General features: G+C 37.7%; 2 protein-coding genes across 9 annotated transcripts in view; one reads left to right on the top strand and one right to left on the bottom strand.

Moving 5' to 3' along the window:
• Positions 1 to 21,838, bottom strand: part of otofa (otoferlin a) — a 565,861-nt gene extending 544,023 nt beyond the window's left edge. For 3 of the 8 annotated variants that reach the window (XM_039748300.1, XM_039748302.1, XM_039748299.1), the window contains exon 1: positions 21,466 to 21,835. In XM_039748300.1, coding sequence (XP_039604234.1) covers positions 21,466 to 21,544 — 79 coding nt within the window. In that variant the 5' untranslated portion in view covers positions 21,545 to 21,835. Of the gene's footprint in view, positions 1 to 21,465 lie in introns of all 8 variants that reach the window. The other 5 variants (XM_039748307.1, XM_039748306.1, XM_039748301.1 and 2 more) reach the window with 4 other exon arrangements.
• A 3,830-nt stretch (positions 21,839 to 25,668) lies between these two features.
• Positions 25,669 to 36,774, top strand: fam166c (family with sequence similarity 166 member C). The gene is made up of 4 exons (XM_039749974.1): positions 25,669 to 25,877; positions 31,234 to 31,507; positions 34,880 to 34,982; positions 36,575 to 36,774. Exons 1-3 carry the CDS (start codon positions 25,804 to 25,806, stop codon positions 34,958 to 34,960), a joined length of 429 nt encoding a protein of 142 aa, XP_039605908.1. The 5' UTR covers positions 25,669 to 25,803; the 3' UTR covers positions 34,961 to 34,982; positions 36,575 to 36,774.
• Positions 36,775 to 72,089: the final 35,315 nt, after the last annotated feature.

Below are 72,089 nucleotides of genomic sequence, written 5' to 3'. Positions count from 1 at the left end.
GTAGTCATTTACTGTTGTGTGTGTCACCTTTTGTAGAGAATCTTTGAAATAGAAACAAGACACACTTCTCATGAGCTCATCTTTGTTGATGTGGTAGGCTTCAAGGAATAGGAGGAACATAAATTAGCCAACTATCCATTGTGAATGTCCCTGGCCAGTGACGGGGAAATGTGACAATGTGTGCCGCCATCATCCACAAAGGGATCCTCCACTGACATGCCATTCTTGGTCCTTTTGACACCATGCTTCTATTGGTTTTCCTCGATGGTCTCCAAGATCATATATACCAACTTGACCAGAGGTAGACGGCAAAACCTGAGCAGCCATACTACATTGTAATTTGGGACAATGTCAGTTTTCACCGGGCTGCTCTGGTTTGTGACTATTTTATCAACAACAAAAGGTTTAGCAACATCTTTTTGCCTGTATATTCTCATTTCCTAAGCCCTATAGAGGAGTTCTTTCAGCATAGTGCTGGAGGGTTTATGACCAAGACCCTTACATTCATGTTCATCTCCTCCAGGTCATGGAGGAAGCTTGTTTGGGCATCGCAGTTGGGGCTTGCCAGGGATGGATAAGGCATGCAAGGGGTTTTTCCTTTGCTGCCTGGCCAGGGCTCATATTGCAAGTGTTGTTGATGAGAATCTCTGGCCTGACCCTGACCAGAGAAGAGATCCTGTGGCTGAATAAAATTTTCTTTTTCTTTCCAATTCCAAACATTTTTTAAAAAAAATCTACATTTGTTGTTTATATAGTGTTCATTATGTAAAGAGGTAGTAGTGGGGAGCATAAGTAAATACAAGAAACGTGTAACATTATGTGTGTCATGATACTTTTTGCTTTTGTTGTGGTTATTTTACCAGTGAACCATGGATGATGAAAATGAAATATGACACAAAGCTGGAAAGAACAGATCAGAGACGGGGGTCTCGAGTCACATGACTTGAGCTTCAGAAGACTCTAAACGATTCCAGTCGAGGAGGAGGAGGAGTCTTATCTGGCGAAACAATCGGTTATTTTCTAAACAAATGGACAATTTATATACTTTTTAACCTCAAATGCTGGTCTTGTGTTGTCTCTGCAGTCTGTGTGATTCGGGTAAATACAGTCTTAGATTGCAGCAAAAGTGCAGACACAGTGTTTACACAGTTAACATGTATAGAAGCTCAAATGCCCTTTACAAAAAAAGGCAAAAACAGCATTGCAGGATGTTTTTGACATTAAAGATATAAAAGAGATTGTTGTTTTTTTGACATCTATTAATTGTATTTACCCGAATCACACAGACTGCACAGAGAGGAGACAAGACCAGCATTTGAGGCTAAAAAGTACATAAATTGTCAATTTGTTTGGAAAATAACCAATCATTTCGGGCTTTCTGAAGCTGCATTTAAACTGCATTTTGGAAGTTCAAACTTCGGGGCGCCATACATATCCATTATATATAGACAGAAATCCTGAAATGTTTTCCTCAAAACAAAAAAAAAAAAATTTCTTTATGACTGAGGAAAGAAAGACATGAACATACAGTATTGGATGACAAGGGGGTGAGTACATTATCTGTACATTGTTGTTGTCAAAGTAAACTAATCCTTTCAGATTGAATTGCATTATACATTTTAGACTGGATTTCTTAGTTTTAAACATTTTGTGTCAGCAACACAATTTTATTTTCAGATATTAATGTAGCACAGATATGCATATAACTTTAATATAGCAGTGCAAATAAGATACATAATATAAGTTCATCTTTTCTGTGCAAAAATAAACGTATCAAAAATTTAACCTCTGGTTGTTTTAGTACTGCAACTTGACTTGACTTGACTTGAAACTTATCAGGACTCGACTTGACTTGCTTAGGGTGAACCCTTGACTTGACTTGCTTGATTTGTCTTAACTGTGACTTGAGACTTGACTCGAGACTTGATGGTTAACACTTGAAACTTGCTTGGACTTGATCATATGCGACTTGTCCCCATCTCTGGAACAGATACAAGAATGATCAGATGGCTGGGTGGATTGTCATGGACTTAGAGGATGAATGCCGAGTTAAGGGAATGTCATGTGCTAAGAAAAAACAGACTAATGTGGTTTGGTCATCTGGAGAGAGTGGCAAAAGAAAATTAGGTGAGGAAGTTCACCAACATGAAGGTGAAGGGAATGATGCCAAGAGGGAGGCTGAAGAAGAAATGGAGGAGGTATTAGATGGTATGAAAAAAATGGGTCTCAGTATAAAGGATACCCATGATTTTGGAGAGGAGAGGAATCAAATTCGGGTAGCAACTGGCTAATCTTAGAAAATTCAGAAAATATCAAAAGAGATGGTGATGAATTTGCCATGTGTGAGTGTTGGACCTGCCATGGACTGGCTCACCACCATTTGCTTCTTGTAATAAAATAATTTGCTTTCACATATACAAATTCTTACCTTCTCTTGAGGTTTACAACCAAAATTATATTTGCTTTGAGGCTTTACATAACCAAATTATTTGAAAGCAAAGTGCAGGTAAATAAAACTAATTGGCTATCACGGCCTTGCTTTCTGAGGAAGTGCAGCAGGAATAAAAAAAATCCAGGAAAAAAAAAAAAAAAGGCTTTAAATTACCTTCATCATGCTGTCATACCATTAACACCCTAAATATCCACTATCAAAATGCTGACAACAGATATTCTTTAGTCCTATATTTATACAGCTGGCTTCCGAGTGCAAAAAGCTTCCAGAGATCTTTTGAAATATTCATTTTAATAAACAAATGCGTAGTACAGCTTAATAAAATAGACATGTTTGACAAATGATTATTATTGTTTTTTAAATTATCATTACAATATCATTTTCAATTTGGAATCTAACTTCGCCATTAGTCTGTACTAAACAACATATAAATACTGTAAGAAATTGTTTTCCTAAAGTGCGTTATTATGAAATGAAAATTTCTTTTATAATGTCAGGTATTAGATATAGCATTTGTAATGGATTGAAGAGTCAAGTATTCCATTATCTGTCTTCAAGCACAAGTTCCTCTTTTAGGTCACATCCAGGTTTGGTCACCCTGGCAGCAAGTTGATTTTGTATTTCTGTTAGTAGCTCTTGAAATATGGAAGGACTAGCTTCTTGAAATAAAAAAAAGAAAAATAAAAGAACAAGTTGCCATGATTAACTGATTGCCCATAATGTGAATGTAATTGAAATAAAGGTAACTTTTTCCCTGAGCTAAAAATAAATAACAATTAACTTCTGCTAGGCTGCATGGTAGTGCGGTGTTCAGTACTCCTAGATCACAAATCCCACCATTATATGTTCAAAACCCACGTGGAGCTTTGTACATTATCTCAAGTTCAGCTATATTATAAAATATAATATACTGAATATAAAAATAAAACTCAGGGTCCTTGTCAATTTCGCATTCCTACCTCCTAGACACTGATGCCGAAGGGCCAGATCCACCTTGGTGGCCTGGAGACATCGATCCATGGCAGGATGGTTGGGCAAGCTCATGTGAGAGCAAAACAAACCTGACTCTGCTATTTGCTGAGGAACAATGGCAGAAGGAGGAGCATCCAGAATATCTCCATAATGGGCCTATTCCACTGGTGGAGGGGGTGGTTGAGAGCCAAGATATACTCCACATGTCAGGTAAGGGGGTGGAGGGTGTGTGCTGGGACCCTGCCACTAAACCGATATAGGTGGGGACAGTGAACCTCCACCTTAATCCCGAAGATCACCCAAACAGGACTATGCAGAAAAAGAAATTAACCTGTCTTTGGCTGTGCAGGAGCTGGAGAGTGTGCCATGTCTCTCTTACAGGTCCTGGGTCTGCTGCAACAGACCATCAAGAGGCTATAGAGAAGGTTGGCTCACCTTTAAAAGTGGCACAGGAGTGGCTGAGGCAGCGTGACACTGGATTCTCCGGCCTCAGAGATGTGGCGGTATAGGTAGGTGACGTCTGTACCGTAAAAGAAACAGGAGTGCAGTGTGAAATGGCACCAATATTGGTCAGTTCCGGTTGCCAAGTAGCCACAATTTTTACATGGGATGCAATAGTGATGAACAATCACGCAGTGGTGCGGCAGAGGTGTATGAGATGAGCCGACTGCCAAAGTGCCCCACCCCAAATGCTGGCAGTGGTCTCGATGGTGTCCACAGTGGCACAGACGGCGTGGGGTCTCTTTTCTTCCCATATGGGGACCCAGACAGTAGTTGTGCCCCAGAGCAAGCGGAGGACCCGGAAAAAGAAGGCTTTGACTCCTAACAGTGTGCAGTGTGAGCCCGCCTGCTCAGAGGCAGTGAAGGGCTTCACTGCAAAGATACCAGCCAACCTCAGCTGAGTGGACATCCGGGCAGGACTTTCCATCCTGCTTCCGGTCCTGCAGGGTACAAACTGGACGAGAGCGGTGTTGCTATGAATGCAATTGCTTTGGTCACAGCTGGAGGTGTTGTTCATGGATGGTAAGAGAGGCAATTATATCTCCAAGGATCACTGTTGGGGAATTTCAAGAAAAAATAAAATCCTGGGGTAATCAAGTCTCCAGAACCACCACCAGACGGCATCTCCATGCCAACAGATAATTTGGAAGGTATTCCAGAAAGAAGCCTTTTCTGTCAGTTATCTAATAATAGAAGTGCCTGAAGTTTGTAAAACATCACTACAACTTTGACTGTAACCGTGTTCTACAGTCTGATGAAACAAAAATGACACTTTTTGGCAATAACCACACAAAGTGGGTTTGGTGTAAAAATAAGGATGGCTATAATGAAAAGAATCGTGTCCCAGCTGTGAAATATGGTGACGGTTCTTTGATGTTGTGGGGATGCTTTTCCTCCAAAGGCCCTGGAACATGGCATCAGCAAAATAAATGATAGTGCATAGTAGCATAGAATTTTCATGAATAAAAGTATCAGGGAGCCACAGAAAATAAACAGCCCATCAAAAATGATCCAGCCAGTGTCAGTCTCATGGTCAGTAACAGAAAAGAGAAACAAAATATTACTGTGCCCTATGAAAACTATAGTTAAATAAAAGAAGAATATAGGAAAATATAAACCATAGTGTCATCTCAGACAGAGAATTTAATTCAAAGACCTAATCAAGCTCTACTCCAAGTTGTGGTTGCAGTGGGTAGAGAAACTAAAGGTCCCTAGTCTCATGGATGCTACAGAGAATCAGAATATGACAAAACCCTTAAGAATCCACAAGGCCATTCTGCAATAGATGTGAGCAAAACAGGCTTGTGGTAAAAGAGTGGTTTGTTTAAATGGCACACACTGAACCCTTGATAAAGTTATGTCAATAGTATATCAATTTCCAAATAAGCTTGTTCAGCAAAATGATCATCGAAAATATTGGACAAGTGCTGAGAATAGTTCCCGAAACAAAAGAGTAAAATTTGTTTAATACTTGATTTTGCTTGCTGCCAGGTCAAAATTCAATCAATAATTTATGGGATGAGCTGGAATGAACATCTTAGAGCAAAGACCTACCACTACATAATACACCCAAAACAAACAGTTTTTGACAGGAGTCAATGCTAAAGCCATCCCACTATCACATTTTCAACACTCCTTTGATTCTTTTCCCAGATTATTGCTGACAGTACTTAGGTAAAAGGAGAACCAGGTTAGTATTAATTAGACAAGGCCAGAACAATGGCCAGTCAGATCATCCAAAACAAAAATTTAACCCTAAACTACCAGTTGTCATCTAAAGAAGTTTTCTTGCTTCATCAGCATATTTCTAAATTACACATTTATATTAAATAAAGGCTAAAGGATCAGGACTGGTAACTCCAAGGTTTCTGGTTTGAATCCCAGCAGTGACAGAAGGAATGCTACATCGTTGGGCCCTTGGGCAAAGCCCTTAACCTGCAATTGCTACAGGAGCACTTTACAAATAGTTGAACATGCACTCTAATCCCAAAAAAACTCTCTGGGAAGTAAGTTAAGGTATGAGAAAACTGACAAAAAATTATAGATGGCAACTAAAAGGTTTTTTTTAAAAAAAAACAAACAAAAAAAAAAAATCACTAAACATCTCTAAAGTTGCAAACAGAGATGTAGCTCACTTGTCCAAGACGACCAGTTCATTACTTTGTACTACACTTCATTAATTCTGTGTGCAGAGGGTCATTGATATTTTAAAGTACTCATTCTGTGTTAATGTACTTTGTGTCTGACTGGTTTGAGTCAGTGGTATGCAGTACTACAGTATATTTTTTTTGTTTGTTGCTGAAATGTATTGTTTTTGCTTGATGTTAGGCAATCCAATTAGCCACTTCAAATATACAAAATTAGGATTACTTTTAATATTTTGTGTGTAACACAAGTCTATATATCACTCTAGCTTGTTAACAGTTACATTCATATAAATAATATTTAATAGTAATTTACACTAATTTTAAGGTTTGACTCACCCCAGCTGCAGCTTTCAATAAAATGATGATACCTTAGCCATGTGGTCTATGACTTCCTGTGTCTGTTATTCATGAAGATCCACCAAAGATAACATTGAAACTAAACTAGAAAACCTTCTCTCTGCACAATAGGTATGTTTCGTTTATTCTCTACATCACTCGTTAGTTCCTGCCTTGCTGGTGTAGTCCTGGAGAAACCGGTCGTTCTAAAAGGCCGATAACAACAACCATCTTTCAGTGCTGTTTCTGGAGCGAAATGGAAATATTGTTGCAATGATCTCAAAATGCATAAGGTTGGTATTAGGAGAAGGACAGCATCTTATGCCACTGCTGTCAGATTTAATAACACCCACTGCTCTGGAAAAAAAATGTCTGTGTCCCCATTGATATCAACAGCTCAGCAATGTTCCCTCTTGTTCCAAAAGTCTCCAAAATCCATCGTGTGTCTGGTTCCTGGGTCCCAGGTATTAAATAAACAGTACTGAAAGAATTCTGACTTGCAGACCTATTTGTTCATGTTAAAAAAGGCCATCTAAGTTGAATGGTGCATTGAACGGTGAAATAATTTGCCATATAAATCTCACTACACTTTTTTTGGAGGGTATGCCTAAATGACTGGAATTCTGTTTTTTTTCTTCATAGGTATTACATGCATATTATTAGAATAAAATAAGTAGGACAAACAATCTGCTTGCCTGCGGGATTTAACACTGAGCTGAGAACAATGCCATTGGAAAATTCTTGAACTACAGATTGTTTGATTATGGTGCAAATAAACACTGTCAGCGTTTCACCCATAACTTAATGTCATTTCACTGGCATTCACACACTTAGCATAAAGAAACTCTTAATGTTTGACAGAAAATAGCTATTTTACAGTTTAGAAGTTTATTATTTAAACTCAGATAAAGTTAATAAATCTTGGTAGCTATACATATTAAAAAAAAAATAATAATAATAATTCAAACACATTTACCATTTCTTTAAAATGTTAATACAGGCAATTCCTAACCTAAACAAAGGTATATATGCATTGACTTTAACCAATATAGCCAATACAACAAATTCAGAAAGAATGGCTAGCTTTTTTTGGAAAGAACGTCTTTGTGAAGGAATAAAAAGTTAATTAGTTTAAAACCTATGTTAGTTATTGCTGTATTCCATATATAGGGAACAGTGCTGCACCACCAAATCTAATAAAATTATACAGTATAATTATGTCCACAGCTTAGAAAGTTTTCGTAAAAAAAGTAAAATTAGTTACGTGCCATGAATTTAAAATGGTGCAGCAATAGTCTAGACTGCTCTGTCACTGCTCTGAAGTAGGGAGTTCACTTCCCCAACTAGTCATACTACTCATGTGGAGTTTGTACATTTTCCATATCTTTCTGAGGTCTCCTCCAGCAACCTTAAAATGTATATGTTTACTATTTTAAATTTTCTCAAGAAGCTAAGTGTGAATGTGTGTTTGAGTGTGCCCTACATTATCAGCTTCTACATTATGCCGAGTCATTTGGGATAGGTTCTGGCTCATCCTAAAATTTGAAAAGCAGATTGAAGTAAATGGATGAATTATTAGATACATATGAAAACCAGCCTTGACCAGACCCTCAAGTCTGCAGAAAGTATATTAAAAGATATCCATCCATCCATTAAGTTTTCAAACCCACTTATCCAAAGCAGGGTCATGGGGAATCTGAAGCCTATCCCAACAAACTTCAGGTGTTAGGTAGGAAGAGTCGTCACTGTGTGAACAAACACATGAGGTCCCAATTTTTTGTCAGTCCACCTAAATAATACGTATTTAGTGAAACCCATGTGGACACTGAGAGAATATGCAAACTCCACTCAGGGGACACCGAGAACTTGAAACCTGGTCTCCTTATTATGAGGCAGCAGTACTACCACTGTACCGCCAAAAGATATGTTTATATTGGCTATAAGACAAAGCAAGGAGCAAATGCTTCAGGTTCAGAAATTGTCAAATGTATTCATATACATTATTATTAAATCAATACTGAAATATTTGCTATTTTCTTATATTAAAATGGATCAGACAGAAATTCAACAGTCATTCTATTTTATCAAATATAAAATATATTGAGTAGTGGGTATTAAATATGTAAGTAGATTTACTTCTTTAAAAATGATATAACAAAGCTAATTCTACACTAGAGGCAAATTTAAAACTTTTGTAATACAAGTAGAGCTTTATACTTGAAATTACTGTATATCCTAATCTTTTTCATTTTACTATGTTGAATATTCATGAAATATAACATAATGGAACTTGTAAACCAACTATCTACAAGTAGCCTATACACCAGCCTATGTACAGTTGTTAATCCAATTTTCTTCACTACCACACCCCATCTTTTTATTGTCACTTTTCCTATTAATTTAGAAGAGTGCTGACAACACACAGTCACTTTAGGTTTCGGTCTGTTTCTCTTTTATAATTTTGGAACACATAGGGCGCTTGCTACAAATATTTAGAACACAAACAACTCAAGTTAATTAAAAAGAACATTATATGTCAAGTGAAGGACTCTGTAATATAATTTACCTTACTATGTTAAATAATTGGTTATGGTCTTTTACACTCTTTTAAAATTTAATTGTTGTTACAATTTACACCACTCCTCATCCTATTTACTGGAGGCTTTAATTATTATTAATTAATGTTTTCAGTGTAGCATATGCACTCACTACTATCTGTATTTAAAGTTGTATTTATTTTCCTTCTAACTGAATAAAAAAAGTTGAATGTGTTTCATAGAGATATCTATATTTGAAAAATTAATTTTGAGTAAATTATTTAATTGAATGAAAGTAAATCAATTCATGGACAACTAAATAATTTGTATAATTAATTCAGCTATTTGTTTTATTTCAGCTGCTGCAATAAGCATCCTATAAAGAAAACCATGTTTGTGATTCAGTGAACAAGTCTGTAAATCTCTGACACTAATTCATTAAGATAAATGTTCAGTGCATTATCACACTAAAATTGAAAAAAGATTATCACTGCATTGATGTGACACATATATTTAATAAACAATCATTTAAACAACAAAAATTCGACCTTTTTAAAAATGTGTTTTACATCACAGATCCAAAATTCAATATATTTAATGTGTGTATTTATTTATTCTGCATTTTTGACAAACCACTAGAAAAGAAAAAAAAAAACCACAACATAGTACTGTTTCAGGTACATGTTTTCATTTAATTAGCAATTTGATCAGGGCAAACTGTTCAATTGCGATACAAGGAGTTAATGTAGTTCTGTGGATGATTTTGTGGGGACATTATTATTTAAAAAGCCCACCAAATTACATATAACTCTATACAGGATGTTTTCTAAGACATTAAGCTTTGTATCACTGATTTAACTTGTGCTATAGTAGCAGTATTACTAGATACAGTGAGCCTTGTGTATCTGTTACTGACTCTTTAGCTCTGTTTTGCTAAAGTAAACCAATTTTACAAATTTTGAGTTACTCCTTCATTTGCATGGAATTATATTTTACAATACTCTTTGGTATGGGTTCACCATACGATGGACTGGAGCCCTGTCCAGGAATTGTTCCCACCTTGTACCCTGTGCTTGCCGGCATAAGCTTCAGCTTCTCTGCATCCCTACTCAGGATTGCATAATTGTCACTCCTCAGAAAACACCAATTAAGTAAATGGAAAAGATTAACGGATGTATTTCAGTTTAAACATCATAACATTAATTACTATTTCAGAATTCTATACTTGCTTTAAGAATTCACCACTAATCAAAGGCTAGGACAAGAACATTGGCAGTCCTTAGCTAGCACTCATACACTAATTGGTTGTTCTACATGTCTACTAAATGGATTGTTAGATAATAAAACAGCCAATAATCTTAACAGAAGTAACGGCAGTTCATTATGTGATTGACACACAGTCGTTGATCCAAAATCTTTAACAGAATAAGACTTTCATTAAAACAGGAGAAAAGACAAAAGGTTACCTTAATACTCTCAGAGAGTTAAACTTAGAAATGAAGGAAGATGTTAGGGTACTCTCAAAAGAAAGTAAAAATGTAAACTTATTACAGTTTTTAACTAATAATGGTCACATTTTTACAGAAATATACAGTACTTAGGCTTCATCTGCATTATTTATATACACTACACCATACTGGCACAAATATATATAAAATTGAAACCGGTTACCAATTAAAACTGGTTAGATTTCAAATTCATGTAAAAAGAAATGCCCAGTTTTTTAAAATCAATGCATTGCTCCAAAAATTCAATTTTTCTGTAAGAACAGAATTTCAACGCTCAGTAAGCCATCTGCTGAAACAAAGACTAGTAGCTGTCTTATAGTGATAATATATCAATAGTGTCACAAAGATTGGCTTTTTAGGCAAGAGAATTCTTGTGTGGCCATACCAGGATTTTCCTATTTGTGTGCAAATATCTGTAATTTAAGCATTAACTTGGTTAACTAATATTATATGTCCCTCTCTTGCTAATGACTAGCAAAACATATAAGTTCACACACCTTTCAAATCACACACAAAAAAAAAAAAAAAAAAAAAAAATATCACAAATACCTGTGTCTGGTCCGTCCCTATTGTCTTCAGATTATTGTGACACATACTAATGTTTTCACCATTTGACAAAATGCAGCCATATAGACTTAAACACGAAGAAAATCAAGAGCCTGGCAACTGCCCATGAGTGAAAATTTACTGGCTATGAACTGCACAAACTGAAATGACAACTCTTCATTTTAGTTTAAAATGTGAAAAACTGCAATAATAACATGGGAAGAATATGCAGACTACATCTACTGCATGACTCCAGCTGCAGTACCATGCAGATAATTGAAAATATTATTTTCTGCAAACATTACTGTTTGTAAATTAAACATATTTTTAAATCAAACTCCATTTTGAATTTTACTTTACATTTCTTTCATCCATATCTTAAACCAGTATAATTTCATGTAAAATGCATGTCTAACTTTTGTGAGTGAGTCTAATCCTAATAGACCTTTTGTACTGAAAGTATTACCAAAAATGACAAAATCAAATAAAAACTGTATTTACAGAAAAATAAATACAAATAAATCATTAAATAGGATATGCAAAGCATATAAATAGTATAAAAACACTACATTACAGTATAAAAAAGACAGTCTTTGTACTACAGCAATATGAAGTCATGCTTGTTGGGAAAATATGAACACACATAAAGAATGAATACATTTGAAAATCATTGCTTTAGACTGAGACTGGGCAAACCATGACCTGTGCCCAATGGCTGCTCTTAGAAATCTAATATTGGAGTTCTACAGTTGGCTGGTGTGAGTGCAGTAAGTTAGCATGTCATGTCATCCGAAAAAACGAATAAATCAAACCTTTTACCATATATATACAGTGGTGTGAAAACCTATTTGCCCCCTTCCTGATTTCTTATTCTTTTGCATGTTTGTCACACAAAATGTTTCTGATCATTAAACACATTTAACCATTAGTCAAATATAACACAAGTAAACACAAAATGCAGTTTTTAAATGATGGTTTTTATTATTTAGGGAGAAAAAATCCAAACCTACATGGCCCTGTGTGAAAAGTAATTGCCCCCTGAACCTAATAACTGGTTGGGCCACCCTTAGCAGCAATAACTGCAATCAAGCGTATGCGATAACTTGCAATGAGTCTTTTACAGCGCTCTGGAGGAATTTTGGCCCACTCATCTTTGCAGAATTGTTGTAATTCAGCTTTATTTGAGGGTTTTCTAGCATGAACCGCCTTTTTAAGGTCATGCCATAGCATCTCAATTGGATTCAGGTCAGGACTTTGACTAGGCCACTCCAAAGTCTTCATTTTGTTTTTCTTCAGCCATTCAGAGGTGGATTTGCTGGTGTGTTTTGGGTCATTGTCCTGTTGCAGCACCCAAGATCGCTTCAGCTTGAGTTAACGAACAGATGGCCGGACATTCTCCTTCAGGATTTTTTGGTAGACAGTAGAATTCATGGTTCCATCTATCACAGCAAGCCCTCCAGGTCCTGAAGCAGCAAAACAACCCCAGACCATCACACTACCACCACCATATTTTACTGTTGGTATGATGTTCTTTTTCTGAAATGCTGTGTTCCTTTTATGCCAGATGTAACGGGACATTTGCCTTCCAAAAAGTTCAACTTTTGTCTCATCGGTCCACAAGGTATTTTCCCAAAAGTCTTGGCAATCATTGAGATGTTTCTTAGCAAAATTGAGACAAGCCCTAATGTTCTTTTTGCTTAACAGTGGTTTGCGTCTTGGAAATCTGCCATGCAGGCCATTTTTGCCCAGTCTCTTTCTTATGGTGGAGTCGTGAACACTGACCTTAATTGAGGCAAGTGAGGCCTGCAGTTCTTTAGACGTTGTCCTGGGGTCTTTTGTGACCTCTCGGATGAGTCGTCTCTGCGCTCTTGGGGTAATTTTGGTCGGCCAGCCACTCCTGGGAAGGTTCACCCACTGTTCCGTTTTTGCCATTTGTGGATAATGGCTCTCATTGTGGTTTGCTGGAGCCCCAAAGCTTTAGAAATGGCTTTATAACCTTTACCAGACTGATAGATCTCAATTACTTCTTTTCTCATTTGTTCCTGAATTTCTTTGGATCTTGATATGCTGTCTAGCTTTTGAGGTGCTTTTAGTCTACTTCTCTGTGTCAGGCAGCTCCTATTTAAGTGATTTCTTGATTGAAACAGGTGTGGCAGTAATCAGGCCTGGGGGTGGCTACGGAAATTGAACTCAGGTGTGATACACCACAGTTAGGTTATTTTTTAACAAGTGGGCAATTACTTTTTCACACAAGGCCATGTAGGTTTGGATTTTGTTTCTCCCTAAATAATAAAAACCATCATTTAAAAACTGCATTTTGTGTTTACTTGTGTTATATTTGACTAATGGTTAAATGTGTTTGATGATCAGAAACATTTTGTGTGACAAATATGCAAAAGAATAAGAAATCAGGAAGTGGGCAAATAGTTTTTCACACCACTGTATATAGGGACAGTATGTAGTGCAGTAAGTAGCAAAGTGAAGCTGTTTTAGCAGCTTGTTTGCTTTGGTCTTCCATGTATGCTTTAAAAGAATATAGGTTTATTCACTGCAGTTTAGTTTAACAGCAGTTGACTTCACTGGTAGTTGGTCTGTGCACAAATCAGTATAAAGTACGCTGTTTACAAATGTGAAAGAAGGAAGGTGGAATGAGAATTATTTTTCTGGTAGTGGCATGACCAAAACAGATTGTTTCTGTACTTCAGCCCATGGTTTTGGTGAGACAAGGAGTAAAATGCACCTACTGGCAGAGTCATCCCTACAGTACCTTCTGGCAATTTATTTGTACTTTTAAATGCTTCATCTTCAAGTCAGAAGAAGAAGAGAGTTGATAACTTTCCAGGCGAGCACATTTTAATTTTAGTACAGCACTTTATCTTTTTATCCATTCTTTACAATAATCCAGCTCAACTGCAACAAGCAAAACCTGTTAATTTTTCAATTTTAGGGAATAATGTTCAGATAACTTACTTTTAGGTGTTTAGGCACAGTACGACAGGCTTTGCAAATGTTTTCATCTGCTTTATCTGTTATTATAGAGAATACTCTAGAAGCTCTACAACTGAAAGTAACTGAACTCCAGTACAATTCAAATTGATTCTACAAACTGTATATTACTCCAGATTTGTTTGCAAAGCGTTTGCTACCTTGCTCAATATTTTGTAGCATTTACAATTGTGAGCAGGACTTTACACAAACGGAAATTAGTAAAAGCAAGTATAAAGGTCTATGAACAAACAGAAAAACTTTGCAGCAAGTTAACCATTTGTGATAACCAGAAGTTGATATTAACAATTTGTGCAGAACCAAGAAGACTCATGATCACGATGACTAGAGCAATGTCATAGCAAAGTAATTTTACTTTAAAATTACTCACTTATTGGTTTTTCAGCATTGTTTTGAATAACTTTTAAATAGAAAATAAACTTTTATTATTAAACCATTTTATAGAACAACCATTTTTAAAGTTTATCTTTAACATGTGCTAGATTACCTGGATTCATAGTCACAACTAGATTTTACATATGGTTCACTGTATGTGATGTTATTGACAGATTGACACCAATAAAAGTCTGCTTACTCCTGCTGTAGATCGAAGACAAATAATATTGTCTTCTATTTATTCCTTTACCAGACTGCCAAGAAGACACATCTTATCCCAACAAGCAGGGCTTTTTCTTGTGATGGTAAGTGGTGGTATGGCATCCCAGCACCTCAGCCGCGACATCTAGTAGTGGAATCGACTACATGTTAAATAATTCTAAAATCAATTGTTTGCTATCCAAATTTGCACATTTTTACCTGGCACTGTGCATTCTATGTTAACTGGTTCTGGTACTTACTCCATTCATCCATATTAGAGACATCTGCTGAAAACTGTGGCTTTCCGAAAGAGATGAAATTCACAAATTCTGTTAGTACCTCATTGAAAAACAGACCAAAAACATGCAGGCTTTACTACAGGGGAGTCCAGCTCTGGTCCAGCAGGGCTGCAGTGGCAGCAGGTTTTCATTTTGACCCTTTTCCTAATCAGTGATCAGTTTTTATTTCTACTAATTAACTTCTTTTCCATTCATTTTAATAGTCCCTTTTTTAAGGATTCAGTCCTCTGAATTGATTATTTTCTTCATTAAATCGCAGCCAAACAGAACTAAGATATGAAGTAAGCCAGTTTTTTAATTAGAAGCAGGCTCTTGTTAATTAAACCCATTATTTAATTTCCATGGCTTGTTACTGCCATAGCAGACAGTTCCTAAAAACACCATCAAAATGTTTTGGAGACCAGTGCAGATCCACCTTACTGAAACCTTCATTTTTCTTTATTTTCAGATAATGTGTGATGGGCACAGGTAACTGGTTACATGGTGGCTCGTTTTCTGTCTCTGTATTGTTTGGCTGCCAATTAAGGAAAAAGAAACAGCTAAGGGTTCCGAGTCAAGTTAATTAAAACTGAAGCAAAAGAAGTTAATTAGCAGCAACTGGTCACTAATTAAGAAGATGGCTAGAATGAAAACCTGCAGCCACTGTGGCCCTCCTTTAACAGAGTGAAACACACCTGCTCTACTGCATGCTCTCAGTTTTATTGTGAGTGAGTGTAAACATGGGCTTTCTTCAATGGGAGCCTCACTACTGACATGTACAGTCTCCGCAATTCTCTTAATATGATTGGTTGACCCTCCACTCACATGTTTCGATCCTGCAGATTCATGGCTCTTACTAGAATAACGATCAGCCTTTGACACTCAAAGCAGTGAACAACTTAGGAAGACTACATTTGATGAAAATTTGCTAAACGTTTGGAATTTTCTTTAAAACCCAGTCAAACTTAACACTGACAGCTTTCTGGAACCATTTTTTGTAGAATGTAGAGCTCATTATTAAATTTTGGTTAATATTCCTTGATTTTGGAAACTCTGTGTTTGTAATTTTAAACTGTGAAGCACAATATTATTTATAAATTTCATATTTTAAACGTTATGTTTCACCAAATAAGCAAACATGTGGCACTAGGTCTCTTGGCCATTATATACATTCACAGTACCTCAAACTTGATCCAGATGCAACGTATGTGTACCACTACCTTTTTGTTTACAAAATAAGCACTGCTTATTTTATGTGAACTCATAATATGAAACCTTATAGAAATAATCACTTGTTTTAAAGGTAGTAATTAGTTTCCAATTAAGACTTTGCCTTGGTTAAACAAAAAAAAAATCAAACAACAGTAATCAAAAGACAGGATCTAATGTTAAATGAATGGCATGCCAACACACTGCAGGGAACCTTCACACAACTAAGCTTGCTCGCTTTGGATAACTTTTTAACTATAAAGGAGTGAAGGCCCTTTCTGTATTTTACAAATTTGTAAAAAAAAAAAAACCTTGCAAACATCTCACTGAGGATATCCCAGTCACAAATTGAACCAAGGTCCAAACATTATGAAATGGCTATTGTACCCATTATGATGGACATATTTTTTCTTTTCTTTATTTATGTTTCTTTAAATCAATCCTGAAGAATTCTCACAGTGGAAAAAATCTAAAGTTTCTGTTTTTATTTGTACTTAATGAAAATATAAAATTGGGGAAGACTTACATGTTTAGAAAATTATAGAAAAAACTACTTTAACATATTTCTTTTTATACTTCAGCATAATTAAGATTAGCTGGTGGAAAAAGAAAGTAAATTGATTGAATTCTCATATTTGTAAACCATTTATTATATATAACATGTATTTTGTATTCTTCTCATGCATTCATAATTTAGAAAAAAAATGCATTTTACCATGCACACAATTTAACACATTGTAGCAATGTCACATGAGCTATTGTTTTTTTAAATCATGAATTAGTAGCTTTAAACAAACAGCCTTCTTTGCACAGTATAAACTCAACTGAATTAACTGAATTAATTAAGTCAGGCGAGGTGAAATGCCCATGTGGCTAACAAGCTCTAATAGAAAGGTCACAGGTTAAATTCCACCCACACCTCATTGTGCGCGCCTGAGCAAGCCACTCCATGTAGCTCTGGTCCAGTTTCAAGCTTGAATTTATAATATCTATGCTAAAAATAGGAAGGTGCTTGTTAATATTGAAAAACTGAAAAAACATACACCTATTATCAACAATTTAAAACATGCTATTTTTGAATCTAATGACAAAAATAAAGGAAATATGGACTCATAATATGAAACCTCAAGGAAACATTTTTTATTGGTAGTAATTAGTTTCTATTTAAGACTTTGCCTTAGTGAAAAATATCAAGCATTAGTTTCTCAGATCAATAGATCTTGAAAATCAAAAACAAGTGTGAAAAGCCCTCAACAGTCTGAGAAAATGTAGAGGTAATCACGGCTGTAGGCATCCACTATTTCACTTTGGTTTATAAACTTAATATCATAAAATATTTACAATGTGAAACGTGACATTAATCATTATAATAATGTTGTATTATTGTTAGAAAATGCCTCTCTGATAGACAAACAAAAATGATAATTTATGGTAGTTTTTGTTTTAGAAATTCAAACAGGCTTGTCTTCTCTTCTATGTTTGGGACTTTGATATGATGGAGCAGCTTGTGAGCTACATTCAGTTCTAGAGCCATTACTGCAAGCTTTGAGGTTCAGCTTAATGTATCAGGGAGAAATAAAGATATGAAAGATGTCTTGGAAAAAACAGATAGACGTCTCTATTTTGAGATGGCTTCAGTTCTCATCTTTCTTACATTTTGTTATTAGTGCAGGAATATGGAGTCTCACTGGAACCCATTTTATATCTTAGAGGCAGAGGCACCTGCTAACTGCCTGCTGTATTCCAACCATGAAATAATGCCAAGCTAATGAAAAAGACGAGCTGTATAATAGCTGGCTTTTTGGAATATATACAGAAAACACTTAATAGCGTTGGAGATTTCTTGGTTGGTGCATCTTTTCTATATATTGAAGCTTAGAACATCTTTTTCGGCAAACTTTTTCACAGTGGGATTTCAGAGAAACGGTTTAAATTACCAAGCCCCAAAAAAATATATGACATAATGCTAGAAGAAATCCTCTGACCATGAATTACAATTTGAATAAAGGAGGAAATGCATCTTGAGCCCTGCTTGAGGAATGGTCAACCAATTCATTGGCTGTAAAAAGATACTGGATGAATTATGGTAGTTACCCAGTCCTGTGAACAAAATTACTGTTATAGGTGGGGTTATGTCTTATCCTTATATCTGGAAAGCAAGAGTTTCGTTTGTATTATGTTTATTGCCATTAAACATTTAAAGTGACTATAGGATTACTATCTTGTCTGCTTCAGATTCCATGGATAGAATATCAATGTAAAGCTAAGAAACAGACTGAGACTTAAGGTATGAATTTTTATATTTTGTGGATAATATTTTGTCTTGGTCTTATTTATTGTAATCTATAGGGCATACTAGAGTGTTTCACAGCTAAAATTGGTGTGACCTTGATGAGAATTAGCATCTCCAGATATGAGGTCAAAGCCCATTTCCAGAAAAGTTGACTTGTCATCTGCAATTAATAAAAGATAATCGCACCAAAAATAAAGGGTTCAGTACCATGTAGTCTTCTTCGTTGATAACAGAAGAGCAGATGAGATTTACCAACACATTGGCACAACAGTAGCTGTAATGCAGATGTTGATCCACAGTGGTAGTGAAGATAGAGCTACATCCTTGATCTTTTGATCAATCCATTTCCCCTATTCCCACCTTGAGGTTCTTGCACATATTGCTGGCCTCACTCTTTATGACAAGTTAAGGATATTAGCAGTCTGAGAGGAGTTCAGAACAGAGGCCCATTTTCCCCAAGTCAAGAGGAGCCAGGTTAATGGTTTGAGCAGCTAGCAAATACAGTATATTGCCTGGTTGTTCCCTGCAAGAGCTGTACCAGACATCCAGTCATTAGGTGACCCAAAAACAGTTCCAGGAAGATCAGGAGTTCAAGCCAAAGAGTTCTATGCATATAGCTTAAGGATGTTTGTGAGTATTGGGAAATATAGGCTGCCCTCCACAATATTCTGCTACAAAAACATTCACTATAACAGTGACCAAAAATGAACAAGAGTTAGCAAGTTATTTAGATATGGGGTGCTAGAAAGGTCATAGTTAACAGAATCCTCCTGGAATGTGCCAATGAAATCTTAAACTGACATGAATTCTTTGCTATCTAGACTCTCTTTTTAGTTTGGACTGTAAAGCGGTGAATTCCCTAGTCACCCAAAGATCTTTAACTACAGGATTTACATTTTTTTTTATTAACAAAATATTTTTTTTTCATAAAAAACGGAGAACATGAGTTTCTGTCTTTGATTCATTACATTGTCAGACTTTTTAAAAAAATAATTACAGCATTATCCCAAATATATATCACCACCTTTGCTTAAATGAAAAAACAAAAACGCTGCCTAATAATGTATTGACATTTACATCTAAACAAAATCGTGCTTCCTGTATCTGTAAAATCAGGATATCCTCAGCCAGACAGCCATGATTTTCCTTAAATTCTTTACAATGTACTATGTGAGATGTGCACAATACTGTAGGTCACAGTTAGGGCATAGTATTCAATAATGAAAAAAGAAAAAGTAGAAGCATTTTAGAGTTTTTCTTCTTATAAACTTTATGTGATGTTTTGTTTTTGAAGCAGATGTACAAAAACCAAATGAACAACATTTTCAACAGTGTAACTCATTATGATTAATTCTGTATTTGTATTTTTCTTATCAATAATAAAGATGCTGTCATTTTAATTAGCAATTTAACATGATATGTAAGGAATTGACATTATTGCAAGTGGATTTTAATTATGTACAGTATGTTATTAATTAAATGCTCATGGTATGTGTACTGTATTTACTGATAAATTGGAATTAACTATTAAGGATTAATTCAACATGAATTATTCCACATATATTAAAATACTGTAAACATATAATCGGTGGATCACTATTACATTTAATCTTATGTTATTTAATAGTTCAGACAGGCACACATTGCAGTTTCTTACTTAAATGGTGTTGAAAGTTTAGTCAGAGGTGCAAAATATGGGCATCTTCAAGAAACTTAGCATGAACTGGGAGAAAACGTATTTTGTGTTTGAACTGATGCATACAGTAATTCAGCATAAACAATGTTATATGAATTAAAGTTTATGTAAGTAAGTAATTGATGATATGAAGAACAAACAAGAATTCTGTACTAAAATTATATATGCATTATGAATAATTTCAGTCAATTTTGTGTCAAATTTATTTAGCTAATTCAGTAAATCAAACATACATTTACTGTTTTGGAACAAACATATATTGCCCAGTCATGCTGAAACAGTCAGTTCTCGCAGATGTGTTTCAAATTGTTTTATCATGCAGACGTTTAAATACATTTTCAAAAGGAACTGCCAATTGAACTTTACAGTACGTTCAATAATCCAAAAAGATAAGAGGTAAATCGAAGGAGTGCTGCACACGTTCAACTCGAACGGTCTCGCAGTAGATGCCTGGTAGTGCTTTTATCCCGACACGTGCATGCTACATCACCAGAAATACAGGACAGAGGGTCGATGGAAAATGTGGAATTATTACAGCAGCTCGGAAACTGTCTGCCTTACCTTTAATTTCACTTCTTTTCAACACCCCCAACAAAACAGCTGTACTGTAAAGTGTGCAAATGCGTGACTCCTCATTAAAAGAGATAAGCTTTTTACACGTGTGCCGGATAAATCTGTCTAGTAACATGTCCTGCGGGATTACCCTGAATGCATATTTAATGCTACAACGGGACTGGTGTGCTTACTGCCTAAAAGCGAACACATATCGTTGCAACTTAACGGACAGGAATATTAAGGCAGATTCGAGCAAGGATTTGCCACCATTCTGTGACTCCCAAAAGATGATTTTTTAAATGATGTTTAATGTTTAGATGAGCTATTGATCATAGGATGACAAAAGTTGCTGAAGTGCTGCTGCCAGAAACGGGTGGAGCAGGAGAATTATATAACAACTGAAGGCGGCATCGCTGCCAGTCTGCTGATACAAAGTTTGCCACAATTGTTCAGCGTGCGCCGCATTCATTCACACTGATGTACATTTGCAAGCAGAAAACGAAATTAATTTTGGGATAAAATCTGAAAAATAAATATATTATCCGGAAAGAAAAATAAAGTTGTTTCTATGCATAATCAACAATTGAGATCGTTTTACTCACGTGAACGTTGCAATTGACAGGGAGATGCTGCTAACGCTTTATAAAAGAAGGATTTTTTTACAGCAGAACAGCACGTTGTGTGTTTCCGGAATCGCGGAGGAATCATGTACTTAAATGAGTAATTAAAAGCGTGTGGTGGAAGAATGGAAAAACGAAACACATTCTTTAAAAATCAAGGTATTATAACTTAAACACACACGCCACACATCACATATCAATGAAGACTTAATAGTAATACAACACTAAATTACCTCTAAAGGCGACTTTGGCGATCCGGTCTCCCTTGCCCCTGAGGTCTGTCACTGTCCGTAGGTGAACGATTAGAGCCATCACCAATCCCAACTGATTACTCCAGCGCTTTCCTATAGCAGAGGGCCAACGCGATGTATGATAATTGGAGAGTGGCTTGCTTTGAAGGAGACCAAACGAATGCACAAAGCGTTAGATGGCTGTTCTCAGCAATGCTACAACTCCCCCGCCCATCCTGAACCACTATCAGATCCTGTTTTCTTCCCCTCTGCTGACAGAGAACACTTAAATTATTAAGGAGCCTCCGTGTGGTTCAGCTGCAAGTGGGGCTGGCAGCTTTCACGTGTTTTCTACAGTTTCGTTATGCTGTGCAAGGCAGTTATCTTGGTATCATCATCAGAAATAGTCAGGGGGGGCGATAGAGATCGGGGTGAAAGGAGATTTGAACCGTCAGAGGCGTCACAGAAAATCCAAAGAGCAAGCGAGTCCTAGCAGTGCTTGAACGTTACGTCGAAGCACAACACACCCGGGAAGGAATTCTAATGCCGCCCGATCTATTAAAGAACACGTTTTATTAAACGCAAGCCACGGTTTCTAAAATGCAACTTGAAATGCGCAATTTAAATGTATCTGTTAACGATGCTATGGATTATGCTTATACTGCATTTTTAAAGTGCCCTGCATTTTTCTCTGCAAGTACTCGGATGTTATGCGTTTCAGAATGCAGTAGATGGTTTACACTTTTACAAGTGTAAAATAACGGAAGAATTCCCAAAAAGCACTTGGCGCTTTATTCAAGTGATGTTTTAACATATCTTAGATTTTCTTTAAACTCAGAAACGGTATCACTCAGAACAAAGCAGAAAATCATATCTTTGAGAAACCAACTCAGGGAACAGTGTAAAAGCATTTCAATATTATGCTCTTGTGGATCTGACAGAAGATTATTAGAGAAGCATTCATTCTCCACTCTTAAAAATAAAGTTGTTCTTTAGAGTAATGCCATAGGAGAACCCTGCTTTGGTCCCCAACAGAACCACCACATGAAGGGTCCAGAATGAAAGTTTATTTTTATCTATCTGAGATCCTACAAATAGCCATGAACCAATAATAACAGATTTGTGAAATACCAATGGGTTCCTGATTTTAAAATGCATTTTCCTTGCTGCACACACTAATACAGGGTTAGTTTGGTTTTTCTTGATATTTTAGTATCCAGCAATGTGTTAAAGAAGCAGTATTATATTTTGCTCTCATATTAGGAATTTTTGAAAGCCCAAAGGAACACTTTTATGTGCAAAGAAACATCAATAGAACTAAAAGGTTCTTTATCAAGCAGTGGTTCTATCATTTATTTTCATTTTTATTCATTTACTCTTTATTCCTTAATTAATTTAGTTCTTTACTTGTCCTTTGTTTATGTATATGATGCACTGTTCACCCTGGAAATTGTTATTTCGTGCCACTGTATGCTGCAATACTGTATATGGATGTTATGCCAAGAAAATCACTTGACTTGACCTAACTTGACATGTAACTATTGACAATATTGGATCTCTCAAAGCTTGTGAAAAAGAAAATATTGCAAACAATTTGGCTTTGTTTGAATTATATCTTTTTATGTAGCATAAGAACCAACTACGATGCAACATTATTTGTTCTTAACTGTAAAAGCTTATTTTCTATTCCTATTCCTTTTTTCTATTTGTCTAACTACAGAATGCTATTACTACTTTAACTACTATTATTACTACTATTACTACTACTACTACTACTACTACTACTACTACTAATAATAATAATAATAATAATACATACATACATAGAGACACAGACTACTTCATCTGCTAAAAATTTCTTTCATGGGTTTTCTCTTATACCACCCTGACTGAGAAGTCTACTTCCAGAACCAATTCTGTGCATGAATCTGAGTCTAAATATGCCTAACTCACATTTTCCAGTCTTTCAGAAAACCTTTGGATGCTTAATAAGCACTGAAGCAGCAATGCCATGGTTCAGGCCATTTGGATATGTAAACCTCATGTCTGCCATACAATAATAACCATACCTCACCCCCAGAGTGCAAACCATATGTCTTCATCAGACTGTCCCACCAGGTAATGTGGACTGCTTGTTTGCAAATACTACTCCAAGGATCTAACTTCAGAAACCAGTCCAATATATACTTGAACAGGCTTTCCATGGTTTTTGTTTAAAGCCTCATTTGATTGCTTTACCTTCCTACAATACTATATCAGTTTTCAAAAATTAACCCAATCAGGAATGCTAAATTCTCAGAATTACTGGGACATTTAAGCTCTCCCGTCATTTAAAACTCACAATCCCAAGAGCAGCCTAAACCTTTATAAAGCCAAATAAACAGTCAGTAGTGCAAATACATTCAAGTTCAAAAGTTGAAATTAGAAGGAAAGAGACTTGTAAATTTAATTTCAGTTTCAAAACTGATAGCTAAGCTTTTGTTATATGAACAACATGCAAGTCTTATCCCCTGAATTTCAGGGTGCAATAGTAGGAAGGGAAAGGGGACAATAAGGTCCCACTGGCAGGAATACATTATGTCAAATGAATGCAGAAGGACAGGAATGGCTAAGTATTGACATACCCTTGAGTTTTACGTGGAAGGTTTTGATAACTGCGTGGTATTAAGGAGGTGGTAGCTGGTAGAGGAGCAAGTGGAGCTTTGCCCAGAAGAAAAGAGCAGACAATTCATTCAGAGAAGTCTGACCTGCAACTGGAAAACAGATAATGCTAGAGTAGAAAAATTTCAAATGTGAGAGCATCTTGCCCCTTAAAGTACACCCAGTTCTTGAACTTTGGGACTTTGTCATAAATACAGAGATGTACCTGAAACCACAAGTAGTACTATGGCTAAGTCACAAGTAATCTGGAGGAGATATTTAAAGACAGTCTAACTCCAGGAATTAATTGCTAGGATTAATTATCTACCTGTTTTCATCCAGTCTTCTCTTTCATTCTGGATTGTAACATTCACAAGTAAGCACACATTTATACTGAAGGTAGCACAGCCTTTTTTATTATTATTTCATGTAAAAGCATTATTGTAAAAAGTGCTAGAATTTCTAGCCAAAACTGGCCTCAGTGAAAGCTGCTAATTATATTGTAAATATTTTTTGGATGTGAATATTTTTTCATTGGAATTGTTGTTTTTAATCACATTCTGCACTGACTATATACTTATGCCCTTATGATTTGCCTATGGCAGAATGGAGGAGAGTTAGTTCCTAATTGTTTTTATCTCTTGCTAGTCTATTTCATTAGTTAACAGAGGTGGTCAGGTGAAGGGTTTTATGATTCCTAAGTACTCTGTAATGTATGATTTTGTACACTACAGCACATGCTTTTACAGCTACACCTACCCACATTGGTTTAAATATCCCAGGGAGGATACTGAATATTATTTCATTTTATTCTCCAAACTAATTCATATTTCATAAATTGTCTGTTTATCATTTGATTTAAGTCTTTAGACATATTACATATTATAAACAAAAACTGCAGTACACACACCATACCACTTTTATGATTTATTGAAATGTAAATCAAATATATTGTATTGGGGTGAATATTTCCAAATGACACAAAACTGTTTTTTGAGTAAGTAACATAATTTATTAGGGAATATTATCAGGTAATATAAATAACAAGCCTTTAACCACAGTCTAGACTGCTTCTATACTGTAACTGTAATAGGTAATTAATAAAACGTCCAAAGTATATCAGCCCTTAAGTAGAAAATGGGTTAATGTAATGGGTGTTATTTTAGCTACTGGGATGTCAGACAAATAAATACAAGACGGAAATGAAAAGTGCGGAAGTCCTACTCTCACGTTTCTTACATGACTCGCAAGACAAGACTATAATCCGATGTGTAACTCTCATTTACATTTCTTTCACAGCATATGCAAATCAATACAACATATTTTATATGTCTAATTTATTTCAAAATACTGACTGAGTGAAAGTAAAACAGTCAATTAAATTTCAAGCCTTTTTGTAAAACCACCTGGATACACAACGTACCATACCTCGAGTTTTTAATACTTTAGCACTAGACAAGCACTGAGCATTCTGTCGTTTGCGCAAGGTGAAATCAGTCAGCCAATAAGAAACCCCGAAGCAGACGCTGGATGTGTTTGCGTGTTACTTAGAAACACCTGCACGTCTGCAAGTCGCGTGAGAATCTGATCTGCCTGCCACCTGGAGACTCAAATGCGCCTTTTTAAAGAATAGCAATACTCTGATATACATTTTAAAATTCGATCCACTACGAGTGACTTCTTAATTCTGTTTCAGAAGAAATGGCACATAGGAAAGCAGGGAATCTAATCACTGACTACAATGCAACGTATATACCACCAGCACTTATGCCAGGGTAAGCATGACCTGAGTAACTTTTGTTGAATTTGTGAAAAAAATGTAACAGATATAACGTTGATAATCCACATTAAGAAAACAGGGGCATATAAAATTACTACAGGATGAAACTGAGAAAATAATCGTGTGACATAAATGCCTTGGGGACTTAAATCCGAACCCCTGAAGCACATATGCAAAATTAAAATTATCCGCCAGTTTGTGAATTTAGTTAATGTCAATTATCAACGGCTATAACTAGTCCACTAATAATGAGATAACGATATGATTGTTAATTGCACTTTAGCGTTGATTTTTGGGCAGATTACGGATGCTGCCTCCTTGACATTGACACGTTTTACCGACGTTTAGTACTAAAATCTTTCTAAGTATTATGGAATCAGTTATTACCAGTATGTACACATACTTGCTTTTATGTATCTATACACAGAAACTCCCAATTCAAAAATGGAAAAGTACTGTAGGATCAGCCAGTAGCTCAAAGTAATATGGCCACACTGTTTCCTGGTAGCTCCTGGTTGATTTTGGTTGATTTTGATTCTTTCCCCATAATATTTAGAGAATCTTGCTATATATTTTGAACACACAATTTATTAATTATGTATGTATGTATGTATGTCCTGGGCATTAGGCTGGAAGCAGCCCTGGACAGCAAGATAGTCAATTGCAGTGCCTATACTTTACACACTACACCATGTTTGGATTCCGCAGTTATCTAAGACTTAATATATTATAATTATATACAGCACACACATAGTATATAAATATAAACTACTTCTTTTGGATAACTGGAGAATATTTGATAGAGTGCCGTGCATGCCATCGCTGACCTAGTGGATTCTTTCACATTACATCCCTTTCTACAGAAGGACAGTGCCACACTAGTTAGAATTCCTGCAACTTTGGTAGGCTCCTTACTTGTGGAGCTGAAGATACCCATTTAAATGATGGGATACCAGCTCATACTGTTGGTGACGTATTACTGGCTAATGCAAATTGCTAGTGCCATTATGACAGCTATGATATAGTAATATATTCTTAAAATTCTATTCAAATGACATACTATCATGTAGTACACAGTACACAAAAATTTGTAGTATAGTTCTTTAATGTCCATTTGTTCAATAAAATAAACAAATATTCATTAATTAATTTACCAAACTTGTTTGTATCTGTTTTAGAGGCCTGATCCTAAACAGCATTTGGTGCAAGGCATCAACCAGCCCTAAACAGAACACCAGTCAGTCAGCTGGTACAATCACATGTGTTTATACTGGACCTATTTACAGTTGTTAATTATTCAAACACGGATGTGAGAACATCAGGGGATTATAAACCCAAGCAGAAGCTAACAGTACAGTATATTCATCATCCATGCAGATAGCAACTGTATGGCTGCACCAAGATTCAAACCATGTCTTCTAATATTGAGTGCCCCATTCATTTGTTCTACATTTTTACTAAATTTATTAAAATGCAATGAACATACATATACACATCATAAATAATGACCACTTTGTCTAATAATAGTCATCCTAATAACAATGAGCTTCAAAACAGGTCAGGTCAGTTCAGGTTGGGAAGCATGCACTGGTACAGTGTGTTGTCACAGCCACCACACGATGAAACAGCTCAAGATCCTGGTTGGCAACCCCCCAACCCTCCGGAAATGACCATCTATCTGTCGCAGCCAGGTGTTACATGGGCATCCCCTTGGCCTGGTCCAGCCACTTGGGTCCTAAGAGTCGGATCACCCCCGGGGAATCATGCCACATGGCTGTAGTGCCCTAACTGACGCTCCCTCACAATGCAGATAACGTGCCTTATTTGGGACTCCACAAGCAACCACTCATTCAACACAAAGTCAAACCAGTGGTACCCAAGGATTCTCTGAAGAGACACAGTACTAAAGGAATCCAGTCTTCATCTCTTTTCACTGGATAGTGTCCATGTCTCGCAACCATATAGCAAGACAGGAAGCACCAGGACTCTAATGATTTGCTTAGATATCGTGAAGTGCCACACACCCCTTTCTAGCGACCTCATAACCCCCCTTTGCTCTCCCAATCCATCTACTGACTTCATAGGAAGAGTTTCCAGAGACATGAATGTCTCTGCAAGTAAATCTTTCGACAAGATCAATACTCTCTCCGCAGACAGACAGACTGCCAATGGCTATGCACAAGAGGTCATTAAAGGCCTGGATCTTGATTTTATCTAGGACACTTGCAAACCCATAAACTCAAGACTCTTCGCTTGGTCTCTCAAGAGCTCCAATCAGAGCCTCCATTGACTCCACGAAGATCACAGCATCTTCATCAAAGTCAAGATCAGTGAATCTTTCTTTACCAACAGATGCCCTACAGCTGCTAGACCCTATGACCTTGCCCAACACCAAGTCCATGCATTCACTAAAAAGAGTATGAGCAAGAACACACCCCTGTCGAAACCTAGAATCAACTTGGGAAAAACGCATAGATTCTGCCTCCACTCTGCACAGCAGTCACAGTACCAGTGCACAGGCCGGCCATGATATCCAGCAACCTTGAGTGGATCTTGCAAATTCTCAGGATGTCTCACAGAGCAGCTTAACGAAAATTGACAAAGGCTGCAAAGAAACTATGCCGTTATTGGCGTTTGCGCTCCATGAGAACCTTCAGTGCCAAGATGTGATCAATGGTAGACTTCTTACGTATAAAACCAGAATGCTCCGGTCGCTGGTAGGTTAGCAAGTGATCCAGGGTCCTATTGAGGATGACCCTAGGAGAATAACCCCCACCGAGAGCGGTATTATCTCCCTGTAGTTGCCACAATCCAGGCGACCGCCCATGCCTTTCCAGATGGGGACGACAAGTCCCGTTTTCCAGTGAATTGGGATGACACCCATCTCCCACATGGAAGCAAAGACTGCTTGCAATACCAGGAGGACAGCCTTCCCACCAGCCTGGAGAAAATCACCCAGGATACCACAGATCCATGCAGCCTTCCCTACCTTCAGCTGGTTCAGCACCTGTGCAATCTCAGGGAGATTGGGTGGTTTACAGCTAATTGAAGGATCAGCATGAAGAACTGTGGACCCAGAGATATCCAATGTCCTAACTGGAGGATCAGCTTTAAACAGCTGCTCAAAGTAGCAAGCCCAGCAGGTCACAACTGCAGTGTCAACCATAAGGACTGTTCCATCAGCCACTCTGACTGCAACACCCCGAGGAACAGTATTCGGATGTGTGTAATGCTTCGACTCCTTTGTGAGCAGGATGTGAGTCACTAGACCATTGATGGTGTGTCACTTGCTCACAGATTCCTCTAACAAATGCCTCCTTATCTGCCATCAGAACCCTCGCAGCTTCTCAGTTCCCAGTACAGACCGAAGTTGCCATTAAGACATGCATGATATCCAAAACGCCCTGTGAGATGAAGCACCTCCTTCTAGGAACAATGGTAACACAATCCTTAGCAACCTTCAGGTTCTGTCATGGAAGGTCTCTCACATCACATTAGGATTGGCAGTTACACCCAAGTCCATATGTTCTTCACACAAACTGCGTGCAGACTCATCAGAAACAGCCTGATCTTGGAGTCTGGCCAGGTCCAGCCTCATTTTCCTATTAGGTGGTAGCCTACTGGACCTAAGCTGGATCTTCAGAGTAGCAACAACAAGTCTGTGTTCACAATTCATAAACTGGATACTTTTGTAACTTTTCTAACTGAAACAAAACACGATTTTATAATTAATTACTGTTTTAGTGCTTTCTTGAAAAATCTATTGCTGCTCCAACATGTGTCATTTAAGTATTCTGTAATGCTGTATGTTAGCCACAAAAACAGTTCAAAAGCGACCCAAGACTTCAGCAGCACTGAGAATATTCAAAACTTTAATTAGCCCTGTGTACACATTTTTTGATAAATGAGTGTTTTCTTATTTTATGCCAATTGGTAGGTATACATATACTGTATCTGGGTAAGGATATTTCATGAACATATAAAAGACATTTGCTATACAACAGTGTTCTATTTATCCTAATTTTTGGAACCATGGATATTTTTGAAGGTTTTATTTCAGAAAAGCAATAATAATACATACACTTAATGGACTGCTATGTTTGTTTTCTTTTGTAAAGATTACAGTACCTTCTGCTTTCATGGGTACTTGAATATGTTAAAACAGTTTATACACATCTGGCCTGTAAATTGATTATTTTTTGTTTAAACTTAATTTTGCCAATGTCATGTTACAAACCATTAAAAGACACGATTTGTATCTAGTGAAGTACTAGATGAAATACAGTAGGAGGAAGGTATGCGCTTTCCTGATTCATAACTTACAGGCCATTATTCATCTTTCAACTAACAAGAATGATAACAGGGTTTATGAGATATTGGTAACAATTGATCTTAAATAAAACATTTAATAAACAGATGAGCAAAGAGCTCTTTCAATAAATGTTTCAGTTATGATATAGTTATATATATATATACATATATTAAAATAGCTTTTCTTGATAACACCAGCTACTTTATTTTTTAAATTTCAAATGTCACATTTTCTGACAGCACACATTTTCTACCCTTTTGGGCCCTACACTGATGTTTAGCATACTATACTTTCACACCCTATAGCTATCACATACTGTATATCCTAAATTATGTATTTGGATATTAACCTTGTAAACCTTTTTATTTCTTAGTTGTACTGTGTCTCATAGGGTTGAAAAATCTTTTTTCATGCATTTTGTATGTAACAATTTATAGGACATCTTTCCCATTACAATTCATTCATCTATCTGATTTGTTAACATAATTAACAAATAAAAGATCTTACACATATACAGTATACATAGCTTGTCTTCTCTTTGTGTTAAGAACCCAGTGAGACAATTTGCACATTTTAACGTATCCTTTTAAAACACCAAGATATCATATAGTTTTTTAAATGTCCTCAGCTTTTTGTAATATTTTAATTGTCATATCTTTATCACATTTATCTTTAGTACTAGGGAGTTGTACCATGTTAGCCATTATGAATGTAGTGAAAAGTCAAGCAAAATGATACCTTTTATTGGCTAACTAAAAAAATTACATTATGCAAGCTTTTGAGGTAACTCTTGCCTGAAGAAGGGGCCTGAGTTGCCTCGAAAGCTTGCATATTGTAATCTTTTTAGTTAGCCAATAAAAAGTGTCATTTTGCTTGACTTTTCACTACATTCACATTTATCTTTAAAGGTTTAGCCATACAACCATTTTCTGAAGTTTGTTCTCTAGTAATGGATCACAAGTAGCTGGACCTGACAATACAGGGCCACTCTTAAAATTGAATTTATTTTGTTAAAAAAGCTTTGCACTCTCTTTTTCAGGTACCGTGGCCATGTACCAACTACCACACTTCTATATGGTGACACGTATGGGAACACAACAAAAAAATACTTTCAGGATTTTCGCTCAACAGTGCTAGAAACAAGTCAGAGTCCATACAGCAATGGGGGCCAGTTTCCAACAGTTCAGTCTTTCAACCCATCTCTGATGGTTGCTCATAGATCTCGGGAAAGGGACAGATTAATTTATACTCCACAGTGGTCTAAGAACAACATTGATTCCAGCCGGCAGCAAGAACTTGAAGAATTTCACAAGGTAAAAATAAAATTGAAAAAACAAAAAAAAGCAGGAGCTGCTAAATGACAGGATATTTTTTAATAAAATCTTGTAAATAGCTATTGCACTAACAGAAACAAAAATTACTAAAAGTAAATCAATTAAACAACAAAGCTAATTCAATAGATAATTACTGCTGAAAATCTATAGCTTTTATCAATTCAGTTTTGTTGTTTCAGAGATGGACACAATACATTGTTATCTCCACTCTATGTAAAAGATAATTAAAAAATTATGTGAACTGTGAAAGAGAAACTAATTAATCATTTTAAAGCATATATTTAAATATTTAAGCCCATTGATTGTGTTTATCCTTTTTAAAAGTAACCATGCATGTTAGAGTACCCTGCATAAAATTGAAAATGTATACGTGCGGTCTTCAAGAAGTGTTTTCAAATTCACCCATGCACGAATGGAATGATTTATTCAGCAGTAAACTCTTGAATGACTGTTTTGGTATATCTTAATTATTATTATTAAATATGTGTGATGAAAGACTTAAAGGATGATAAGCTTTCATAACTGACATTTGAAGACTGTATTTTTAGGTCTATCTCTTCCTACCATTATCATCAATTTAAAAATATCAGTGCAGTGCGTATATTTTTCATCTCTTCTCATTCTCAAACTAACTTAATCCAGTTCAGTTCATGGGGGACTGGAGCCTATCCCAGTCGCACTTGTTGTGAGGCAGGAAAACGTCCAAGACAGGACCCCAGTCCTTCACAGAGTCTGGTCATATTCAAGCCCAGTTGAAATAATGGAAATATTTTAGTTTAGGTACTATCTATAATGCATCTATTAGTCACATTCTGTAACATCATTTGCAATTAATAGGGCTTCTCTTGGTCTTAATAACAGAAAACATCAACCAACTGACTACTTATCATTGTTAAATATGTCATAATACTGTAAAATAACTTAACTTTACAGTAACTACTTTGAAACTGTTATTAACAAGGAGCTTTACTAGCATATCACAAACTCTTAATATGCTGCAGTGTACAGAAATGAATGACCATTTTAGTGATACTTTGAAAACATTATTAAGACCAAAAGATGATTTTGTTAAGGTCTTATTACATAATAATATGTGAGTAATAAATTAATCATCCAGTAGATGCATTATACCAAAGGTAAAGTATTACTGAAATTATCTGTTAATCTTAATTGCAAATCTTTGGGAATATGCAAGGAAATTCCATACAGACACAGGAAGAACATACCAGCTCTACATGCACTCCACTGCCTTAGCCCATCTATCTATCTATCTATCTATCTATCTATCTATCTATCTATCTATCTATCTATCTATCTATCTATCTATCTATCTATCTATCTATCTATCTATCTATCTAGACTGAAAAATATCAGATTTCTTCATGTTCAACTAAATTTATTTTTATAGGATTGTGATGCAAAACATTGTTTCCCATTATGCTAAAGAAGAAGCATTGGGATCCATAGAGCAGTGTTACTCAGAAATGTCAGGAAGGGCAAAGGTTTGTAATAATTCTGGCACTGGAGCAGACAGTGTAAACACAAAGCCTATTCAGAACATGTGGCTGAAGGAAGTAGGTGCTTAAAGGGATCTCCCATGGTAAATGAGGCTGGCCAGGTTAATGGAAAGTGTACTTTATACAAAAGCTTAAATTATAAAACAGTTCTCCTATGGAACCATTCACCCAGCCTAATTTACAATAGAACTAATTCAGTGTGCAGGTGGAAAAAATGAGCATATTTCTTCATTAAACCAAAAAAGCACAAAGTTCTTATTTACAGGATAACTTTAGTACTAGGGTGTTGTACCATGTTAGCCATTATGAATGTAGAGAAAAGCCAAGCAAAATGATACCTTTTATTGGCTAAGTAAAAAGATTACAATATGCAAGCTTTCGAGGCAACTCAGGCCCCTTCTTCAGGCAAGACATATAATGTATAGCTCATTGGTATAACTGTGTTTCATTTTATTTGTACATATTTTGTACTTAAATTTGTAAAAAAAAATGTCAAAGTTGTACTTAAAACTATGGTTAAAATATTTTGAAATGTTTGCAAACAAAAACAGGTACTTACCCTTTGCAAAGGGAGGTTAGTCGGCAGCCATTTTGATAAGGTCCAACAGTAGCCATTTTAGGAAGGGCTTATGAATCTTTCCTGAAATGCATAGATTGTCTCAATTTCACTTTCTGTTTGAGGAAAGGCAATGCAAACTTTTTCTTTACATGCTGAGCAAGTCATACATTAATATATTAAAATTATCTATATTTTAAAAATATTAAAATTGAGGTTTTTTTTAACAGAAAAATTTATTTTTCTGTTAGATGCCTGTAATTGTATTTTTACCTGAGAACCACAAATACAGGGTTTTATTATAATTTTAATTGTTTTGTTTTCTGAAAAGGGAAGGAGCTTTACCATTCAGAAAGAGTCTACAACACCAGTTTATAGAATAGACAAAAGATTGTGATTTTAAAATTCATATAGACGGAACTATTACTCTTCATTTAGCATAAATATTATACAATAAATAATCATTCCAACAGAATAAATAGAAATTGATGTTGTTCTTTATTTAAAAAAAAAGTAGTTACTGTTGTTCATTCTTCTTATTTCTGAACACGCTTAATCCAGTTTTGGTGTTATAGAAGACCTGGACCTATAGCATCATCAACAATAAGGCAGGGACATATCCTGAACAATATGCCAGTCTCTTGCTGGATGACAAATGCACACTTGGCCATCCTACAGACACCAGTTATCTTAACCTTAATGTTTCTGGAATATGGGAGAAAAATGGAAGTTCTTAGAATCAAAATTCACACAGATACAGGGAGACCATGCCAGATCCATACAGACTTGACTGGAATTCTGACTTAAACCAAAACATACTGTATATGTTAATGTCTATGATTTAGCAAAAAATAATTTAGTGTTAATATGTTTGTTTTGATGGATGGGCAACATACAAGCGTTAGATTCACTCCATAAGCTCTTATGCTGCTGGGATAAGCTTTTCCCCCAGCATCCCTGCATAGGACAAAGTGGGCTAGAGAATTAATGATTATCCAGTACATATAGCTAACAGGAATTCTAAACAAGATAAAAGCTTTCTGTTTCTGTTATCACTTTAGCTCTTGGTGTAATGCTGTCTTTTTACCTTAAAATTTTAGTCACTTCTTTCTACAGAAATATTATTTTATAACCATAAAACAGTATTGAAATGCAAGTTCTCCAGAATAAAATAAAGTTTCTGTTTATTTTGAAACAAGATTGAAATTTTGTTGAAAAGAGCTTTAACTAAATCATTCCTGCATTATGTATTATCTTTTTTTTTTGTCTTTTGAATAGCTTTCACAGAAACACAGAGAAAATTACAATGACAAAAGTGGAACTGTGCCAGAAGTAGGATACTTCATACTTCCTGATTAAAATGGAATTCTCCAGTGTTTATGTAAATATCCTAAAATTGGAACTTGTATGTTGTACACTTTATGGATTAATGTGAATATCATCTATTACCACTTTTTCACTACAATCCAAGTCTATTTGTTTACTTCCACTTCCTTTTTCCAAAGGAACAGTCTGTGAATTTTTGTTCAGTGTTTGAAACACCTTCAATGAGAACATTGTAACATCTTAGCTTCATCACATAGATAACAAGAGTGTCATTGACTGTGGGTGTCATTTTAACATGCTTGCTTTGATTGATTGGTTTGGCTTTTTTGTACATAGTTTGTTGTATTTATTTATTTACACCATATTTATTTGTTGTGCAAAATGGCATTAAAGGGCCACCGAATTACAGACAAGCTGTAAGCATTTACTTTTGTTTTGACTGATAACAGTTTCCTGTGACTTATAAATGGGCATTTTGGACTGCACAAAACAATGCACCAACCAAAATTAAAACATAGAGCAAGTGTATATAAACATATTAAAAAGAGCAATTACCAATGCAATACTTTCCTCCATATTTTGTGTTTGGCTAAATATACAAATATTTGTCAGTGTAAATATTTTCTCCTTCAACATTCTTGTTTGCTTGGACAAAGATTGTACTGGAGGATGAAATTATATCTCTATTCCACAAAGTTTATTCTCCATTTTACAAAGCTGGTAGCACTGTGAGTATTTTTTATTTCTCCTGTACCATAAATATCACCCAGCCATCCCTGTTAAGGAGTAAAGTCATAGATATACAGGTGGATGAGACTATGGTGTCCTGGATAATGGACTATCTGTCACACAGACCACAGTTTGTGAGACTCAAGAACTGTGTTTCTGATGTGGATGTAAGCAACACTGGAGCACCAGAAGGAACGGTCCTGTCTCAGTTTCTCTTCATTCTGTACACTTCAGACTATAAATATAACACTAGGTCATGCCACTTGCTGAAATTCTCAGATGATTTTTTACTTATGGGGTGTATTGATAATGGGGATGACACAGAGAATAGGAGTCAGGTAGATAACTTTTTAACTTAACATCAGCAAAACAAAGAAGATGGGTATTGACTTTCACCATAGCAAAGAGCCTCTAGGTCTGCTCACTATTCAAGGAGTGGATGCAGAGGTGGTTCACTCCTACAAGTACTTTGGGGCCCACATCTTATAACTCATAACAAATAACTCTTAACATATTCAATACCATTTACTTCATTAGTTGCTTCACTGATATCTTATGCATTAAATAGATTAGAATAGATCAGATACATTTGGTGAAATTCAGATGCATACAGCAGTAGAAACATAAAAAAACAAGGATAAAAAGTCACGGAAAAATAATACAGCCAATGAATGAATAAATAAATTAATTGATAATATTGTCAATATTGATTAATTTTTTATTTAATATATTCTCATTTTTGTGTAAATGGTATAGGTAATACAATCAAGTTTGAACATGCATAGTAAATATCTCATAAAACAGATATATTTAAAACTATAACCTCTAAACCTGAATGGTAGACAGCTTCTGACAACATAGTATTTAATTGTACTAATAACTGTTAAACATGCATTTTAATTTTTTTGTCTTCAACAGGAAAATCTACTGCAGTAAGTCTGTCAATAATAATGACTATGTGGATAACGCTAGCCACAAGAAGAAGATTCTTAAAGGAAACAGCCGTCAATGTATAACTGTTACAACGACAATGTTCAGCCTTTCTCATACCACTTCATTTTTCTTTTGCTTGTCTGACATTGGGAACTTATTTTAAATTAAAATATAAATTTGTGTACATTAGCTTATGATGAAAATATGCAAACAATAAAATGTGATTGGTAACACTAAGAAGTGTCTGCTATATATTTTATAAAGACTTAAAAATACATTTTGTAACTACAAAACATTTGCATTTAGAAAATCTACTGTGTGTAATTGAATATAACATTTCATTTAATAAATATTATATTTGTGCCAGACCTCAGGAAAATTGCTATTAAATGTATTTTTACATATATGTTATATAAGGGTTGTTAGCCCTACTGTTTCAGAGTTTTCAACCATCTGTGTGGGCTTTCTCCATATAGTTTGGTTTCTTAACACATCCCACACGGGTGCGGGTTATGTTAATTCATTCATTTATTTATTGTCCAACCTGCTTTGTGCTAACCAGTGTTGCAGCTGGGGCTGGAGTCTATCCCAACTAGCACTGGGAACAAACCCTGGACAGGGCATCAGTCCATCACAGGGCGAACACTCTCACATACACAAACACACACACTCCAACCACACTACAGTTCAGTACCACCAATCTATCTAACCTGCATGTATTTGGAGTATGGGAGAGAACCAGAACACCTGGAGGAAACCCAAGCAGACATGGGGAAGACATGCAAACTCCATGCATGGAGCACCCGGGACGCAAACCCTGATCTCCCTACTGTGCCACTGTGCTGCCCAGGTTATGTTAATTGCCTTATATAAATGATGAGAGTGTAAGTGTGGGAGTGTGTGAGTGTGCTCTTCAGTGGAAAAATGACCATTCAGAACTGGTTCTTTCCCTGTGCCCACTTGCTGCCCAAGGCTGCATATTACTGACTATTACATTAAAATAATATAGTTACTTTTAATATTTTCAGTATTTCAGAGGTTTTGTGCGCACATTTTTGAAAGTGCGGATTAGATAAATTTGATTTATATTAGATTCTAATGCTGCGGTGGGTTGGCACCCTGCCCAGGATTGGTTCCTGCCTTGTGCCCTGTGTTGGCTGGGATTGGCTCCAGCAGACCCCCGTGACCCTGTGTTCGGATTCAGCGGGTTAGACGATGGATGGATGGATGGATAGATTCTAATGTGATCTAATCTAATCATAACTCTTCTAAGCCTAACATATGCCATAGTCATTCTAATTCATATAATGGGAGGCATACAAAAATTGGAGACAAATAAATTATAATAACATTTAGAACATATTTTTCTGAATTAGGCTTTATTTGTTCATTATTCGGTATTATGTATTTAGCACCATATTAAAAGAACAACCTGCTGTTTTTGGCCACATCGTTTGTTGCAAGTACCGTAAAGAAGTTGTGATCTTTTTGTCAAGTGTGACCTCTAGTGTTAGTTCATGAGACTGACGCTCTTTCCTCCTGATCCCTATGAGACACATTTATTACAGTGGTTTGAAATTTCTTTAACAACAGCTTAAATGCTGTCAAACAATTGCAGGCTTTTTCCAATTTGAAAAAATATTTCAGTTTAAGTCTGTTGCAGCACTCTTTACTTAAATGTCACTATTTAGTAGAACAAGCACATTTCATATTGTTGACTTTAGTTATTGAAACAGACATACAAAATGTCACAAAAGTTGTTTTTTGCGTAGCACAGCTGCTTCTGTGGTTAAATGTTATATATTTTTGTTAAAGTTCAATTTGTGTATGTTATGTATTATTATCAACAAGAAAATGCAGCAAGGATAGTGTTAGATAAATATAATACATTAACATTGTTGTATATGGGACATTTGGAGTACATAAGGGTTAAATGACTTACTCAGAGTTCCACAGTAAGTGACAAGTTTGTATTAAACCAGTAACCTTTTTGTTTTTTAGTGTCTTATTCTGCAAAGCACATTCCATGTAATAAGCAAGTAAGATGTATTATATTAAGGTAGGTGAATCAAGTATGGTATGATGCATGCTTTTTTGCCTTTGCTACCAGATGGATCCCGGGTACTCAGAGAAAATCTTACAATTAAAATTTTTTAGAGGACAATTTCTTCAACAACATTTAGGGGAGTCTTTCCCTTTAAACACAGCACAGAGCACTAAATGCAGTGGGGGTTGGTGTTTGATTGCCCATAAGACTTTATAGGATGTCCCTTTGACCCCACCATAGCTAATCACTGCTAAAGAGTGGTCATTTTAAATTAGGGGTTAGTGGTTTCCACAATAATTTCAGAAGAGAAAAAACAGATCTTGTAGTAGGAATGCTTTTGTGCAGAAGGCGCTAGGTTAATTAGAATGTGGCTAAGTACTGTAGCATCTTTTAATCTTCATCCACCCTGTCGCTAAAGTGGACCACCATCTGAGCTTTATTTGAAAAAGCAAGCAAATAAACCATATTTGTACTCACTCCATATTATGGAAAAGAAGTCTAAGGAAGACTGCCTCTGTCTAGAGAAGTGGCGTGGGTATGATGTTTCAAAGAAATGCATGCAGAACAGATATGTAATAAAAATCTGTCTTAACGGATTGTCAGCCCTGCACTGTTGAGTAAACACCTGGTGAATTTATTGTTGTATTCCTCTTGGACTGAGTGGTGGGTTGATTTGTATATATTGGCACTTTGTCATTTACTGGAGGAATACCGGTTTGTGTTTCCTTTCACAGACATTGGTTTCAGTCTTGAGTACTTGGCTCTGAGACATCACTGTGCTTTGGTTGTACTGTTGGTGGAGCACAACATGATGATTGATTGTCATATTTTGTACGATTTTTGATGGTATTATTCAGCTGACATTTGACCATCACTGGTGGTATGGTTCTGTTTAGTGTAATATCTCTATGGCATAATGACATAAACACATTTTCTTGTGTGAATATTGGGTAGTCCCACCCAAAAATCCCATGTCCAAATCCTTAATGCTGCTAGAGCAGACTAACTTCTCAGTAAGGATGCAAATATTGGTGCAGACACACTACTGTTTTAAGTATTGTCCACAAATAGTTTAGTTGGACAAGAAGACACATGTTTTTTTTTTTTTTCTTTTTTTAATGATCTGTGTGTAAGGGAGCAAACTACCATTTACTTTAGGAACTAATCTAGGACCAGTGAAGAAACTGCAAGATTAAAATTACATGATTTAAATAGAAACATTAAAATTCAAAGATCAGGCATATTTAAAGGTATTTGTATTCCATCTGGACCCTTCATTGTCCTAATAATTTTCAAAAATAACCTCAATTGAAAAAATATAAAATAGTCCAGCTGGTCTCAAATCTTCCCTCTTTGTGGAATTCACATGTTCTTTCCAAGTCTGCATGGAGTTTTCTTGTCACATACTGCTGATGTGGATGATAGCATGATTCATTAGTTTTTACTAGGGTTTTTAAAGGCCAATACCGAGCACTAATTTCATATTATTTGATCTGCTGATTCCGATAATGATGTTTTTCCTTTATCCCTTTAAAAAACTTTTTACACTAAGCTCCTGCATAACCAGACACTGTGATGCCTTATGTCCTATATTAAAGTGTATTTTTATAATTAAACTATAGATCACAGATGTTTTTTGTTTTTTATTAACAGAATGAAATGTTCAGCGACTTAATTCAGTGACTATAAAAATGCTAAAATGAATAAAATTTCCCTAAAATACATACTTTAACTAATAAAATATGTATCCACAATACATATGGCATAAAAGATAATAAAATGCTTCTCATAAATAACAAGATATCATATTATTTATTTTTTTCTGTAATGTACTGTAATAAAGAGAGCAGGAGAAAAAGATTTGGGGATGGCCATCCTGTATGCTGAAAATCAGCAAAAAAAACACACATTGATATAAATGGAGTTCAAAGCAGAACTGAGCACGGAAGGTGATACAGAGACATTTATATGGCTAAAACAGGAAGGGGATGGAGCAGGGTGGCCAGATGTGAAACTGATGTCTTCGGTAGGTGGGTTCTGAAGAGGAAGATGTCATAAGTGATGGACAAAAGTGATGTCATTAGAGGGAGGGTTGGTGATGACATCACATTTGGTCGGTTCTTCTGCTGGTCTTTAGAGGGACAAAAGGAGAAAAGACCAGATGACAGTGACAAATAACATCATTTGAGCCCATCAACCTTCACCCAAGTGCATGTGTGTAAAAGTACCTATCTGAAACAAGGCTTAATTAAAAAAGTAGTTTTTAACATTTCTTTAACAAAAAAAGAAAAAAAAATATCAGCATGTTAAAGCACCAACATGGGGTGAAGCCTGTCTGGATTTAGTATTTTGTAATAATCAAGATAGAATTGAGGGTGTAGAGGTGAGGGAACTACTAGGGTCAATTGACCATAATATAATACAATTCTCAGTTTTTTGTAAGAGTGCAGATGCACAGACTAAAATGGTTAAGTTGAACTTTTGTAGGGCAAATGTTGACCAGATGTTGACCAGATGCGACAATGTCTAAGTAGGATACACTGGGAGAAGCGTTTAAGTGTGCAGACAGTTGAGAAGCAGTGGAACAGGTTTAGAAATTCTTTATATGTAATTTAGGACAGATACATACCTAAATTTGAAATTAATAGGAAATTTTTAAAAAAGAAGTTGCAAAGGAAAAAACTGCTTTATAAGGCATATAAGACTAATGAATGCAAAGTGAATGGAAGAGTGTATGAGAACATGAGAGCAACCATTAAGAAGGATATCAGGGAGGCTAAAAGACAGTTGGAGAGGAATATAGCAGATAAGGTGAAAGTGAAAGGTGAAATTTCCCGGCCCTCCTTACCTTCTCGTAGGGTGAGTGGTGCTTCGCTCGCCTCCCCCTTCCCCTTCGGAAAGTCCAGGACCGTCTCTTTGATGGTGACGTCGCAATCAGCAGGACATGGACCTTCTCCTTCCCACAATGCACTGGGTGCAGTCACGTGTCCCTGGCCAGCTGCCAACATGCGGAAGTAATTCTGGCTCGTTGGCTGGACGGAGAACGGAGCCTCTTCATTGGATTTTTCTCTCACATCCCGCAGGATTTCCGGAGGATCTTCCTTGAGGTATGTGCATGGAACAAAGTGTGTTATTTTAAAGATGTTATTCATAGAATCCCCAGCACATACCTCTTGGCAGTCATTTTTCTCCTAAGGCCTTTCCCGACACGTGCAGCCGTTCTTCAGCTCATCCCGAGCATCCTCTGTGATGAGCCTGGTACCTCCGCTGATGCTCTGCTTGCCCTTTTTCTTCCCCATTACGGACTTGGAAAATGGGTTTTCTGGCGATGTTGCTGTGTATCTGGACGTTGTCTTCTCGGGGTTCTCTGCCCACAGAAAATGTATGTACAGGTCCTCCGCAATACACACAAGAGTATCCTGCCGACTACACCACTGTGACAAATAGGGGGTGCTATCGCTCCCTTGAACCCCTGTCCAAGACTCCAGACACCAAGTAAAAGTCCAAAAGTAGACTTGATTCATACAGCACAGTGCACAAAGTACTCTCCACCACACTATACTCATAAATAAATCACAATAATAAATCAATAATCAATCCACCACTTCCAGATGCATTGCCCTCCTACCACCCAGCTCAGCTCGCCGTCTGGGAGCTGTCACAGTCTTTTTATAGTCCCTGACTATAAGTGTTCCAATCCCCAGTTCATGTAATCCTTATCACTTCCGGGTCAGATAAAAAGTCCTTTTCTTCATCCCGGAAGTACGTCACTTCTGCAGTCGCTCTGCCTATGACGCACTTCCGGGTTATAGGGGACATATGACTCTTCGCTCCTCCCTGCAGCTCCCTCTAGCGGCCCCTGTGGTATCCAGCAGGGCTGTGGATGAAAACTCCATTGTCCATGATTCCCTGGTCTTCGGGGCATCTCCATACTGCAGGGAGGGCTCCATCTGGTGGCCTGGGGGTATTGGCCAGGATGACAAGCCGGCCATAGACCACACTATCTAATCTTTGCTTTATCATTTGTAAGCTGCTTTTTTTATCTAAGCTTATTTACAGGTCCAGCCTTTCCCATCTCACTGAAAATCCTTTCACAGAAAGGTCTAAGCGTCCAACAGCTGAATCTTCCATCTCACAGACAGATTCTGCAGCAAACCAGATGCAGCGGTGAATCATGTTTCCCGCTGACCGACACGACTCTGAAAAAAGCCTTCAACGTCACACACAGAAATAATAGCTGTACGCGCAGAGCTTCGGCCCTCACCATTTCACGACCGCTGTTCACACTGAGCCATTAGAATGGAGCAGGAAGCCTCTGCACGGCCCCGAACAGGCACGTGACTGTAGCTGGAAGCTGCAACCTGTATGAGCCCCAGAGCGCTGCTACAACCGTCAGTGCATGCCATAATCTCGGAGCTATCAGGCTCTGCGGTGTGATTCCTGGTGCACTTATGCTTGTAAACAGCTGTGTGTAAATTCCACCCACCCTAACCTTGGAACGGCAGCTAGCTCGCTCACGAGCAGATCCTCAGTCCGGGAGAACAAGTTATGTGTGTAATTTTTAAAGTTAAGGGATTTAAAAAATCATACACACAGTTAAATAATATGCAGCATTTCCCTTTTAAATCACGTTTGAGATGTCTAAGAAATATATCCTCTGGTGTATAATTTGTAATTATATTAATTAATATAATTATAATTTGTATAAAAATCGATCTAAAACAATCCCGGTTCTATCCAACTGCTCCCATTTTTAAATAATCAGCTGGCTCTAAGGAAACATATTGTTGAAGAAAAGCGTTTAGTTTTCTAAAAGTTAGATTGCCTTAAACAGATCGGACATCTGGTGCTAGAAAAAAGCGATTTAAAATACTCTTTGGCAAAACCACTTTTTCCAAAGCACATTGCCCCAACACCTCCGGATGCCTGAAGCTAAGGGGAGTGGGAGGTCAGTGTCGATTCACATTTCAGCTGTCCAGCTCATTCCTTTGCTGATGCATGAGAGGTTCTCACATCCTGACCTTTCACCTCAATGCAAAGAGTGTCCGGTGGCCTGTGTGAAAACGACCTTACGGAGAGGCATGCAGCTGCTTAAAGAAATCACCAGCCAAATTTCACAAAATTCTGGACTTTTCCGTGTAAAGAGTTTTAGATGTCAGCCTTGGGCCGGACAACGGACATTACACGGGTGTCCAGTTAAAATGATGGGCACACATTTGTTATCACAGATCACTGGGCACATTAAAAAAAAATACTGCACTTTTCGTCATAGGACTGAAGCAAACAATATTAGTTTATTTATACCGAAACGGTAATCCAATCAAGTAGTTTTTGTCTCGGCGTCTGAAAAGTCAAACAGGGTCTCTCCTCTGAGAATATTCAGGCATGGTTTAAAGGCGCAGGCCGGTTGTGTATTAGCTTTCTCATAATAAGAGGACAGTATTCTGAACTACGTACAGAAGGGCCCCGTTTGTGAAATGCGTACTTGTTCGAATCGGACTCACTGTAGACGGGTGTTCTCTGCACGGGGCCGTATGTTTTTAAAAGTTTGAGATAACTAAACATTTTTACTTTATAAACTCTCATTTGTTACAACTGGTTGGAGACAGCCTCCAAGGATGAACAGGATCCAGGTGCATACCTGTATATCGAAGCGAATGCTTAATAGACATAAGGCAACTGTGTTTTCATTCATTTCACTAAATAAAATGTAATTATTTTAATACAGATGAGGCAGACAAAACTTATACCATAGAAGAGGCTGGCTGTTTACTGGCTATTTAGAGTCCTAATTTATCTTGGCACAAATAAACAATTTTATGATACCAGGTCTTTCATGATGATGTCCAATGTTGTGTGGATTTGATTGTTGTTGCTCAGCATTCAAGTGGAGGACTCTTCTTGCATTGAAGTTCAATTCTTGATACAATTTTCTCAAACTGGGCTAAGTCACTGGCACAGAGCTTGGCATGGCAAAGTATATGTTAGAGCTACAGTACTTCAGAGTATCCAGCTCCTAGGCTGTATGGAGAGTAGCTTCCTGGCCAAAGAAAGGTTGCAAGAGTTTTCTTTTGCAGAGAGTGGGTGGCTTCTTGTACAGAACAGAGCAGATTGTTAGCTTTCAGCTCCAGAGAGATAGTGTCTTATAAGCTTTGGCACCCTTTAGCTCCCAAAGAGAAAGAAGAAATAAATGCAACTATTCTGAAGGAGAGTTTAACATTTCTTATGATTGTATTCAAGTTCTCTCCAGTTATTGCTCCAGTGCCTGCTTATCAGTGTGTACAGTGATATCATACATTACATCCAGGCAGAGTCCATTTTTTGGTCACAAGCCTAAAAAGAATGTCTGTCCGGGCACTTTTTTGTTTGAAGGAGTTCCTGCTGAAGTATCAGCTCAACTTTGATTTTGATTGGGGTGTTCAGTCTCATTTCTGCATCCCTGTTAAATCTGCTGTCTTAACAGACCTTTTGTGCCACTATAAAGTTTGCAGAATAAGCAATGCCCTTTTAATCCTGCATATATTCCCTGTTTGGAATCTGACATCCATTGAGGCATGTAATATTTCAAAACACAAATCATTAAGCATTGTACCACTGAAATCCACAAGGCATATTTCCATTACTGTATCCATATTGTTCCAAGACGAATCAATCTAACATCTTTGGTATCTAAGCCAGAATATTACAATGGTTCTCACTACTTAAAATTCATCCATAACAACACAAGTTGCAGTAGTACATGAGAGTGTTTAACCATTTATTGTTCATTGCTGGGTTCATTACTTTCTCTAACTATTCACTACCATATGATGCTTTCATTTCTGACATCCTTCACTTCAGTGGTGTTTGAGTTTCAAAATGAGTGTGTGGGTTAGTGTGACAACATATAGCCTGTGTGGATTTGTGCAGACCTGATGTCCCTAAGAGCTACCCACTAGGTGACACTAGGAAGGATCTGTCTTCCTTAAACCCATTTTTGAGAACTCCTACTTTCTTTTCTTAGCCATTGGGAAGTTTACCTGGAATGTTTTGTAATTGAAGGTTAACTCAGGGTGTTTAAATTTAAGGCCAGGTTTATACTTAATTCAACGTGTGCACCTGTGGATGATACTGCTAAGCAAGCATTGTACTGTTTATGTTTAGCATTGTACTTTATGTAAATCTGAAAGATTATACCAGGTGGCAGTGCAAAATATCATCAAGGTGAGAAAATGTTTGGCTTCTCTGCGTTGTGAATTGCCTGAAACACCCATTGAGGACACCTTGCCACAATATCTCTGAAAAGGATAGCTGTTTAATGATTAAGTCCATCAATCCAGGGATGCACCCATTCCAGCTAGCATTGGGCATGAGGCAGTAACAATCCCTGGACGGGGCATCAGCTCATCGCAAAATAAATACACTACACTACACTACACTAGCATCATTTTAGCATCACCAAATCCTCAAACCTGCATGTCTTTGGAAGGAAACCAGTACACATTGTGGAAACCCACCAGGAAACCATGAAAACTCCAGGCAGGGAATACCAGGGACGTGACTCCCTGCGAGACAGCAGTGCTACCGCTCCACAGCCTTATCGCCCCCACCTGTGTAATTATTTTGAAGTTAACGATTTATCTGTAAAATGTTCTAAACATGTAATATAAATAATATATATATAATAACATAAATAATATATATAATATAAAATGTATAAAATATATATAAAATGTAATATACATGCATTTCATCATGAGAGTGATATCAAGTATAAATCTAAGGATTCTAAATGTGCAGAGAGTTGGAATATCATAAATTTAATGTGTTTTGTGTGGAGATTGCTGCTTGTCGCTGCTGTCAATGAAGTAGAAGCAGGTAGCGATTAACAACTGGCTTGGTTTTAAGATGATGTTTACGACGGTCTAACTCAATGATAAAATAAATTATGAGATTAAAGTAGACATTTCAGGATTTAAGCTGAAATTTCCACTTTAATCACAAAATACACCTTTTTCACTGTGTCCCTAACTTTTTCCTCTGTGGCTGAAATATGCTGCCGTACATTCGGATGCTGTTGTGAAGGTGAAAATAAAAAAAAAAAGACGGCACAGAAGATGACATGTCAGACCTTTAAAATGTATTGTGTCATTACGATGGGGAATACGTGACTCTTCAGTATAAAAGCACCATGAATGCATTTGCATTTTGTCATTTTCCTTCACCACATCAAACCATTCATTGAAGCACGCACATTGATCTTGTATGATCTGCAAAACTGCTTTCTGTCACATGTAGATAGTAAACACAGACTCTGATGTCACGTTTCATCACACTGCGCTCCCTGACTTTTTGCTGGTACCGCAACTCGCACACACATCACATTAATTTCTGAGGACAAGTTCATTGAAAGCGTCAAATGAACGCTGGGAACATGTGGCAGCCATGATGTGTGCACATACGCGTTCTGAGAGTGAAGTATAAACTTGCCCTAAGAAAGGTCTAAGCTCTCTGAAGACATCCAATACTTAGTCGTGTAATGTTACGTCATCAGTGTACACTAGGTCTCCCTTTGGAACTTGGATCATAATGGTGCAGTTTGGCAGCACAATAGTGTTAGCCAAATTATGTCTGTCATGTATTTCCCGACTCTTCGGCTGCGTTGAGTTGGCTAACTATTTAGTAAGCACTTTTTTAGCTATAACTTTATGACTTCACTTCCACTACACAGATTGACACTATGTTTTGTTTAGCACACATTATTATGCTCCATATAGCCATTAGTCTGTTCCCTCTACCTGGCCTGAGGTTTGTGAATAGAAGAGAATGTGTGGCAGGTTTTTAACACTAATGTGTCTCCAACTCTTTTGCACCTTGTTTCAAACGTTTTGGCACAGGAAGGCTTCATCTGCTCACATCTGGATTTACAGACATTACTCTTGTGGTTCTAGCTGTGTCCTTTGGGCAGATGAGCATTCAGTCCATAAGTGAACTCACAGGTTACTGTAAAGAGTTGTGTTTCCTGTAGTAGGAATCACCACTCATCTATTCAGTTCTTATGAATTCAAGACCAGGGAAGAACAATGCCTAACAGCACTCACATCCAGGGTTATTCATTCGGTAGAGTCATTTACTGTTTGATTGGATGGAGTCTGCATATACTAACTGGAGATTATTTGTTAAATCTTTGCCATTACAGGATTTTTTTTTCTGCACAGGAAATACACCATTGTCAGGGTCGGCTTCTTAACCTGCTTGCCTGGTTTCACTACCACTTCTTCCCCTCAGTTTCTAGTCAACGCAATCACCTTGATGTCCAGCATGTGTCCTAAGGGAGTGGCTAGGATATCTAATCGATAGCTTAGGACTGGCCTCAGTGTCTGCCCGGACCTGGCATTCCTAAAGACCATCTTTACTGTGATGCCTTCAGTGCTGACATCAGACCCCTGCATTTTAGGTCCTGCATAGGTGAGTGGATTAACTTAAACTTGTTAGTTTCCAGGGATCTTGCATAAAGGTCTGCTAGAACATATAGGTGGCTCTAGTGTTATGGATCCATCCATCCATCTTCTAACCCGCTGAATCCGAATACAGGGTCACGGGGGTCTGCTGGAGCCAATCCCAGCCAACACAGGGCACAAGGCAGGAACCAATCCTGGGCAGGGTGCCAACCCACCGCAGGACACACACAAACCAAGCAAACACTAGGGCCAATTTAGAATCGCCAATCCACCTAACCTGCATGTCTTTGGATTGTGGGAGGAAACCGGAGTGCCCGGAGGAAACCCACGCAGACACGGGGAGAACATGCAAACTCCACGCAGGGAGGACCCGGGAAGCGAACCCGGGTCTCCTAACTGCGAGGCAGCAGTGCTACCACTGCGCCACTGTGCCGCCCTGTTATGGATCCTCAACTTTTAATTAATTTTGTGCATCAAGGTATGACCTATTTAAGCATTTAAGGTTATAGCAAAAATGGCAGTTTATGCCTGTTGTTTGCAGATGGCCAAGCAAATATTTTTATTTTTATTAATTCCCAATCAGTTTTATTAGGATGACTATTCAGGTTTGTTTTCTGTGTTGACTTCTCCTTCCAGTGGCTTAAAGCCTGAACATACACAGACGATTATTAGGGAAGGATTGTTTGCCTTCCTCTAATTGGTCGTTAGTTTTCTTAAAACTGTTAGGAATTTTCTAAAAGCTTCAGGTGGATTATAAGCAGTGGCCACTAAAGCATGCTCTTAAATAAAATGATTTATTTTGGAAGCTGTCCTTTATGTGCTTTTTGTGTGTTTGAATCTGCATGGAGAGAGGCTGCTCTCACTTAGCAGATGGGATTGTTCAAAGCCCTTCTTTTTGTTGAGGGGCAAACACTTCTTTGCCCATTTATTTCTTCTTCTTATGAGGTTTGTCACCCTTTTTGGCTAAATGTACATGTGTTCTATATCTATATACAACGCAATCAAATCATTAATTGCGAGTAAGAGATTTAGTATGATCAATCCCTTTAATTACATTTTATCTTCCATTCCTGGATAGTTTTTCCTTCTTAAATAGATGTCTCACAGTATTTCAAAATATTGCCTAAACGACTGCTCTTTTCTTTGTTTTACTTTGTGTGCTACAGCTAGAGAGGTAGGTAGGTCTCTATGCACATCATATTCCTTATCCAGCGCTTTTTACAATGACTCAAACTTGGACCAGATGTGTAGCCAAAAGTTTGAAATGTGACACTGTGATCTGTGAGGTTTTTAATCCAAACACAATATTTTGTTAACAATGGATAATTGCGGCCATAAATACATAAAAGCTGAAGTTGTGCAAATCAGCTGACAGAGTGAACCTGACAGGGAGATAGGAAGAAACATGTGGGTAACGACTCAGGCAGGCTATATAAAAGTGCTGATGTGCCCTGTTTGGTGATGATCAACATATGGCCAGAGACCACTGTCTACTACTGTGTTTTCCCTGTGAACAAATTCCATGCTTGGCAAATGGATGTTCCTTTTTTGGAACCTGATAAAGGCATAAAGCTCTGACAACTGCACACTGAACCTCAGAGCTCACCTATGGATGGATGGAAGACTTCACTTCTGCCCAGACCTAGGAAATATACCTTTAACACTCTTTCTTAGAATGATCAGAGCCAACTGCATCACACTATTGCCAATAGCACTCCTTCGAATGTATTCTTATGAGTGTTCAGATGAAATTAAACAGGGGCTAAGTATATTCTTCCTTTAGTGTTACTCTTTTTTCTTCCTTTAAGAATCACAGCCATACCACTAGGGAATAATAAAATATTTTATATATATATATTGTGAACCCGCCTCCAAATCAGCACCTCCAAATCCGAGACCATGGTCCTCAGCCAGAAAAGGGTGGAGTGCCCTCTCAGGGTTGGGGGCGAGATCCTGCCCCAAGTGGAGGAGTTAAAGTATCTCGGGGTCTTGTTCACGAGTGAGGGAAGAATGGATCGTGAGATTGACAGTTCGGTGTGGCGTCCGAAGTGAAAAAGAGCTGAGCTGTAAGGCAAAGCTCTCAATTTACCAGTCGATCTACGTTCCTACCCTCACCTATGGTCATGAGCTATGGGTAGTGACCGAAAGAACGAGATCGCGAATACAAGCAGCTGAAATGAGTTTCCTCCGCAGGGTGTCTGGGCTTTCCCTTAAAGATAGGGTGAGGAGCTCAGTCATCCAGGAAGGGCTCAGAGTAGAGCCACTGCTCCTCCGCATCGAGAGGAGTCAGATGAGGTGGCTCGGGCATCTGATCAGGATGCCTCCTGGATGCCTCCCTGGTGAGGTGTTCCGGGCACGTCCAACTGGGAGGAGGCCCCGGGGAAGACCCAGGACACGCTAGAGGGACTATGTCTCCCAGCTGGCCTGGGAACACCTTGAGATTCTCTCGGAAGAGCTGGAAGAAGTGGCAGGGGAGAGGGAAGTCTGGGCTTCTCTGCTTAAGCTGCTACCCCCGCGACCCGACCTCGGATAAGCGGAAGAGGATGGATGGATGGATATTGTGAACCCCCATACTGCAGACACACATGCAGGGTTTCTCTTAGGCCCGACCCAGGAATTGCTTTCGGTCTCTTGTCCCTGTCATCCTGAGCTCTTGTGGAAACCAGGGCAGTCCTCCCCCGACAACACCCTCTGGTGGACCCCAAAGACTCTGACAAGGTTGTGCTTCCAGACTTCATTTCCCATTCATCCCTGTGGGTGTTCTAATTGGGTTTAGCCCTGAGGAACACTGCCATTTACTGTTTGGGGGATTGACCTGCTCCTGGTGAGTCCATTTTCCTGGTCCTTCTGTTATGGCTTCCTTGCAGGGCATGAAACCTTTCTTTATCCCAGGCAGGATGTCTGGCCTGTAGAGGAAACTCCTGCTACCCAAATCCAACACAGACAGATGCTTTTATTTTTTTTTCTTTTTCCCCCTTTTACCACCTGTACAACAAAGTGAAACACCACAAAAACACAGTACAAAACACTCTTCTCTCCTTTCTTCTCTTTCTCCCTCTCTGTCTGCTTCCATTGTTCTTGGCAAGCTTCTTCTTCTTCCTCCCGACTTTGGCTCCCAGAGTACTGGTTGCTGGCTCCTTTTATAGGTGCTCAACAACTTTCTTCTTGTGTGGTGGAAGTGCTACAACAGAGAGCTCAACAGTACATGCAGCACCCCCCATGGAACACAAAAGGGCTGCACCAAACCCTGTGGGAGTCTGAGGCCATCTATTGGTCCTGGGGAGTTAATGCTCTGAAAATGTTCTCTCTCCTGGTCCTTCCAGCAAAGAGGTGTCCCGGATGGGTAAGGGCCCCGGCCATCTGCTACACTGCCCCCCACTCAGCTGAGGCATGTAGGGCGAAGGGGCCAGTCCCGCGAGGACTGTTCTTCTCCTGGATGTGTTACTTGCTCACAGATTCCTGTAACAAATGCCTCCTTATCTGCCTTCAGAGTCCTTGCAGCCGTCCTTCTCAGTTCCCGATACAGATTGGAGTTGCCATCAAGCCATGCGCAGGGACACCTCTTGATGATATCCAGGATTCCCTACAAGATGAAACACCTCCTTCTGGAAACAATGGTAACACCAATACAACCCACATCAACCTTCAGGGTCTTGTTATGGAAGGTCTCCCACATCACATTAGAATCAGCAGTCACACACAAGTTTGTTGGTTCCTCACACAAACTGCATGCAAACTCATTAGAAACAGCATGATCTTGGAGTATGCCAGGTCCAGCCTCATTTCTCCTAGTAGGTGGTAGCCTACTGGACATAAGCTGGATCTTCAGAGCAACAACGACATGTTTGTGGTTAGAATTCACAAACTGGGCACTTCTGTAGACCCTGCAGTTTTGTAAGAGCCTCCAGTGTATATCCATGAGGATGTGATCATTCTCCTTCACCACACCACCAGTATTGGAGTACCAAGTCCAACAATGCGGCTCATGGCGCTGGAACCAGGAGCCAGCAATCTGCAGCCAGTTACCAGACCCAGGGGACCGAGACAATCCTCATAGCCAGCCCTGTCTGTGCCAGTGGTCACATTGAAGTCACCCATTTCCAGAGGAGTGTTACCTCACGGGCACCCATCCTCCGCCGATTCTCATAACACACTTGTTGAAAGGAGTTACACCTGACACCATTGGAAAGAACCCAAGTAATTGTAACTTCAATAATTGAAGTTTAAAAAAAAAAAGTCTGAAAAGTAAAAAGAATGCATATTTATGGTAAATGTTGCATAAAAATTGACAAAGCTGAAAGGAGAATCTTCTTTGCCTTGCCAAGACACAATAAGATTCACGATCATGTTTCACAAGGATGTCTGGATCAGTCTTCTTAGTTCTTTTTCTGCTTCATCCAAAGAGTTAAAAATGTAAAACTGACCTTCATAGCTGCTTTTAACTTGACAGGATGCAAGAGGCTGTGTAGATGTGTGTACAATGTACAAACAATTTTTGAAACTTGTTTAGCATGGTGGAGAATTACAATATTGTTGTTTTTTTATATATTTTATGATGAAAGTAGCTGTTCTATTAATTGATTGAATTAATTAATTTATGTGCACACCATGATTTTATTTAGTCACATACAACCACAAAATTGTGGTTAAAGAAAAAAATATTTTTTGCTTTTTAGTGCATATATAACCAAATTTTACTCAAAAAAAGTTTTAGATATTTTATTTTTTACTTTTTAGTTTTTGAGCATTTTGCAATGGGATGATTCTTTAAAAGTACCTAATATATCTTCTTTGCAGAATTAGTTCAATGCTAAAAAGAATTATATTTTGGTCTCTATTTTTCTGTTCAAGTTGTAATGGGATTAGCACTTGGTCGCTGAGAAAAAAAAAAACATTGATGACAGAATGGCAAGCTTATGACAATACTTCCTCACCGTGACCATCAAGGCTACTCCTTTCTAAGAGTAAACGAGTAAAGTTGGCATGCATATTTACCCACTCCACTAACTGGAAAAGGCAAGTGGGGCAATCCAATACATCTCTCATTTGTATGCTCCTATATCTCACTATATTCTCTCTCCATCATTATTGTGGGTGTGTTAATATGAATCGCATAACCATTAATTACGGTGAAATTGTTAATGTAATTGCATCCGTTTTGACGGATTATTGTATTGTCATCAGTACTGAACACGTACTGTATGCAAAATTGGAACAGATTCACTTTGCCAAAAGTGGATTTAAAATCAGTTGCAAGATTTGACCCAGACAAATAAACAGACAGAGCAGACAAGGTAAATAAATCATTAAAAAAAAGAAAGTCAATTAGGTCAGCAAAAGTCTGTCTTCATTTTCCTTTAAATCACAGGCTGTATTTACCCACTTATCTCACAGCTGATGGGGAAGCTTTGAGAATATAGTAAAAATGTTTGCAGTGTTGTCAAATGTTTGCCCATTTTTCACATTGGACATAACGTTCATACATCTAGTAAGAGAAATTTTATAGTCTTACAGACTTGCTATATCATCTGATTTTATTTGTGGCCACTTCACTGCTTTCTTTAGGTATGCATCGGCTATCTATAACTGGTTTCCATAATACTCTCAAGCTGCTTCATGGCCCTATTGTAACTTTCTTTTGGTGGTAGGTATCTATAGCTTTTAATGATTTCATGTGGTGAACCTTTGGTAAATTGCACTAATCAACCTAATTTATCTTGAGGGTTCTTCACCACATCTCCCACAGCATAGTCAAATGCTCTAGTAAAGCTTGCATAGGTCATTGGGTCACATTCAAACGCTGGGACCTTTCTGTAGGGTATGAGTACTTTATTTTTATTGATCTTAATAAAGTTCATATTTACTTTCATTTCTTTCAACTGGTCTTTCAGTAACATTACAAGGATTATAAAGATTTGTACTACTTGAAATGTTAATGTGTCAATTAAGAACTGTTAGTTTTGCAACTGCAGTCTCTAAAGCCAACTGATCTCTTTTAGCATTTAACTGCACCTTTTCAAATTCTTTTTTGGCTCTTAGCTGTGCTTACTCCAAATCTAGAGCTTATTGCCTTTCTAAAGCTTCAGCACAAGAGAGCAGTATTCCATATTCCATTTCCTGCACCCTAAGCACAATAACAGTGGTTACAATGAACTTATTTGACTTTCTGTTTTTACTGAGTCTTGGAAAACACTGTCAGCAGAAATGTCATCATCAGGAAATCTGCATTTGTTGAGCTGATCTAAAGAATGTTCGTTTACCTTATTAGAAGAAGTCTTGGGAATACTTTTATTTTCATGTGTTTTTCAAACCCAGTCCATTGCATCTGCTAGGAACATATTTAAAGTCTTCATTTTAGCATTGTGAAATTTAAACATTGCTTCTTTCGTTCATCTTTATTATTTTGCAAAGGAAATAGCTCATCATTTAACTCTATACATTCCATTTTCACTGCAGAAACTTATGTTTCAATAGTTTTAATTATTTCTTCACAATTAGATTTATTCTTCTTGAATTGTATTTCATCAAGTTGGATAACAGTTCATATTTTTCCAAAATAGCTCCTTGAAGCATTGTTATTTTGCATATATTTTCATCAATTTCCAGTCAAGAATTAATACGTTGTTCCAAAAAGTCTACAATTAACAGTTGTCCAGAAAATAACTTTAGCTGTGCTGGAGTTATGAGTTTCTTACTATTGTCATAGAGTTGCTCTCTCTTTGTTGTGTCTCAGGTCTCTGGATAATCACTTAGGCTTCCATGTGGATATAGCATTTCAATCATGCACTAGGAACACTCCTTTTAAGGTATTTAAATTCTTTTTTCTTAGCTTACCTGTTGAATCTTTCAAGTTGTCACTGATTTCTTTTGTTGTGAACTGATGTCAAACTTAGGTTTGAAAATTTTAGTTTCAAAATTAAAATAAAGCTGCATCTTTTCCAGGTTCCCAAAACTGAGCAGCCACTGAGTTGGTAAGGTAGGATCCAGCATGAGTCAAACACGTAACAAAAGAAATTTCCCAGTACAATAAATTTTGTTTTAAAAAGGTTTAGTGAAAATTTATAAAGGAACAAATCACAAAAATTCAGAAAAAATGTATTGCACACAGAATAAAAGGCAAAAGAGAACTGCAAGGCAGATTATAAATTGGGACTAATCTGTAGTCAGAGGGAAAAGAAATACAATACAATATAATTTATTTTTGTATAGCCCAAAATCACACAAGTAGTGCCACAATGGACTTTAACAGACCCTGCCTCTTGACAGCCCCCCAGCCTTGACTCTCTAAGAAGAGAAGGAAAAACCCCCAAAAAAAGCCCTTGTAGGGAAAAAATGGAGGAAACCTTGGGAAAGGCATTTCAAAAAGAGACCCCTTTCCAGGTAGTTTGGGCATGCAGTATGTATCAAAAAGAAGGGGCTCAATACAATACAATACAATACACAGATCAGAACAAATCTTCAATACAGTATAAAAATAAAAATTTTACAAGTACAGACCAGAATTTAACAGTAGAGGATATTACATAAAATGATTTGGATTTATTTAGAGTCCTGGAGACCTCAGCCATCAAGCTGCCTCCCCCATTTGGCCATTCCACAGCTGAAACATTGCTTGGCCAGCCAGTCCGATGAAAGGACCCCTCTACCCCACGATTCCTGATATCCTCCATCAGAGATCACTTTAATTTATTCAGGCAAAACAACTTGGCAGGTGGGCCGTGGCACCAAGTGCCACATTTGAGTACCGGGTTAGTAACAAATTATAACTATCATGTTACTTATGTTTTAGTGCTAATGACTAACAACAACTATGCAATCTGTACAGTTAATCAGCAGCTCTACTCAGCTAAACTGCTAAACTGAAGTAGTGAGTCTTCAGCTGGGATTTAAAAGCTGAGACTGAAGGGGCATCTCTTTTAGTAGCAGGCAGACCATTCCACAATTTAGGGGCCGTGTAACTAAAAGCTTGACCTCCCACTGTTATTTTATTAATCCTTGGAATCATAAACAGACCGGCATCTTGAGATCTTAATGTGCGCTCTGGTTTGTAAGTTATGATAAGTTCAGACAAGTTGGCCATTTAATGCTTTATATGTTAAAAGGAGGATTTTGAAATCTGCCCTAAACTTAACTTACTTAAATAAGTAAAGTATTCCATTTATAGTTTAGCTTGTGAGGGTTACAATAGAACCTCTCACTGTCTATGCTTTAATATATTTAGGTAAATATTCTAACTTAACTAAGAAAATACTTTTATCAATTCAATGTAACCTTAATAACAAACACATAGCCCTTACATAAGGCAATTCATACTTACAGTGAAGGGCCGTAAGAAAATAATAGGGTACTAATGTTCTAGAAATTACCAAAACCACCAGCAGTAATGCATTTTTTCTTCTTATTGTTATTTTACAGGGTCTGATATGTTTTCTGACTCTTGGAGCGCTCTTAAAGGGTTGTTTTCATCTACACCACAATACACTGCTAATGTATTTAGCATGCACCACCTTCCCTTACATCAGTGATTCTCATCCTTCATTTTCTCGTAACCCAGTTTTGCCATTTTAAGTTCATTACTGGCCCATTAGCAGCAATTGAAAACTATACCCTTGATGAAACGAGTATGACTGCGAGTCCTCTTTTATGAAATTATCTCACTTAGAAATGTTAGGCGACCAACTAGCAAACCAACAACAGTTACCCATGACCCAGCAATGATGTGACAGTGATTGACAAACACTGCCTTACATGACCCTACATGCAGATGTCAAGACGAAAATATCAGTTTGTGCTACTCCATACCAGCAGATAAAGTATGCCTAACAGTGACTCATTCTAGGCCCTGACAAATTTTCCATAAATATTTTGTGGTCAGGTGCAGGAATAACCGGTTGTAGCACTAAGAAAAAGTTGGGACACCAACCGGGTCATCCTGTTTAATACCACAGCCCAAAAAACAAAATCATGTCTTTTGACAGTAAAGTAAATAACCTATTGGACATAACAACAAAGTAACAGGCTCTTAGCTGTCAAAATAAGGGTCTTTTACTGGAGCTCCATGTGGCGGTGCACTCTTAGTGGAAATGACACCTCCTTCTGGATTGCAGCGCTTCCTAAAATACATATACCAGAAGGTGTGGCGCTTACCCTCATTGGGCTGTTTCTTGGTACTGTGGGGAGAGACGGAGAAGAGAATGTTAGTGACAGCATCCCCTCTTGCCCCAGCGTGTTATCACATACTAGGATCAAACCTGTGAAGAGACCTGAGCCTTGCTTTCAAACCCAGATCCTATCAGGCAATATTGCCTTGCCTTGTTTTTCTGTTATTTGTGCCATCAAGTGCTTGTTTATTTATTGGACTTATTATATATAGACACACACACACACACACACACACAGTCATTGAGAAGAGTAATCATCAATGCTAGCAGTACAAGGTAGGAACCGGCAAACAATAAGATGCCAATCCATTGCAGAGCATGCTTGAGAGCAGACCGAGTGTCTAGAGTGTTTCACCAAGATAAACATCAGCAAATCTATTTCTGCATACCCTGAATACACTTAGTTCATCATAGCATCAAGAAAATGTGGGGCCCATCTTGGCAACACTAGCCACAAAGCAGAATCCAGTCTTGGATAGAATTCAGAACAGGCTTGCACATACAACTCACTCACAGTGGCTCAGGCATGTCTTTGGCAGGGTGGGAAAAATCTATGTTATCATAGCCAGAAAATAACCTCCACCACAAAAAGATTGAGCCAGGTATTGAGCCCAGGTCCCAAGAGTTGGATGGCATCAATACTTTGCTTCATTCAGCTTACTGTGCAATATTAAGAAACATGTCAATACATTTTATGAAACAGAATTGATTATCTACAAGCAGCTGAAAATGTTCTGTCATTTAATTAATTCTGAATGTCAAAGTTCAGATCTTAATAAGAGCTAAAATGTCTGAAAAAATGTATTCCTGCTTTTAAGCATCTCCTCCTTTTCATGCGTCAAACTCATTTCAAAATTGTCCATGAAACCAATTAAACTGTGTGTAGCCGCCGATGCATAAGGCAAAGTCAAGCACGGTAAAACACGTGTCAAAGAAATCTCACAGTCCAAAAGTTTGTTTTAAAATATTTAGTGAAAGTTAAAGGCAAATAATCCACACAAGAATAAAAGGAAAAATAGTAGAATAAAAGGCAAAAAAAAAGAAAAATGTGTCTTCTATAAACTTAGCCCTTTCTTGAGAAACTTACTTACTTACTTCTGTACTTAAAAGTTATTTATTTCTTCGTCTGTACACCTTAAGCGTACGGTATGATACTTAAATAAGCAAGTTTTCTTTACGTGTTACTTCACACATTCTAAGAGCTCGTAGGCCATCAAGCACAGTCACGTACGCAAGCACGATCACGATCAAGGCAAGGCTAGACACTAACTGAACTTTAATGTTTACTAAAATCTGTAGAAATGGCAAGAATATACCAATACAATTCTATTCACAGGGGCTATAGGAACCTCCATAGATTATGCATTATCATCTAGTAAAATATTCATGAATCTTATAGAACTAGGAAAACGGCTCTTACACTGTGAATGAATGTCTTACTACTTTTTACATAACTGATCTTATTAATGCTATACCTTACAATTCCAAGACTAGCTTGAATAAATGAATGTATATGTAGATCTACTGTATGATGTGTTCTCAAGTGAATAATGTATATATCTGGTTTCTGAAGGACGGTCTAGGGTCAGGCTGAATGTCATTTTACTTGGACACTCTCAGGATCATCTGTGTCTGGCACAGCAGCATTAAAATTCAGAATGCAGTATACAGTCCACTCTAAAAGTACTGGAATAGCAAGGCCAATTAATTTGTTGTTGTTGTGCACTGAAGACATATGTGTATGAGATCAAAAGATAAAAATGAGAAGAGAGACCAGAGTTTCATCCTTCATTCCCTGGTATTTAGATCTACTGTAGATATGTTAAACAACATAGAACATAGCATATTTTGATCCAAACCACCCAGTTTTTCAAAGAAAAGTATTGGAACAAAATGTTTTCAAATAAATTAAAGTTTACACAGCAAAAACAAATTAATTAAAAAATAAGAATATATTCAATTATTACAATTTTTAATCATAATAAAATCAGAAAATGCCACTTGATTAATCTCGATTAATCACGTTTAACAGACAATCCTGCAATGTCCAGTAGTCCTCTTTGATCATTCTGTAACTGCTGCACAACTTCTTAGCTGTATAAGATACAGAGCTTTTCATATAAATCTTTGATACGTGACACAGTTGTTCCATGTGATGATAATGTGAAACATTATCAGACCTTGCTGAATGATGTCTCTTATGACTGTATCTTCAGCTATGCTTAGAAGTCTGCAGTCTGATGCAATCCATTTTGCAATATACATTATAGCAGTAGTGAATGGACTGTAGCTTGCTGCAGATTTTACTGCTTAAAATTTGAGTTTTTAACAGCAGCAACAGTTTTGCTCTTAAGTGGTAAGCCAAGGATTTTATACTTCTGCGATATTGAAGTTTACCCACACTAAATGTACAGGTATCAATAATGTAATGTTGTCCTTTATACCATCTGGTATTATTTCAGGAGAAAATACACTTGGGGTTTCTCAGCCATCAATAGTGGAATAGGTTAGATAACGGATATCCAAACTTTAGGTTAAGGCAAGGTCAATATGTTATACCATCTATTCAGGGCCCCCACTAATATTAATGAAACATGATTAAGCGGAGCATAACAGTAGTCACACCACATGACTTTGAAATAATAAAAGAAAATAACATAAATATAAAGAATACATAATAATATATATTATATAGATATAGATAATAATAATCAAAGGAAATGCTTAATTACAGCAGACTTGTGACACATATGTGAACAAATATCATGTGGCATCTCTAGGCCAGGGGTTTTTAGCCTTTTTTCTTTGCACAACACCTCCAAGAATTAAAAAATTTTAAAGTATCCCTATTTTTTTAAGACTTTAATTTTTAAGTACTAAACTGTTAGAAGTGTACTAACAGTACTAAACTGTTAGAAATGTGAGAAAATAATTTTAGGGTAACATAGCATTCATCTTAAAATAATTGCACAAAGGGCTAATAAATGTTGGAAACCTGTTCAGGAATATCAGGAAACTAGATAAAGGTCAAGTGAACAACAAAAATGTAATGCATAAAATATGTACTGTAGCTGTGTTTTCCCAAAATTACCAAAGTTCAGCAGCTTCAACTCAAAAAAATGGGATTTAACAAAAGCCTGTGTTGCAGAAATGATTCCACAGACAAAATACCTTCATTTTTAAAAGTTCAGTTAAGTTTCAAAGTAAAACAGTTCACACAAAAAAAATTAAAATAGCAAAAATGGAAAAATTAATGTTAAGAAAAGTTCAGTTCTAAGCTTAATCTTGTTGCATCCCAAATCATTACTATTTATTTAACATTTCTGAACCATTTCAAAACGATCAGAAAACTGTATGCTTACCCCATCTCTAAGTTGAAAATGGGTCTTTTAGGTCCCTATGTACTGGGACCTGATTTAAACACAGTTATAGCAAGAAGGTTCTATCTCTTACTAACTTATAGGGGGAAAAGACTATATACCATAAGCTATGACTATAAAAGAAATTATATTCTATTCAAATTAAGCAAACTTTAATATGAGTTTAACTCAAAACTGTAAATTTCTAAGATTGGCTCTTACATTTCTGGCCTCTAATTGGTTATGCAGGAGCGAACACAATTACTATACTTTACTTCAATATGAGCCAATTACTTTTATATTAACTATTCTTTTCAAATCACTAGCAATAACACTGCAAACGAACATTTTAAAAATTTCATATTTCAAACATTGGCTGTTTTTTGGAGCAGGCACAGTTTATTCATGGGTCTGTCCAATGTGCTAGTTTTGGTTTGAACACAAACTCTTTTGACTGCACCTTTGGCATCTGGCATCGTTTTGATGATTAGACCCATTACCCAGGAATTGCGAGGTATAGCTTTATCTACAATTAAAACAACATCCCCTGGTTCAAAATTTCTTCTTGGTGCAAGCCATTTTTGACGTTCTTGAAGTATTGGCAAATACTCTTTAGTCCATCTTTTCCAAAACAAATCAGCCATGTATTGAATTTGTTTCCAGCGTCTTCTTGGGTATGGTTCATTTTCTGAAATGAGTTCAGGTGGCATTTCAGGTTGTGTCTTCAGTAATAACAAGTGATTGGGTGTGAGTGGTTCCAAATCATTTGGGTCATCTTATGTCTTTGTAAGAGGTCTGTTATTGAGTATTGATTCCACTTTACACATCATTGTAGGAAGGTTTTCATCATCGAGTGTTAATTGGTTGAGAGGCTGATGGTGGATTGAAAATCCATTTGATTTGTTCTTTCATCATAGTGTTGCTGATTTTTTTGTGTTCCAAATTTTTAGTAGCTTCTCGTAGCTCTCTTTCTGCTGCAACAAAATTTGTTCCATTATCTGAGCGCATGATTTTAACTTGCCCGCTTCTACTCGTAAATCGGAGTATGGCTTGGATACAAGAATCAGTGTCTAAGCTATGTGCAATCTCTATGTGCGCAGCTCTGTTTGTTAAACATGTGAAGATTACTCTGTACCTCTTGACTAGACTTCGTCCTCTTTTGACTAGAAATAGGCCAAAATAATCGACTCCAACATAGTGAACGGTGGTTGGTTGGGTAATAGGCGATCTTCTGGCAAATCTGCCATTTTTTGCTCACCTGCTTTCGCATTGTATGTTCTGCATGTTGAGCACTTTGAAATTATTTTTCTGATAGCTGAGTTCGCTTGAGGTATCCAGCATTTCTGGCGTAACTGTGCAAGCACATAGTTGTGCCCACAATGTCCGATTTGTTTATGGATGTGCTGCAACATGAGAGAAGCAACATGTGAATGCTTGTGAAGAATTGCAGGATGTTTAGCTTCTTTGGGCTTTGCAGCTTTGCAGAGTCTTCCTCCAACTCTCATTATTTCATCTTGTCTGATCGTGTCAAGATTATAGATTTGACTGTTCTTTTTAACACAAGTCTTTTTCTTTAGAGCCTTTAATTCTTCTGTAAATTCTTGCTGCTGACTTAGGTGGATAAGCTCTACTTCAGCTTTAACTAAGTCATCTAGAGAAATTGGACTTGTTTTTAAAGTTAGTTTGTACCTTTTCATATGCTTTGTGATGAGTGATTTTTGTTCTTCTGGATTACTTTTAGTCTGACTGACTTCTAGTTGGAATGTTTTTCTTTCCATTTCTTAAATGCAACAGTATGCTTTTAAATTTGAGGAACCAAGCCACTGCTTTCTTCAAGCGATGCCGATCTGAAAAGTAAGTGATTAGTTTGTTGGTGGGTTCGGTTGCCTCCTCTATTCTTGTCATGTTAACTGTACAAATTTTAACTTCTGGATCATCTTCAAAGAGTGAATTATTCAGTTGATCTGGGGCCTCATGTATAAACGGTGTGTATGCACAGAAATGTTGAGTAAGAACGTTTCCACATTCAAATCGCGATGTATAAAACCTAAACTTGGCATAAAGCCACGCACATTTCCACGGTCTTACGCAAGTTCTCCGCTCGGTTTTGCAGACTGGCAGCACCCAGCGTCAAAGCAGTGTTACTGTTTATGTGTGGTTTATCTTTCTTTTTCAGATCCACATTACTGAGGCAGCTTTATAAATACACTGAAATGAACCGCATACTGTTTATTAGTTTAATGCATCTGATTGTAATTAACCAGTAACAATATAATGGTCCACGGAATGGTCAAACTATTCCAAATACCATAGCTGCTTTAGTGTTGTTACTCTCACTGCACCTTCTTCTTCTTTCAGCTGCTCCCGTTAGCGGTTGCCACAGCAGATCATCTTTTTCCATATTACTCTCACTGCACCACTCGGAGCAGCTGATCGGGAAGAGAATTCTCGGTATACAGCATCAAGCACATGCTGCCTCAGCCATGCTTCCTATTTGAACTGCTTCTCACATGGCAAACGCTTCAAACCTTTTCTGTACTTACCTCGCGGTTCAGAAAGAGTTTCATCCCAAGAGCTCTAAACTCACTCAATCAGTCCATCAACTGCTCCTTGTAGAACTGTTTGTACTTATAAGTACAATCACCTCACTGTAAACTGGCACTACAGTTATAATATTGCACAACCTGAGCCACTTTATAAAGCGCGTATTTACATATGATGACGATATCATTTTTAAGATGAAATGCAGCAAAATATTTTTATTATATTATACAGATAAAACTTTAATTTCGTTTAAATAATCTATATTGTTAATAATTAAAGGACATGTTGTTGCTACGCTAGCAAGGATCTGGCGCTCCACTCACGGATTGTTCCTGACTGCGCTGTATGCTTCACTGGGACTGGCGTGAAGGAAAGAATAATTAAACATGTACTACAAAGATATTTCAATGTTCCTTAAAAGATTTGAAGAATCGGCATTATAAGCTTACAGATGGCTTAACGTCTATTACAGAGCTAATTGTGTGGTGATCGGTTACTTGGAGAAAGAAAAGAAAGGACAGGAATTGGAGGTTAGTACATTTGAAAGAGACAGTACTGCAGGGGCGGCCTTAGGCATGTGCAAACTGTGCACCTGCACAGGGCCGCCAAATCCCAGGGGCCGCCATGCCAATACATATTGAATATAAAACGGAAAGAGAAAATAACGACACAGCTAAAAACGCTGTGGCAAATTTCGGCAAAAGTTAAATGCTTGTGTCATGAGCACGAGGCGGCTATGCAGTGTCCACAACGGACGTGGCCATCTGCTGTGCATAAGATACCATATTGACATTGGCAGGCAAAGGGGCCACCGATTCTTTCTCTGCACAGGGCCGCCACGAGCCTAGAGCCGCCCTTGAGTACTGCTGCAATAAATTATTTCATCGAAGGTCGCGCACAATCACTGCGCCACTGTGTTCCCATGTTTAATAACGTTCTTTAAATCCTATCATCATGAAAATGATATCACGTATACATCTATATATGTATATATATATCTATATATATAATTCACTAAGGCAAGACAACCATGGAAAGCACGCCGGAAGGGGCGTGGATTCACTAAGCCGACAAGTGAGACACCTATGGCGCACGCAGGAAGGAGCCACGACCACCAACTCCAAGACCATTGGATACGACGACAACTCACAGAGCCACGCCCACCAACTTGGACGCGACGACACAGAAAAACCGGCGTCATTTATATTCGTCTGTTATAGATGTCACATGCAGCTCCGACCCACGTTGATTGTTAATAGAGGCATGTTTCTCGGAGGTGAATCGCCATATGCGCGTAAAACTGTTTGTGAGGGGTATCCCATGGGATCCTTAAAACGTTCCTTTACAACTGAGGTTAAAACACAATGAAGTGAGCAGTCTTTAAAAAACGAGTTTTCGGTTACGACGCACGACCGCGTGCACTATAGCAAACTGTTTTACACGCTACATACAGCAATTCGCATCTGTGACAAACATGCGTCTTCTTAGATACTCCTGCACTTTGTACACACCCCCCTCACACCGTGGTCGGGTGTCTTGGTGGATTATATATAGAAAGGAAGCCAAAACCGCACAGAGCAATGAAAAGTCTACGTGAGTCACAGGTGCATCTGGACTGTACAAAGACGACAACGACTCAAGTGAAGAGTTGGAGATGGGCACATGAGCAGGCAGTGTATACTGAACGAGAAATCAGCAGACTAGCATGACGGAGGGAGCGGAGTGGATGTCCTTCTCCTCTCCTCCCGTTCCACCCTGAGCGCCGCACGGACGATTGTGTGTTGGTTCGTTCCGTGCATTGGTTAAAACCCAATGAAGGAAGCAGTCTTTAAAAACCAATAAGCCCTGTGCCTCTGTTTCATTACCGTCTCACCTGCTTCACCAATGCAGGCCCCGCAACAGGCGATCCGGCGGCGTCATTCCCATGACCTGCCGGGCAGCCAACCGGGTAACCAAAGTCTTTGGGTTCAGGGTGGAGTATGGTTACAAAGCTGAAACCTAAAGGAATTGACGGAAGGGCACCACCGGGTGTTGAGCCTTTCGCTTCATTTGACTCAACACAGGAAACCTCACCTGGCCCGGACATGGACAGGATTGACAGATTGATAGCTCTTTCTCGATTCTGTGGGTGGTGGTGCATGGCAGTTCTTAGTTGGTGGATCGATTTGGCTGGTTATTTCCGAAAACAAACGAGACTCCCGCCTGCTAAATAGTTACACGACCCAACAGCGGTCGGCGTCCCAAATTCTTAGCGGGACAGGTGGCTTTCATCCACGTGAGATTGAGCATTAACAGGTCTGTGATGCACTTGTATGTCCGGTACTGCACGCGCGCTACACTGAATGGATCAACGTGTGTCTACCCGGCGTAGGTAAGCCGTTGAACCCCATTTGTGATGGAGACCGTGGCTTCCAATTGTTCCCTACGAACGAGAAATTTCCAGTACGTGCGGGTCATACGCTTGCACTGATTACGTCCCTGCCCTTTGTAAAGCCCCCCATGGTTGGGTGACTTGGTGGATTATATATAAAAAAAGCAGCCGGAACCGCAAAGAACAATGAAAAATCAACGTGGAAACCGACTGAGGCGGTGTTCGGAAAATTAACAGTCAACGTGACTCACAGGTGCGTGTGGACTGTACACAGACGAAACGACTCAGGTAAGGAGTTGGGGCGGGCACATAAGCGGGCAGTGCGTACTGAATGAGCGCCGTTCAACCCCGTCCTTCGCTTTGGAAGGAGAAAGCGCGACGGCGCTCCTTCGGTTTTCAGTCACGGACAATTGTATGTTGGTTCGTAGCGTGCATTGCTGCAATGTTAATTTTCTTGGTGGTTTATTAAATTACGAATTTTTTAAATGTTTATTTTTTCCTCTGTGCTTAAAAATCATTTAAAAAGCGACCTGATTATGCGGCGAGCGGGTTGGCTATTTTAGTTACTCAGAGAACTGTAATATCACGAATGTAATGGATTCTGTGTCCTGTTGGAGGAAAAGAAAGCTGGTTTAAGAAGCACGTAGTGATTCACACACATAGAGCACATAGAAGAACACATGCAAAACAAAGCATTTAACATGCTACTTTAATTACGATGTGATTTGAGAAACTGGTTAATTAAACAATTTTAAGATGAAGTTTGTGATGTTCTACTTTAATGGCAAAGTAAACTACGTGATTAAAGTGGAAATTTCAAGATTGAAGTTGACATTTCATGCTTTTTCCCCGCTGTGCGTGTTTTTTTCTCTGTACCCTAATAAGCTTTCATATGGCACTCAGACAGTGGGCTATGACTCACCTATTCACAGCGACTTTGATATCTGACTTCTTTTTATTTCAGGCACTGTGCGACTTTGTGAACTTGAGCTTTCGAGTTTCTCCGACACGCTATGTCAGTCGATCAGCTTCCTATTGTTCTTTATACCACTGTTTAAACCAACAAATAGTATGTTTTTCCTTGCCTCCACTTGGTATTTGCTGAAATTCTTCCATTTTCCCTCTTGCTTTTCCCATTGTCTTTTCATAGAACACTGAACTTAAGGGCTATTTATATTGATTTTCATATTCAAATAGGCATAATTCTGGGAGGAGATGGGGCAGGACAGCAGCCACATGCATGAGCGTTACTTTTCACGATGATCAGGATTTATGTAGCAGAAGAACGCAGAAGTGGGCAAATGCACAGATTTATGCTTCTGGATTTTTCTGTGCGTAAGCACATTTCAGCTTTTGTGCTTATATCATGTTATAGTGCGAATTCTACGCACGACGTTATGCATGAGGCCCCTGGTCTTTTAGCCACTCCCATTCGGGCTTCAATGAGAAACTTGGACCTTGTGACCATGTGGTACTTTGAGAAAGTTTTCCATGCTTAGCCCTCTAGATGCTTGATCAGCCGGGTTAAGGGCAGATGTGACATACCTTCACTGTGAAGGTTGTGAATGATCTCTGATCACGGAGATTCTGTTGGCAATGAAAGTCTTGAATTGAGTGCTTTCATTTGAAATGTATTTTAGCACCGTGGTGCTGTCAGTCCAAAATGTAGATTCTCATAAATTCTCATTTGAAGCTCACCTTTAAGCATTTTGTCGATTTTGACTGCCACAACGGCTGCTGTCAGCCTCCAATCTTGGAATCGAGACCTACTTCAATGGTGCAACTCTTGACTTGCGCATCAGGAATGAACAATGCTTTTTGCCCTCTTCATTGTTTAAGACAAGGTAAGTGACAGTGCCATATCCATCTTCACTAGCATCTGCAAAATGGTGCATTTGTGCTGTCTTTATGGTTCCAAACCCGGTAGGTTTGAAGCATCTGTTCTCTTTATAGTCTGTAAGTAACTGCAAATCATCCATCCATTTTTTCCATTTCTGAATGTGTTTGACTTCTACTTCTTCATCCCAGCCAAATTTCTCTTTGCATAAGTCTCTTAGGATAAGCTTTGCTGGCAGTAAGGCGTGTGCTAGAAAACCAAGTGGATCATAAACTGAGCTAGCAACAGACAGAATACCATGCCTGTGGCAGGCTTGTTTTGTAACTTAATCTGAAATTTGAAACTGTCCGTTTCTGTGCACCACTGGATGCCCAGGGCACGCTCTGTGGGAAGGAGACTGTGGCTCAAATCTAAGTCCTTTTGTTCATGAGCTCTGTCTTCTTCAGGTATGGACAATAAAACTGCTCTGTTGGTACTCACCCACTTAGTCAAATGGAATCCCCCTTTGAGGCATACAGTTTGAAGGTCCTTTGTCTAAGGTCGGTGACAACAGAAGAACAAGCAATAAAGCTGGCAATCATCCATGTAGAAGTTATTGAGAACGGTGTTAACAGCTTCCTCAGGAAATGTATCTCTGGCATCTTTGGCTGTTCTACACAAAGCATAAGAAGCACAACTGGGTGAAGAAGTAGCACCAAAAGATGTACTGTCATTTTGAATTTTTCAAGGTCTTTACTTAGATTACCTTCAGGCCACTATAGAAAAAGTAAAAGAGCATTGACTTAATGTCAATGTAAAGACGCCAATGAGTGTGTTAGTTAGGTCAGGGCCTTTTAGTAATTGTTCATTAAGCGAAATTCCCTGGTACACTTTGAGCTACTAAGCACTTTGAGCTACTGTTTGTATGAAAATGTGCTATATAAATAAATGTTGTTGTTGTTGGTAGATAGCAATGCAGTCAAGGACCACTCGAATCTTATTTTTTTTTGGATGATACACACCATGATGTGGGATGTACCACACTCTGCCTTCATTGCAATTCAGGCTTTCTTTGGGTACCTTGACAGCATAACCATTGTCTATAATGTCTTTCATGAAAACCTGAAACCGGAATTTATGCAAAATTTTCTTTTGAGTCCAAAAGCACGCTGTTCAGCAATACAGCGTTATTCGACATTTTAAGTGTTTCATCCTTCAAAGGCAAATTTAAACAATAGTGGCCACCTACCAGTCTTGCAGATTCTGAGGCTATGCGCATGAACTTGATATCCTCCTGTGACATCTCCTCCCTTTCTTCACAGTTGCGCTGTGGAAAATCAGTGTTATGCTGTTGCAGCAACATATTTTCACTCTCTGTTATTAACACACGATTGAATGCTTGGGCTTCTTACCACTTTGTCATCTATCTCTTTGTATGGTCCACCAACCACCCATCCAAGTGCAGTCTTCATGGCATGAGGTCCACCTCCTTGGCTAGGTACGATTCATGACTGCTCGAAGATTTCTGGGTAGTTGATTCCTATTAAAAGATCAACTTCAGAGTCAATATGAGATAGACGAACCTCTTTAAGATATGCCCACTTATCGATATCTTCTTGTAGTGGAATACTTTCTCTGTTCACTGGAATGGAGACCTGTGTGAAGACCGAGACCACAGACTTGTAAATCTGATAAGACAGAACATTGGGTTAGCATCTTTGAATCATCATCATAATTACTCATGGTTTTGAGGAATACTTGTGTTCTTCTCCCTTGAAGACTTAATTGTCTCTGGAGCCTTTCAGTGCAAATTGTTTTGTACTGCCGAGGTCTGTAAAGGCATATGTTTCTACATACCTTTCACTTTTCTTAGATTTTACCTTAATAGGAACTACTTGTAGTGGACATTCTTCTCCGCCCCCATTAAAAGTTACAAGTTCCAGTATTGGTTTCCCTTTCAGTAGATGTTGCCACACTGGCTGTAACTTTAGATGTTGATCCACTGTCTTTTTTGATGTGCAGGATGTCTGGGTGCTGAAAAGAACATGTCTGACAGTTCATTCTTTCTTTACAGTTCTTACCAAGGTGCCCCTGTTTGAGACAGGGAAAACATAAACGTTTATATTTTAAAAATTCAATTCTTTCTTTATAACAACAACAACAACAACATTTATTTATATAGCACATGTTCATACAAACAGTAGCTCAAAGTGCTTTACATATTAAAGAATAGAAAAATGAAAGACACAATTATAAAACAAAATAAATCAACGTTAACATCGAATAAGAGTAAGGTTCAATGGCAGGGGGCAGAAAAACAAAAACTCCAGACGGCTGGAGAAAAAATAAAATCTGTAGGGATTCCAGACCATGAGACCGCCCAGTCCCCTCTGGGCATTCTACCTAATATAAATGAAACAGTCCTCTTTGGATTTAGGATTCTCACGGAAGGGCTTGATGATGATGATGATGGTCACGTAGACTTCTGCCTTTTAATCCGTCCATCATTGTTTGAGCATCATGAAGCTTTGAGTAGGTGGTGGTGGCACAGGCCACCACCACAAAGAAACCGGAAAAAGAAACAGAAAAGAGAGTAGGGGTCAGTACCGATTTTAGAGCCACCATGAATAGTTATTTTGAGGAGATTGAACATATAGAGTATCAGGATTAAGTTAAATTATGATTAAAATGAAGTTATAAAAAGGCCATGTTAAAGTAATGTGTTTTCAGCAGTGTTTTAAAGTGCTCTACTGTATCAGCCTGGCGAATTCCTATTGGCAGGCTATTCCAGATTTTAGGTGCATAGCAGCAGAAGGCCGCTCACCACTTCTTTTAAGTTTTGTTCTTGGAATTCTAGAATGTGGCAGTTCTTTGATTTTATTACATTCAGCAAGAGTATGCTGGCCATTGCAGAATACACAAGGCTTTTTAAATGCACAGGAATAATTAACGGTCTTTTGACTGAGGTTTCTCTAGTCCCCTTTTCATCAGCATCAGAAATACCTGTGGTAAAAATACTTGCCGATCTCTGTCTACTCTTCTGAGGAGACCTACTTTTGTCAGTCTTTTCCTTTTTCTCTGTGTTACCTTGTGTAACATCTCCATAAAAGGGATCCATCATCATCCTTACCTGACGATGTAGAAAGGTGATTAGGTGATCAATACCTGCCCTTCTTGCTTCCTTTTCTTTAAATTCAAAGGCCCAGCTTTGTAACTTATCTCGTGACGTATATGGGAGCTTAGAGATTATTATGCAAATATTTGGATTGTTATTGAATGCATCATGACTTCTTGCACTTGTCATTGTGTCTATACAGCTATCAAGAAAGGATGCATTTTCTCTCAGAACTGCACTATCATTTTGTTTTATTTGAGGCCACTTCAATGCCCTTTCTATGTATGCATCAGCTATGAATACTTCATCACCAAAGTAAGTTTCAAGTTGCTTTCTGGCCTTTTGATAACCTCAACTTGATGGCAGTCGCACACAGCCTTTAACTAAATCCTGAGCAGGACCTCTTATCAATTGGATCAAATAATCTAATTTATCGTGAGGGTTTTCTAACACATCCCCAACAGCGTTATCAAAGGCCCTAATAAAGTCTGCGTAAGCCAATGGGTCACCTGAAAATAAAATGACCTGTCTGTGAGCGGCGCAGGAGGTGCTGGATCTGGTGTTATCTTTTGATCAGTTAGCGATTTAGACAATTCAGTGATTACTTTCTGATATTCGGATTGATTTTTTTGATATTCGGCTTGATTTTTTTGATTTTCGGCTTGATTCTGAAATAACATATCAGTAAGACTGTGTCCATACAACAATGGCTGCCCTGCGGTAGTTACTGACTGCACCTGCCTTTCGAACTCAAGTTCATCTAACCTTTGTAGGATTCTATCAAGTGTCGATTGTTCAACCAACACTGCTGTAGAAGATGTAGATGCTGCAGTGGTTTGCTTTTCTGATAAGTCGCATTTCTTTTTGAGAGCATGTTTTAACTGCGGCGAAGTTTGTCGTACTTTTGACTTTGTGCGATTCCGTTCTTGCAATTGCATCTCTTCGAAATGATTAACTAGCTGTTCGTCAGATGACTGGGTTAACAGAGTATTTGTATCTTTTAGCCATGCTACTGTAGTGTCAATAAATTTGTTCCATTTTTTAGAGTTTCTTAATCTTAATCGTGCCTTCCTTACTTAGTGTTGATCTTAACCTTCTATGTAGCTCCTCTATCTCACCGTCGATCAAACTGAAATCTTAGTGATCAGCAATAATGGATACAATGAGGCTATTAGAAATAAACTGGATACATTAGGATTAAAAGTCAAGACGGAGGTAAAAAGCTTAGGGGTGATTATTGACTGTAATCTGAATTTTAAATCACATATTAATCAGATCATTAGGACAGCATTTTTTCACTTAAGAAACATAAGTAAAGTTAGACCACTTATATCACTGAAAGATGCTGAGAAATTAGTTCACGCGTTTGTTTTCAGTCGACTAGATTACTGCAACGCACTCCTCTCAGGACTACACCAACATTTCTCCAGTTTTAATGTCACTACACTGGTTACCTGCAATCTATATTGTTAATAATTAAAGGACATGTTGTTGCTACGCTAGCAAGGATCTGGCGCTCCACTCACGGATTGTTCCTGACTGCGCTGTATGCTTCACTGGGACTGGCGTGAAGGAAAGAATAATTAAACATGTACTACAAAGATATTTCAATGTTCCTTAAAAGATTTGAAGAATCGGCATTATAAG

This window comes from Polypterus senegalus, chromosome 3, assembly GCF_016835505.1.
Source record: "Polypterus senegalus isolate Bchr_013 chromosome 3, ASM1683550v1, whole genome shotgun sequence".
Taxonomy (NCBI): domain Eukaryota; kingdom Metazoa; phylum Chordata; class Cladistia; order Polypteriformes; family Polypteridae; genus Polypterus; species Polypterus senegalus.
Note: the sequence above shows the minus strand (reverse complement) of the source record. Positions and strands in the feature narration are given on the sequence as shown.

Coding starts and splice junctions, on each gene's coding strand:
- fam166c (XM_039749974.1), top strand. CDS start 25,804: ATGGCACATAGGAAAGCAGGGAATCTAATCACTGACTACAATGCAACG. Junction 25,878..31,233: donor CCACCAGCACTTATGCCAGG/GTAAGCATGACC, acceptor TCTCTTTTTCAG/GTACCGTGGCCATGTACCAA. Junction 31,508..34,879: donor AACTTGAAGAATTTCACAAG/GTAAAAATAAAA, acceptor TCTTTTGAATAG/CTTTCACAGAAACACAGAGA.